The sequence below is a fragment of the Gymnodraco acuticeps genome, unplaced genomic scaffold, assembly GCF_902827175.1.
Source record: "Gymnodraco acuticeps unplaced genomic scaffold, fGymAcu1.1, whole genome shotgun sequence".
NCBI lineage: Eukaryota > Metazoa > Chordata > Actinopteri > Perciformes > Bathydraconidae > Gymnodraco > Gymnodraco acuticeps.
In genome coordinates this window covers 1357500-1429588 of record NW_022992344.1, presented here as the reverse complement: position 1 = coordinate 1429588, position 72089 = coordinate 1357500, and the positions used below count along the sequence as shown (strand labels likewise).

Genomic DNA, 72089 nt, shown 5'->3' with positions numbered 1-72089 from the left:
GAGCTCGATGGAGTCTGGCATTCATTCATATAAACTCCTTTCAACAAGATTAATAATGGCTCCAGTCATGTGTGGACTTTATTAGCATCTAATACGGTCCCATCAGTCTCAATGACTGATAAACAGGGAGATGCTTCAAATGGATGAAACAGCTATTTGTCATTCCCCTACTGTAACCTCGATGCCATTAGGCAATGATTATCCATTACCGCTGCCTGGTGACTGAGCATCAGATAGGTAAATGGTGCAAGTTGGAATGAGAGGAAAGCGGAAAAATCGCAGATTAGAGTGAATAATTATCAGCATGAATGATTATTAGATAAGATTGCGTCAAATGACTGTGTGGGATAAATTGGGCCGAAATGTTGTGAAGCCTTCCATTTTCTGATGCTCAGTGTGTGTGTGTTCACAGATGGATTACAGTAAGTATTATGATCTCATCATCCGTGGTTTAAGCTACAAGCTAGCCGGAAGAACGTCTAGAAATTAAAGGAAGGAAGGTCAATTTAAGAGAAATCATATGAATAGGAGGTTCTGTGTCAGTTTGTGTCCATTTTAAAGCATGCATATACATCAATCTGGCACAAAGATGATGAAATATAAGCTCAAGTCAGAAGTCAGAACCTCTTAACATCAGGGTCTTCTCCAGGATCAAAATAACACCCACGCCAGTCAAATGGAATACATAATGTGACAAGTCAAAGACGGCGAAAAGATAATTTCCTCTCGAAAGATGATGAACCGTCAAAGTCCTGCCTCCCTTTCTCATGCGTCCCTCTGTCGCTCTGTGTCTCTGATCAGTCCCGCTCTTCAGGCGGGGACGCCAAATCCTCAGATGACATGGTCTTTGATGTGGCAGCTGACATCCTGAGCAAGCTGCCTGCAGACTTCGACTTGGAGGCTGTGATGAGGCGCTTCCCCACCACCTACAATCAGAGCATGAACACAGTGCTGGCGCAGGAGATGGGCCGCTTCAACAACCTGCTCAGCGCCATCCGAGCCTCAAGCATCAACATCCAGAAGGCCATAAAGGTACGCAGGAGGGGTCGGGTTTAAAGAAATATATATATTACATGTATCCATTTGAGCAGTAAGGGCAAGGAGTCGTTTACTTTTGAGCCCACTCTCAGGGATCCTTATCATTTGGATACTCATAGCGTGATGCATGGCCGAACGCACTGTAATTACATTAAATGTGTTTGTTTTGGATAAACAGCGCGGCCAAATGATGAATCATCATTGATTTCACATTTATGTGCAGCGAAAGCAATATCTCATCAGAGGAAGCACACCTCTGCTGAATGATTACACGGGAAACTCCGATAATACATCCTCAGAAAACAGATACTGTTGGCAGTAAGCAGCACAATCCAAACGCACTAATCTAACACCATCATTTTCTATTACAAAGAAACACTCGAACAGTAATTGGGAAAGTTTAGGGCGATTTGCGGAAATGAACCACTATGTAGAATAACTGCTTCCCCCCGAAAATCTATATGCCCTATGCTACTCGATTTCCTATGTAATAACTGCTGATGTTACACTGTGCAATAGGTAAAGGTATAAAGCACTGAGTTGTAGGAAAGCTGAAATTGATACATGATAGAAATGTTGTTGACCCTGTTTGAAGGACAGGAATGAAGCAGCCACCTAAATATATTGAAATCATTAGCTGGTGCTCTTAACCTTCTCTCAGAAAGTACTCTTGTCCTCTGTAGCATAGAGAATAACTGAGCCCTCGCTGCTGGAAACAGGATCTCCATTTTTGTTAATATTATGTCCTCATACCACTTATTTTTGCAAGTCCACACACTGCAAAGTGTAATCTACAGCAATAATAATGTCTCATCGAGGCTGTTCTTATGTACAGCGGTGCTAAATGCTAACGTTTCACATGCTGATGATTAGCAAGTTAAATATTTCACGATAAGTGCTATAAATAACAATTATTTACAGTATTGACTAATCTCACAATTATTTTCTACTTTTATTGGATGGTCGTTTGGTCTAAAAGATGTCCATCCCAGTTTCATAAAGTCTACGGTTATATACAATGTAGTGACTGCTTTTTTTGTTTTGTTTTGTTTACTTAGTTGTGTTCTCTGTATTTTATGTCTGTGTTATGTGTAAACATGTGTAACGTTGCTGCCTTCTTGGCCCAGGTCAGCATTGTAAACGAGATTGTATCTCAATGCTTTTTATCTGGTTCAATAAAGGTTAAAAAATAAAAATCTTTAAATAGCTTGTTTTATATATTTAGTGTGTATTTAATGTGATATAATAGAAAAGAGAGAAAAACCAACAAATACATTGTTTGAGGCTGAAAGAGCAATTAGTAGGCTATTTTAAACCACTAATATACTTTTAATCAATTGTTTTATTGTCACCCAGAGATCCACTTGCAGAAGAGAACATATCTACTTCAATTAAATACAAATAAAAAATGACTGACTTTGTGTTTCCAAAGGTTTGGAGATATTGCACATGCCATGCCTCATTAGACTAAGAAGAGTAGAATGATTCACTTCATAGTGTTGTGAACTAAAGACCAAACAGAATATAATCTGAGCATATGTGCATATATCTAGCACTGCACTCCTCATTAAACCACATTAAAAGAATGTAAAAGTACACGCCTGAGCATACATGTGTCTTTTTATACCATTTATTAAACAACTCCACACACTTTTCGCTCCTCCTGAGATGCAGCAGTCTCTTGGGAATGAAGTGGAAAGTGCATACAGAGTCAGGAAGGGGAAGGAGCTCATCATCCTTCACACTTTATCAAAGGCCCCCTGCAGAGCAAATAAGGGTTTTCAAATAAGTTGTGTGTCACCCATCTCAACAGAGAGGGTTTTAAGTGACAAGTGCATTTCTCTCCTATTCCATTCAGTGTTAGAGCAGCAGTAGAACAACTCCACATTTCCAATCACTACACAAGTTTGTTAGAGCAATTTAATTAAACTTACTCTCATTTCACACAACTCAGCTCTTTTTTAATATTGTGATCATGCAGCAAACTTCCACCATGGCCTTGCAGGACATTTTCAGAATGAATACTTCTAATTGCGTTTTAGTTTTCTCCTATCTGTGAAACTGTTTCCTGTTTCCATATGGGACATAGGTTTCAGTTCTCCTGTTTGTGAAGACAAAATAAAATGTGCTCGCCTATTCCTGTTTGTTCCACCATTGATACTATGTGTGTATATAGATATATCTTCTGATACAGTATCTTGTTTTAGTCTTGATCTCTGTCATTTTCACCTGAAACCTTTCTTTAGACAATAGATTAATAAACCACCCATGACAATGTTTTGTACCTTCATTAGTTATTCATGTGTCATTAGCAGATTGATGTTGAATTTTCACAACAAAGTTAATCGTGTGTTTGTTCCTGCAGTAAATGTGTGTTTATTGACGTGCAGGGGCTGGTGGTGATGTCTTCAGAGCTGGAGGAGGTGGTCAGCAGCATTTTGACAGGTCGTATCCCGGGCATGTGGATGAAAAAGTCGTACCCCAGCCTCAAACCCCTGGGAAGCTACATTAATGACTTCCTGGAGCGGCTTCATTTTTTACAGGTACGACATATCAGAAAAAACAACATTGTATATTATGTTAAAACATGCTATTAAGAGCATCAAAGTACATTATGTCATAGAAATATCAGAAAAAACGACATAGTATGTAAAACATATGAAAAAAACGACATAGTATACTGTAGTATGTAGAATAGAAGGAAAAAAACTATATAGTATAGTATGTTGAAAAATGAAAAAAAACGACATAATATAGTGTGTCGGACATATCACAAGAAATGACATACTATATTTAAGAAAAAAACACTCCACTAGCACCCCCCCTTTTAGGTCTAAACTATTTCATAGTAAACCATATTGAAAATAAGTTGTAGATAAAACTTCACTAAATCATTTTTTTTTTCAAAACAAGGTTGGTTGTTATCCTCGGAGAAAAGTCCTTCTTTGCTCTTTACTTATTTTAATAAACACACACTTTTCAGTATTAATAAAGGTCATGCTTCTACAGCTTAACTTTTCTAGAGCCAACATTTATTTTTGTCTGAGCAAAGTCATATTTTGGCTGGTGGCTAGGGCTAATGTCTCACATTGGTTACTACACCTTCTGGACTGCCTCAACCTAACACAACATGTTGATGTCCCCACACACACTAGGGGACACACACTGGACCTTGTAATCACAAACTCTGGCCCCATTAGTAAACTATCAGTTTACGATCTAGGTGTGTCGGATCACAAGGCCATCTCAATGGAGCTGCCACTGCTGCTACCCCACACCAAACCCAAGCGTCAAATCCGTTTCAGAAATCTGAAAAACATCAACCCGGACACCATGACCTCGGATCTCCAGCATCTCTCCACAATAACTCCTACATCAGTAAATTAATCTGTGGATTTTTACAATAAATCTCTGAGCAGTCTCCTGGATCTCCACGCCCCTGTCAAAACCAGAACAGTCACTTTCTCACGCTCAGCCCCCTGGTACACCTGCGAGCTGAGGAAAATGAAGACAGCGGGGCGTGTCCTTGAGCAGCGCTTCAAGGCTTCAGGCCTCTCTGTTCACAGACAGGCATACCGGGACCACCAAAATGCCTACGCAAAGTCCCTCAGAGACACACGGTCAAAATTCTACTCCGCCATCATCAACAATAGCCCTGGCAACTCCAAGCTACTTTTTTCCACCATAAACCATCTCCTCAAACCTCAGACTCCGCTACACAAAGACACCACAGAGGAGCAGTGTGATAATTTCATCACATTTTTCAGGAAAAAAGTAGAGACCATCCGCTCTCTCCTCTCAAACTCCGCTGCTCTGCTAGTCCTGATCGTCAACCCCCAGCCTGGACCGACCCAGCCTCTTTGCTGCTTCACTAACATCTCGCAGCATGAAGTTGAGGCCATCATCAAAAAGATGAAACCCTCCACCTGTGCCCTGGACCCCTTTCCCACAGCTTTGGTTAAATCGAACATTGGTGCCATAAGTCCGCTGATCACTTCAGTGATAAACCAGTCCATCCAGTCTGGTCATGTTCCACCACCATTAAAAGCTGCTGTCATCAAACCACTCCTCAAAAAACCCACTTTAGACCCTGAAGTCCCTCTTGGCTAGGGGTACAAAAGGGAAACGACACGACCAGATTGGATTTGGTATATGTTACCGGTGGTTTTATTTGTAACGGCAACTGAGTAAATGATGTACACAAACAGCTTGGCCCAACAACGGGTCAATCTGTCACTATCTCACAACAGGGTCTCCAAAAGAGAGTTGCCCAGTACTATACAAAAGGAAAGGAAATACCTCACTTCTAAAGTGGAAACAAAACAATAACAAAACGGGACTGTGGGAAAACACAGCTGGTGCGGGTCTACAGGTGCTAATCACCTGGATCTACGCAATATACCCACAGGAATGCTGGTCTACAGGTGCTAATCAACCTGGATCTAAGCAGTATACACACACAGGAATGCTGGTCTACAGGTGCTAATCAACCTGGATCTAAGCAGTATACACACACAGGAATGCTGGTCTACAGGTGCTAATCAATCTGGATCTAACACACAAACCCTATACTAACACAGAACCCGACGACACGCTGCTAATCAGTGTGCTCGCCCAGAAACCCTACTGAATACACTGCTAATCAGTGTAGCTAACACAAAATGCACACGGTTAAACAGTCTCAGAAGTCACAGAACGAAGGCAATGTCACAATGCGAGGGTTGAGGCGTCTGTCACACAATACAGAGCCTCCCGAATGGTATCCGTGCCCAGCCTTTATACTCCTCCCCCGGATGACGTGGCAGAAGCGGGCAGGGCTTGGGTGACGTCTGTCCAATCCCCGCGGATGTTGCGAGGTCGAGACGGCCACTGACAGCATAGGAACTGCCCAGCTCATTTGCATACACACACAAACAGAGTTAAGGGCACAAGGTAGCAGCGGCTGTAACACAGACCCATCTCCAACCTGCCATTCCTATCCAAGGTACTGGAAAAAGTAGTTGCCATTCAGATCCAGGAACATCTAACTCTGAATAAACTCTTTGAAAAATTCCAGTCTGGTTTCCGCCAGAGCCACAGTACAGAAACTGCCTTAGTCAGGGTGACCAATGACCTGCTGATGACAGCTGACACCGGATCTCCATCTCTCCTCATCCTCCTGGATCTAACTGCAGCATTTGATACTGTCGACCATGACATCCTACTCCACCGTCTTCACACTACAATTGGACTCTCTGACTCTGCCTTAAACTGTTTCACCTCCTATCTCACCGGGAGGACTGAGCGTGTCACCTTGGGAGCGGCTAAATCAAGAACTCACTCTGTGACTTGCGGTGTCCCCCAAGGATCAGTCCTCGGCCCCACCCTTTTCACCATATACATATCCCCCCTTGGTCGTGTCATCAGCTGGCATGGAATATCTTTCCATTGCTATGCTGATGACACACAGCTCTATATCAGAGCAAACCCAACCCCCTCTATACCTCTGCCATCATCCACAATAACCACATGCCTGGAGGAGATAAAGGTGTGGATGAAGCACAACTTCCTCCAGCTAAACAGCTCCAAGACTGAAGCCATTCTTATTAGCACTCCACATCAGGTCCATTCATCCGCCATCACCAGCATCACCTTCTCCGGTCAGAACATTCCACTCTCACCAACGGTTACCAATCTGGGAGTTAAAATGGATCCTCACCTGACCTTTGAGGCCCACATCAAGCAAATATGCAAGACCTCTTTCTACCACCTGAGAAATATTGCGAAACTCCGCCCCACACTCAGTCTGCCAGATGCTGAAAAACTTGTCCACGCCTTTGTCTCCTCCAGGCTGGACTAATGTAACGCACTTCTCATTGGGATTCCTAGCAAGAACATCCAGAAGCTGCAATACATCCAAAACACAGCTGCTAGGATCCTGATGAGAGTGCGGAAGTACGAACACATCACACCCATCCTCAAATCACTGCACTGGCTCCCGGTCTCACTCAGGATTGACTACAAAATCACCCTCTTCACTTATCAGTGCATTTATGGAAATGCTCCCTCCTACATCAAGGAATTGCTCACCCCACAAACCTCCACGAGGAACCTACGTTCAGTAAAGGCAAACCTCCTCATCCCACCAAGGACAAAGCTGAAGACCATGGGAGACCGAGCCTTCTGCTCCGCTGCTCCGAGACTGTGGAATGCCCTCCCAAACCAGCTGAGGACACCACAGACTGTGGAGGCGTTCAAAAAAGGCCTAAAAACGCATCTTTTTAGAATAGCCTTTAACTAGATTTTTAAATCCCCCACATTATGCCATGCCGGCATTTTGTTTCACCCTTTTTAATTTTGTAGCACTTTGAGTTTTGTTTACACAAATGAAAAGTGCGCTTATAAATAAAATATATATTATTAATAGCTACTATACCGATGCAAGGATACCTAACTTAAAATGACTTGGTTAGTATTTGGGCTACCACACGCCTCTAAAATGTTTTTATTGAATTTACTGTACAATGCTGTATCTCATTATGAAGATTTTTCTAAGCCATGTCATATACTGTGAAAGTTTGCACATTGTGTGAATTTCAAATGGTTAGCATTTTCTCAAATTGCACACAGCTGCTGAGCTCATACACAGCATTTGTATGCACTTATGCTATCAAAATAGCAACCGTGAGTACAGAAGTATGCAAATTGAGACACAGCACAGGTCTCTGAAACAATAATTGGCCTCTCAGGGCTAGTATCACATGAAAAGTTGCATACTGGCCCCTCTATAGTGAACTGAAGCCCTTCCTTTTTAAGCCTTAAGCTGTGTCACACATGAGTTACACAAGACCATTCCATTACTTGTGTATACACAGGAGCGAGGGGGATTCAGTAATCCTTTTCGCTCACGGGCACGGTTGGTACTAGAAACACTTGCAGACACATGACATAACCATGTGAGTCTGCAAAGTGAACTTCTTCTTCATCAGTCAGTTCTCATGCTTCCCTTTCTGTCTTCACAGGAGAACAACTGTTTCACTCCTGATACTTGCTCAATGGAGTGGAAGATGTTTTGTGTGTGTGTCTGTGTGAGTGTGTGTGAACAGAGAAGTCCACCCATGACTTCCCACAGGGTGAAATTTCAAGTCACGGGTTTCTTATCTAAGGCAGCATGCTTTACGAACAGAATACCTTTACTTTTTTTTGGAATATGTCTGTTTGCTGTTTTGAAGAGAGTTGAGAAGGACAAAAACATCAGTTTCCTCCAAGTGTGTTCAGGAAACAGCCTAAAAGTATAAATATTACACAGGTTCATTGTTGCTTTCGTGAACTTCATAATAAATGTTACATAACCAACCCCAAACTTAGAAACGGGGATCTAGACAGAAAAGAGATAGTGATACACTCTCCAATACTTTCTGACTAAGAACCTGTTGAACTAAACACATTTCCATCTCTTGTTTAGAGCTCATTATCAAATGTAAGCATTCTAACACGCTAAACTAAACTGGCAAACCTGATAAACATTATACCTGTTTGTTAGCATGCCCCAATGTGCACTGACTCTCAATGGATACGATAGTCTTTTATGGTTTAACCTGAACCTTAAACTCAAAAATTGCAAAATTCAACCATCTGAAATCATCTGAAAGCCGATAGGTCCTCTGTACTCTGGTTGATTTTGGTTATACATATCCTTCTATTTAATTTCCCCCTCTCCTCTTTCTTCTCTGCTGTGTTTTCAGGACTGGTATGAGCACGGCACCCCAGCTGTTTTCTGGGTATCAGGGTTCTTTTTCACCCAGGCCTTCCTCACAGGCAGCCAGCAGAACTATGCCAGGAAACACACCGTCCCTATCGACTTACTCGGCTTTGACTTTGAAGTCCTGGAAGACCACCAATACAAACGGCCCCCAGAGGATGGTAGGATAATAAGCGGGGGAGTTAAGAACATTGGTGGATAGAACATAGTTTAAAAGCAAAGCAGGATATTAGGAGCTTTTGATCGGGTTACATGTCTCTCTTCTACAAACCATCTCTTAGTTTATTGAAGGTGGAGAGAACAAACCAGAAATATAGAGAGCACCTGATGAGGGAATGATAGAACATAAAATCCAGCGCTTTGAGCACCTGGAAAAGTGCTCTAATAAAAATGTAATGCATTATTATTATTATTATTATTATTATATTAAAAAAGGCACAAGGGAAGGAAAAGCGGAACATAACATGTTTTGGCTGGGAAGAAAAAACCACAACAAACAGATGAAAACTGAGTGTAAATAATTAGATACAGCTTCTTTACAATAAAAAAAAGAATACTTAACAGTATGAAATACCATAGGTACTAAATAATTAATAATATAAAACAAAACCAATATCATTTATATGCTAAATAATATGGGTAAAATCATAACAATATGAATCGCATAAAAATAGTATAGTTTTAAAATCCTGAATATTCAAAATTCTGAAAAGTAAGTTATACAATTGTTTTAAAATTATACAACACATCTGACAATTAAACTGAGCAAAATTCGAATTATTGACAAGAAAACCCTCAAATGATTCCTTAAACCAGTGTATAAAATAAACAAATAGACTTCCCATCTTAAAATTGACAAAGATCACACAGACAACATACAATGCTGTTGTGTAGTAGCAACAACAACAGGAGGTGTGTAAACAGAAGTATGACATAAAACACTTGAAAAGACACATTTAATGAGAGGAGAAAATATGAACCAAATTGATCACTGTGTGAATATCTGGGGGAACTTTTTTAATTAGCCTCTATGATGAAAATCATAAAAAATAAAATAAGCGTTCTCAATTTAAAAGTATTTATACCCAACTTATTTGATGTTATATACAACTATATTAAACAATTGGATTGAGTTTGAATCACTACAGAAAAAGTTTTACTGGACACATCCTCTGTCAGCCAGATACACCCTAGAGCCTAACACTTGTACATATGCGACCAACTAAAAACAATACATGAAAGCCAAAAATAATCAGAAGGAATGCATTAGTGTAATTCATGTCTTTTTACATGAGCTCCTGGCTGTGCCTCCAGCTCTAGTCAGTCCCCACCTGGGGCCCAGTCACACATACACATCCTTTACTGCCAGGCTACAAATCTAACAGTGCGTTTGGCAGTTGGTTATCTCTTAATCTCACATGTATTTCCCCACCATACTAATGGCAGAGCTCACATGCTTTTTTCCTTATTATAAAGCTTTACAGTTGCTTGTCAACATGTCACACGGTTCCTCCATGACTAGAGGTCGTGGAAAGTTACTAGGAGGTAGACGATTATATTAATATCTCAGTAACACTAACCTTCCTTGTTCCTCTGAATGACCTGTTTGTGTGTGTGTGACCCTCAGGTGTGTACATCAGAGGTCTGTTTCTGGATGGTGCCCGCTGGGACAGGAAGGCCCGACTCCTCGCTGAGTCCTACCCCAAAGTGCTGCACGACCCCATGCCTGTGGTGAGTGAGAAGCACAGAGATATAGAGCAGAGTTTTAGAATCTTCACACATACTATTACTACTTCATTTATTTAACCTGACTTTGTGTGCATGTTTGACAACGTCCTTTTTTTCTTGTTGTTTTGCCATAACAACTCTGTAGCCTGTAATCATCTCATCAATATTAGCACAAGGGCTCCCTCGACAACATTTACATTTTTCCATTGGATTTCTGAAAATACTGAAGAGAAGAAAATATGATCTGTGGCAGACCAAAATATATGGTATTTACATGTTATGTTTAGCATTTTAATCTCCACCAATTAACACCACGTTTATATTTTTTAAGGTTAAATACAATTGGTAGAAGTAAAAAGCTGATGTTAAACGAACCTCATCACAGTCACATGACTTCACTTCAACAGCGTTTGGTAGTCTCGTTTAACCACTTGTTGTCAACCGTCATTTATTTGAGCTTTACAAGAACTATAACTGTGAGTTACGCAACATTGCTAAGCAATTGTATAAGCATCAGTTGGAACAACACCAGAGTTATTTAGATGCCTGAAGTAACCTGAATAATGAACCAGAATAAAAACAGACACATGCTTACTTTGAAAACATTTGAAATATAAATGATCAAACAATAACCACTCATGTACATTAAGTACTGTAGCTGCTCTGGAGCTTTAGAACTTATCACTTCTCATCCATGTTGGCTTGATAGTAAACATACATTTCCAAAACACATGCCATTGAAGAGCCATCTTCAAAAACACTGCACAAACGAAAAGCTGTAAGAAGCTCAAAACACAACGGATCCGTGGACACTAAAAAGTGACGCACAGACGGGACAGGAACTCTTGGCCCAGGATTATAAATTGGTGAACATTTGTGTTTTTATATTTGCATAGTTTTTTAAAGTGCATTGCTTTTCTCCTAATGTTATTGTTTTGGGCCATTGTAGCACATTTGCACAGTTAATGAATCTATATGAATCTAGTTTTTAGTTGTTTTTCTATTTGAGTGTGGGTTTACCTTTTTAATATTACTAATAATAATAATCAGCAACTGTTGAGCCTTTTCTTTTTTTTGCAATGAAAAGGACAAATGACGAACAAAGTAAGCAATAAAACGCTGAATAATACAACTGTGGTTCAAACTGCAGCTGCAACTATGAAGCCTTAAGGTAGGACATGGCAGTGTTCGATGAGAAAAAGTACGACAAGCAGTCAAAAGAAAAGAAATAATCCTTGTTGCATAACATTCTTACATAAGGTTTGAGGGGAGGAGGTGTATTGAATCTGCCCCTGTGGATATCTCGGGGCGAAAACGGTTTTTTTCTGTTCACGTGTCAAATTATGAAAATGGGGCATCATTTTCAGGCTGTTAAAACAATCTGAGACTAATATTGTGAGTCTCGGAGGAGAAAGTGAACAACAAGCTCCATCCTGTAGCTGTTTCTCTACCCAGGAGGACGGTAGCAGCTCCTTGTTCTCTGGACGCCATACTTCTGTTTTTTTTACATTGTGCCCGCAGGAAGCCTCGCGCTCTCATCCTTGTATTCATTACCAGAGCTTGGTATTGAATATGAAAGCAGAGTGACAGGATGATGGAACAGAGTGCCAGTGGCAGAGAGCTGATCAAGTTCCCCTCTCTTTTTTCATTCCCCCTCTGTTCTTCACAAAGCATTCTGGGATTATGAATAATGCACAAGACCAACTTTTTGAATATTCAGACATTTCGGGGCAAGTTATTAACAGAATCAGTTTTTTTACAAGAGCGGAACTTAATTAAAAATGTGTTTATTATGATGTGGGGTGGAAGAGCACAACAGAGGCTGGCTTTGAAATGCTAATCTGCACAGAGGCACCCGTTATGGAACCAGATGAGGACTTTTCTGGCTGCAACTCAACAAACTGTTTCGGGTTTTGTTTTGTTTTTAAAGATGTTTTTATGAGTGGCCCAGTTTATCCTTTTTGCATAACCAAGACTTCTTAATAGCCCAAGGGGAACTCTTCCTTGTTAATACTATTGTTTTATAAGTTTACTTCCCCAAAGTTTCAATTTGTAAGATAATGTGTGGATAACAGATATAGATACATATAAGTTCCTATGTGTTTCATGCCCTAGTGGGAAAAAAGTACTTCAATTTTGTAAAAGTAAAAAAAAAGTTATTGAAGAAATATCTAAGTATTGGCAAAAATTAAAGTACTTGTTTTGCGTATTAGCCCATTTCAGAAACATATATATCAAATAACGGCATTGTTATTATTGATACCTTAACCAGCTCATCACAGCTGGTAAAGGTGGAGCTACATTTAAAGGGGCCCTATTATGGACTTTGCGGTAGATGAACTCCGGGATTTTAGCCTTTGCAGACCATTTACATGCACAATAACCTACAGTGGAGGAAATAAGTATTTGATCCGTTGCAGATTTTGTGAGTTTGCCCACTTACAAATAAATTAACAATCTATAATTGTAATGGTAGTTTAATTTTAATAATGAGAGAAAGAATGTCAAAAAGAAAATCCAGAAATTGGCATTATATAAAAGATAAATATAGATTTGCATTTAACTGTGGGAAATAAGTATTTGATCCCCTTGCAAAACATGTCTCAGTACCTGGTGGAGAAACCCTTGTTGGACAGACAGGTCAGACGCTTCTTGTAGTTGGTCACCAGGTTTGTGCACATCTCAGGAAGGATTTTGGTCCACAAATCCTGAAGGTTTTGAGGCTGATGCTTGCCCTCTTTAAGCTTCAGCTCCCTCCACAGATTGTCTATGGGATTAAGGTCCGGAGACCGGCTAGGCCCCTCCATCACCTGAATGTGCTTCTTCTTTAGTCACTCCTTTGTTGCTTTGGCCGTATGTTCAGGTTTATTTTCCTGCTGGAAGACCCATCCATGATCCATTTTCAGTGTCCTTGTTCTTGTCATTGGCCAAGATTGTAAGGTACATGGCCCCGTACATCCTCTCCTCGATGCAGGGAAGTGGTCCTGTCCCCCCTGAGAAACACCCCCAAAGCATAATGTTTCCACCTCCATGCTTGACGGTGTTCTGGGGGTTACAGTCAGCATCTCTCTTCCTCCAAACACGGCGTGTCGAGTTGATGCCAAAGATCAGGATTATGGTCTCATCTGACCACATCACCTTCTCCCAAGCCTTCTCTGAATCCTTCAGATGTTCATTGTCAAATTTCAGACGGTTCGTTCATGTTCTTCTTGAGCAGGGGGCCTTGTGGCGCTGCCGGATTTGATCCATTATGGTGGTGTTACCAATAGTTTTCTTGGTGACTGTGGTCCCGTCTGCCTTCAGATCATTAACAAATTCCTCCCATGTAGTTCTTGGCTGATCCCTCACCTTTCTCATGATCACCAATACCCCGCAGGGGGAGATGTTGTGTGGAGCCCCAGACCGAGGGCGATTGATGGTCACGTTGTGTTTCTTCTATTTCCGAATAATCGCACCACCAACAGTTGTCTCGTTCTCACCAAGCTGCTTTCTGATGGTCTTGTAGTCATTTCCAGCCTTGTGCCTCTTTTCTCTCTGAGGTCCTTAGACAGCTCTTTGGTCTTGCCCATGGTGGAGAGGTTTGAATCTGATTGATTGATTCTGTGGACAGGTGTCTTTTATACAGGTTACAAGTTGATATTAGGAGTACTTTCTTAAAGGAAGAGGACTTATGTAACCGGTTTGTGGGAGCCTGAATCCTTGTTTGTTGCAAGGGGATCAAATACTTATTTCCCACGGTTAAATGCAAATCAATTTGTATCTTTTATATAATGTAAAAACATTTATATTCTTACTTTCACTGTTAAAATAAACCTACCATTAAAAGTATAGATTGTTCATTTCTTTGTAAGTGGGCAAACTTACAAAATCTGCAAGGGATCAAATACTTATTTCCTCCACTGTATATAACACACTACAGCAAAGGGAAAACCCCAAAGAAAAATAATAGGGTCCCTTTAATTACTTTGTACTGCTGCTAAATATTTTATCTCATAATTACACTATCAATATTTATTCAATATTTGATTTATATTTTGTATTGGCTCAATCTGTAAAGTAACTCAAGCTGTCAGATACATGTAGTGAAGGACAAAAATGACAATATTGGCTTCTAAAAAGTAGTAGTCAGAGTAAATTTACAATAATTAAACTTAATTACAATACTTTAGTAAATGTACTTCACTATATCATTATAAGTCTGTCTATAATCCAGATTGTTAAATGTGTTGTTCGTCAGCAGAGGCATAGAGAATTTCATTTGCCAGTTTAATTAAACCCCCAGTCAAAAGTGTTTAATGTAATCCAGACCCTAGGACAGTGACTTAGTGCTCAACTTGTGAATGGAAGTAGATGTGTCAGCCACATCTTACATTTTAAAGTCACCTAATTTGACCCCCGTCTGTCTCCCCGATCGTCTCTCTCCGTCAGATGTGGCTGAAGCCCCTCAAACGTCAGGACATCCCCCAGAGGATGTGCTACGTGTTGCCCGTCTACAAGACCAGCGAGCGGCGCGGCACCCTGTCCACCACCGGACACTCCACCAACTACGTCATCGCCATGACGCTCAACACCAACGTGGCGGCTGAACACTGGATCCGACGAGGCGTAGCGCTGCTCTGCCAGCTCAACTCCTAGGCTCAGTTTGTCTCACACACATGCACTGACAGCTCATCAAATACGATTGAAAAGTGTTTATTTTACACAGCAAGTATAGTTTGTACTGTTCTCAAACAAAAGCACTAGTTCCTATCTGTATTGTCTTGTTCGAGAATGTATTAACAAAAAGGTAGTGTCAAAGTTAACCTTAAGATCAACTCCAATAAAAAATATTTAAAAAATCTTTGTACCATAATATTTCTCACCTTAACTATCCTGACGTATGAGTGCAACGTTTGTCACTAGATTCCTGTTTTTAACATTCAGTACATTTCTACCAAAAAATCCACAACCATTACAAAGTCATTCAATGTGACCGGTTACAGCAGTGGTTCTCAAAGTGGGGGGCGCAGAGGCATGCCAGGGGGGGGGGGGCGCGAGAGACCAGGAGGAAAAATGGTTTAAAAAATAAAAAAATAAAATCATAATCAAAAAAAAAAAAAAAAAAAATCATAATTTAAAAAATGATTGATTCGAAAATAATATAATGCAGTACAGTACTATTACGTCTGGGTCTCTGTGTTTCATTAAAGCTCGACTGTGTGTGTGTGTGTGAAACGAGCCATTTTGTGTGCACGAGCGAGAGAGAGCGCACCGGTACTGGAGATCGTTGTTGTTAGCTTCTGGTGCTAGCGAGCTACGCTAACAGATATAAGGAGTTTTTTCAACAACAAAGTGGAGGAGAGTCCTCTCCTGTCAGACAGAGACTCAGTGAGCTAAAGGACTCTCAGTCTTATCTCAGTGGGTCTCAAACGTTTTGGTCACCATTAATGTAAACAATTGTTTCCGAGGCACACGTTTATATGATCATTATAGTTATACAAAAATAAGAGAATAAATGAAAAACAGGTATGAAATACTATATGACAGTAAAAAAAGAATAAAGTTTAAAAGGGTGATTTGTAAAATATCTATAAAGAAAAAGTAAATCTGTTTACAGTTCTGTTTCATATGGGTGTTGAGAGAGGTATCCATAGAGCTCTTCATGTTGCTCTCAAAGTGCACCAGATTGATGCTTTCAACTTCAATATTTAAAAATAAATCTTCCCGGGGGAGCTTGCCCTCGGACCTCCCTAGAGGAGGTGAGGACCCCCCTATGTGAGATCCACACACCACCTGTAAAAATAGCACTTTACCCCTGCCTATATGCCGTGAGCTGATTATCGAGCCTTCATTGTAACAGTCGCAGGTACATTGTGTATATGCGTGGGGAGTGTTGAGGTAGAAAATTCCACTGTAGCGCCCGGTACATTAATGGGAAACCCTAAATGTTTGAGCACCCTCTATGAAACGTCAAGCTACCCCACAGCACCCCCAAAAGAAATCTCTGGTGCCGCCACTGAGCCTGACCGACTTTTTTTTTTCTCCAAAGGGGGGGCCTGACAGAAAAAGTTTGAGAACCACTGGGTTACAGTAACAAGCTCACACACAACATGATCAAGATCAGACAACGACGCTAACTTCACTTACCGTTCTGAAACATCAGCTTGTCATCGATGTTGGTGCACGGAAGACTTTTCTTTTTCTTTAGGAAAACCATGTTAAACAAAACATCAATTACAGCTGGGCCTTTTTTACATACTTTTAAATGGATCCTCACTGCAGAAAATCAGCTATTTTGTATGAATAACTTTACCAAATGCCTCGCACATTAACGCCACTCCGTTCAAGATAACAAAAAAGAGTGTGTTGTCTTCTCGCTAGCCAAAAAACAGTAACGTACCAATTCTGTGATACGTGCTATGAAACCCGTTTTTTGTTACAAGATATACAAAATTGTCCTTGATTTATGCCGTTTTTTAGTTGGGGATCAAACCACCAAACTACTGATTGGAGGCCTACCGTCTACCTCCTGAGCCACAGCAACCAAGTGTTGCGATGGTTCAGTTTGTAGATCATCTTGATAAGCTAGCATTTAGCATATTTACATACAAAACAACAGTAATGCAGCCATTACAAAACTAATATTTCAACATGATGTTCTTCGTTTTAGACAACTTAGACAATCTATGTATGCATAGTCTCCTGAGCATGCTTGTTTATTAAAGAATGAGCCTGGCTTAGCCCGTTGATCTGGGATGTAGACTGACACGTGAGGAATATAGCAGCGTGACGCAGACAAGATGCTGATAGATGTGTTACACAACAGTTGTCTGTAACATTATGCCAGAAGCGTCAGAGACCTTTTCAAGGTTTATTTCCTTTCGTACAGTGGAGAATGCAGACAAGGCGAACAGTAAGGATGTCACACTTTGCATTTTATATCCAGCTTACTGAACAGACCTACATACAACAAAGCAAAAGTGAGAACAAATCATGGACCTTCATTTTACAGACAATTCTTTGCTCGATGAGTACAGGAGAAACTTCTTTGGGGCATAGTGTGTTAAGTGTCATGGACCCTTATCACACACTTGTCAGTACCATTTAATTACACAAGAAATTCAAGACCTCGTAGAGAAATAATGAAAATAAAAAGTACACTTAGTCTTTAAAAAAATACAAAAATGTTTATCGTAGGAAACTGAAAAATTCAAATAATCTTATTTTAATGCAGAACACGGTGTAAGAGTAGTTGGAAATATTAAAATGACTGTAAACAGAAGTGTAGATACATTAGATTATCTCAGGCCTATTACACTACACCCCAAAGAGTTCCACATGAACATCAGACACAGTTCATTTAAAAAGTAACAAAGGTTGTCAATAGTTTAACTTTGCAGTAGAAAATAATGAAAACAAATTTACACTCAACACAATGTCTGTACCGTTTCTCTCATGCTTCATGCATGGTTCAGTCGGATCGATAACACGGGTTCGATGTGACCAACAATGATTTACAGCCAGTTGACACATACGATGATGGATGTCACACAGTGACAGGATAAATGAAAACACACTGAATCTGTGTGATCCAGCAACTGAAGCTAGGCGAGCTAGCTTAGCATGTTAGCTGTGGGACAGCCAATGGAATGTAGGGGGAGGGGTGTCAAGCACCAGCCACTGAAAAACCACACTCGGTCAGGTTTGGCACAGTCATCTGAGTGACTATAACATACACCCTGGGGTACAAACGCGAGGAATGCTTGTAAACAAAAATGTTTTTATCTGTATCAATGGTTTGGGAAGCTGACACAAGGTAAATTGTTCCTCTTTTGATTGGTCTGTTGTAGATTGTCAGGAATTGATTCCTTGTACCTTCAAAACTATTATTTAGCAGCAACAAAAATGTGCTTTCTTACTACTGATGTTATAAAGACTTAATGTGTTTACAGTACATAAAAACCATCTGCATTGGTGTGACATTTCAACCTACCTACTGTAAATAAAGGTCCACTGCCGGGTGGTCCGATTGAACGAAGCAACCTTTAGGAACTCATAGAGGCACCCTAAATAAATCTAGCTAACTACAACACCTTTAGGTGAAGAGAGGAAGAGCTAGCTTTTTCAGAATTCACATTTTGAAACTGCCGATTCTTATAAAGACAGATAAAACATGTAACGAGGATACATCTCTGACTATAGAACCCTTCAAAAAGTCAGACATTCTACTTTCTAACCAAAAGTCTTAAATGCTAGTTTGTAAAGGCATTGGCAGCTGTGTTAGCAAACACTATGAACTACAAAAGTTTTAATGATCCCAAAAAAATCTAATTGACAATAAAACATAAATGGGAAAAAAAGTTGCAGCAAAAAACTAACTAACACTGAGCCATTCGGAAGATCTGCCACGTAAAGTCGGGGGAACGCGTTTCGTTTTTGACACTGTAGCTTTTAGGCGTCAACACATTTTGACTATCAAGCAACATAAGCCAAACAGGGCTGCAAAAAATGATTATTTTCAATCTTATTTTCTAGGCTAATCGATTAATCGCTTGGTCAATAAAATGTCAGAAAACTATAAAAAATGTCTATCCCAGCGTCTAAAAGTCAGAGTTAACGTCTTATCAATCCAAAACAGAAAGATTGTGACTTAAGTATATGAAACTGAGAAACCTCTATATTAAAGAGGCAAAACGGCATTTTCTGACATTTGTCCGTTAAAAATGACTTAAAACGATCAACCGAATATCAAAAAGGCATGACTTAGTTTTAAACTCCTAGTTGTCTAATTATTGCAGCTCTAAAAAGTTTTCTTCCAGGTGTAGACGCAAGCTAACCTCCGTCACTGTCGCTGCTCCAGTGGCCAGGGCTTGAGAGATGTATGACACACAGCGTGATAACATCACAACCTGATGATGGATGGCGGGTGGAACACGCACCGCAGATGTAGGAAGCATGGATGATGGCACACAGCACAGGGTGGATGAGAGACAACAAAGCACTAACAACAGGTGACGGTGCATAGGCGATGGGCAGCTGCCTCTCTGCGGGTATGCGCTTTTCCCGCGCCACCAACAGCTCGTTTTTAGATGGAGGTCACTGGTTTGGAGCAGAGAGGCCTTCTCCGGTCGCTCTTCTTTCATTGGGCCTTTTTTTTTTTTCTCCTCTCGGGGAGCAGACAGATTGGAGCCGACAGAGGAGAGGTAATGGAGGAGCAGAGTGTAAACATCACTGGCAGAGTCATGAGATATGCATAAGCTACAGCTGCATGTTTGGAATGGAGGCACTGGCCGTGAACGAGACCCACACTGCATGCAACACTGGGCCGTTACATCGCAAACAAAGCATGTTAAGGCCATGGAGAACAATATTGATACACCCAGCTCTCACTTCCCAGCTACCCTCCCCACTAGCTCCTAGACTAAAAGCCAAAATTGAAAACGATGCGGTCTTCGAAGATGGCGATGAGCAGCATGATGCCGAACCCGGTCAGCATGCCGAGGTTCTGCAGGACAAAGTGACCCAGCTGGCAGCGCTTGTGGTCCTCGCTGTCCCCGTGGAGCATTTCCGGCAGCTGTAGGGAGACAGAATCAGGATCAGAAAGGGAATTAGCTTTGCACAACAATAGGCAGATAGAAGAATGTAAATGAAAGTGAAGCAGGACTATTTTCAACTCACCATATCCACCAGCGCCACATACAGGAACATGCCCGCGGTGACGGCAAAGATCCAGCTGGTGACGTTGTGTGTGTACTGTCCCACGGCCGTGCCGATGATCATGCCCACGTAGGCCATGAGGGCGGACAGCAGGTTGTAGAAGATGGCCTGCTTCACTGACATCCCCGCTTTCAGCAGTACCGCAAAGTCACCTGTCAGTCAGAAGACACACACTCAGTTAAACACCAGTAAAGCAAACCCCACGCATCTGTATCCCAACATGCAACAACTCAAAAATCTAAAGTTGTGTGAAGATTCTGTCGTGGTTTGCTGCGTATGAACCCCTCGGTGAATAACTTTCATTACAGTACCTTTAGCTGACCTTTGATCAAAAGAAGCTTCGGTTAGAGAATTCAACCATGAAAAAACACATTTAAAAAAGATAGAATCCTGGCATCACATTAGCAATACATAAGTGATACTGAATTGAGTTCAAATAAGCCGAAAGTACAGTAGAAATAAAACGTTTTTTATTGGCCACGCTGCAGTCGTAAGGTGGATTTCAGTGTGTCGACTTTCTGCTGTGCTGTTATCAACAGGGAGCTCCTGCAACCATTTTGGAGCCAGGAGCCAGTGTTTTTGTGGAGGGGGACCTGGGTAACACTTGGCACTTGTCATGCCTCTTTACTCTCTACTATTGTCTTTTGTGATTATTTGAAGTCGCTTAGAGCAGGCACATTTGCCTCCACTATCTATCTTCCTGCAGGTCTAAAACAAACCAGGGGCCGCTTTTTCCAAGAAAAATGTCCTTAACTCCCGTCTTAAAATTACACATGCACGACGTAGCCTCTCTTCCCTCTTCAATCATGGCCGAATGCGGGACAAGGCCCAAGTCTCAGCGGAAACGCCCTGGATTTTTGGAGAGGGAGATGAATACTGAGAAGGGGGTGGCCTACATTTCCTGCGCCGTGTAACAAGCGGCCTCTTTTCCTGGCTAATTACCTCAATGAATATATTACCACTCTGCTCGCATCCATCAATCAAACCCATAGAAAAAAGAGGGGGAGAAGTTAAAGAGAGGCCTCTTCTTGTTACTCCGTTTCCTGCCTCCCTGCTTCCAAATCTGTTTGACGGTCAGACACGCCTGCTGCCACCTCGTCTACCGCAATTAACACACCCATCACTGCCAATTAGCCTCGCTCCGGGTGGTTAAAGAAGCTTCATAATCATCATCTTTGCCATCCAGCTGCCAGGCGGGGGGGCGGCTCTCGTGTTCAGGAGGAGCCGAGAAGTGTACTTGTCAAACCGCTGGGTTTGTCTGACGAGGGGCCCTACGGGGCGGAGGCAGAGTGCTGCTAAAGAGCGGGGAAGTGAATCAACGGGAAATGTGAAATAACACGAAAGGAGACTGATCTCGAAAATATTCACATGCCGCTTGAGACGGGACTTGAGCGGCACTCGACCATCTGGAAACTGCAGCACGGCGAGTCAAAATAGAGACAGATGTGTTGGAGCGGAATCAGAGCTCCTCTATCCTGAAGCAGATGACTGCAGATTTTCTGGCACTGAAAACAGCTAAATGCCTCACGTCACAGATTCAAGTGAGAAGCTACAGGAAAACATCTCTTTTTTATTCATGGGGGGTCAATTTGATGTGTATGCTATTTCACTTCTATTTCATGTCGTTCTTTCTGAAGTGAAGGAAACATCCAAAATACACATGAAGTTGTTTATTTGACTAACTTTGTCTTTTTATGACTGTAGATTTTCCCGAACTATCTGCATTAGATTACACATGTAATACAACCTAAAGTTATCTTAACCGGGAAATATTTATAGTGACACTTAAGGTAATGTAAAAACCTGAAGTGGCTTGAGAACGTGACAAATGTTACAATACATATCCTTAAAGGCATCATGTTTCTTAGTTTTAAAAAAAGATGTAAAAATCTGATATGCAGAGATGCATTCCTATCTATATTTGGAAAGTTATTACCGAGGGGTTTGTTCTAATATTACTCATAGCCGGATTTATAAAGTATTATATTCCTAACATGCCAAAAATAGTTTTCATTTTAACGACTGAAAAACTTGTATTCCCCTTTGTTAAAACCTGACATTAAACAACAAATGATCCAAGTTCACATTTCTGTTCTGAAATGCAAATTAGCACACATAATAAGATAATGCCTTATTTGCATACTTGAACATTTCATCCCAAAAATGTAAAATGCAAATGAAACTTGTCTCTGTGAAAGTAATCAGCTGGGGAATTGTTATGGTGATATGTATTTCTATTCTATTCACCTGTAGCGTCTCCTCTTAAAGCCGGCGATAGTTTAACCCAAACTTGTTTCACCTGCATTAAAACACTTTTAACACGTTCCTCTTTTCTCCCCTGACCATCACAACAGTCTAACAGGACGCGGCTAGTAAGTAACCACGGGGGGGAGCAGGCAGAAAACACAGGATATTTATCCTCCGATTCACACTTTGCTGTAATTGACACTGCTCTATTCATCAGGCAAACAAACGAGACGTGGACACTGCAACACCATGAGACGCATCATTAGTACTGATCGGCTGTGAAGGGCCCCGGTGTCTGTCTGTTTCACAGCATTCTCAACACAATCAACAAAAAAGCACCACTCCGAACCCTAAAGTTCAATGTTGCTGAGTCAAAGTGAATCGAATGGTTCCTCGGAGAGATCTGAATGCAGATGAAGGCCCGGCTGATGTACAGTGTTTGAGCCTGACCGTATTGAGCCAGGCTCGTCGTTTCATCCTCACTGACAGACACGGTGACAAGCCATTTTGCCGCTGTCACACAGAACCCATTAATCGGGGGGGAAATGAACGCAAGAAGAGGGATGATATGAGTTTCCAGGCCCGAAAGGCGTGACACTCCAGGTTAAAGTTTCAGGCCAAGTGAGAAAAGAGACGTTTTGCATGATGCTGGGTTTCATTATGTGAGCTAACTTATTTGTTCTACTTGTTGGAGAAGTGAAGGGTGCAGTGCCTAGCGTGTCATTATTTTTGGACACGTTCTCTTGTTTCACGCTACTTACCGAGTTCATGAGGTAATTCGTGGCAGAAAACAGCCACTGATGTGCTGATGCCTCCCGTCAAGTTTGCACTGAATGCTGCGCCTGCACACACAAAAAGGTCAGGGAATGTTAGACGGGGGGAAATCAGGTTTTTGTTTTTCTGCTGAAAGTTGAGAAGATGGATACCGCTCGCATGTCTGTTCACTAAATGTGAAGCTTCAGCCAAATAAGTACAGCACTGAACCCGCCATGAAAACAAAAGTGTTTTACACTTCAATTTTTTTACATATTTAACAAATGAGACATTCCTCAAGATGTTTACATTTTCAAGCAATTTATTTTATAAATAGACAGTCTTTTTGTTGTTGTCATGGTACGATAAGAAGGGTGTGACAGATTTGATCTCACGGTGAGTTAATCGGAGTGATTTCAATCAACGGGATAAACCTAAATGTCGCATGAGTGACTTGAAAAAAAGCCGTCTAGCTCTGTGATGGTAAAGAAGATAATGAAAAAGGCTGATTTTAAAATATAGGAATTATCATGTAAGGAAGACTTTTTCTATATATATTTATTTTTCCTTAATTTAAGCTGGGGGACTTCATGATTTATAATATCCTTATTTATAAAAAAAAAAATCCACATAAAACTAATTGCAGTCATACCTCTGATGCAATATAAGCAATTCCAGTTTCAAGCTTATTTTGATAAACATTGGGATAATTGTGAATCGCAATTATTTCAGGCAAAAATAATGTTGCCATAACATGGCATATTGTTCCACGTCTATACAGTAATTAGGGAGGCAGGATTGTTTTTAGCGAGTTAACAGAAGTTAAACCAGTACCTAGAGAATCAATTTACCATTTCTCATTGCTGAGGGGAGAATGGCATTTCATGATGCTGCTGTGATGTCAGAAATCATGAGGGGGCAACAGAATGTGACCGACAGCTTTAAGGGTATTCCAGTAAATACATTTCAACTTTGAAGTGGACCCTGCAGATGAAACACAGTAGCAGAAGTTCTCACCTATAGCCAGACCGTCACTGAAGTTATGCATGCCGTCGCCCATGATGACCATCCAGGCGATGCTGGCGATCCCGGCGTCCTTCATCTCCTGGTCCGAGTGGCAGTTCCCCCCGTGGGAGTGGCCGTGTGAGTGTCCGTGCTTCTTGGCCTTGCCTCCGTTCTCCTTGTTGGGGGGCGGGTGCTCCTCGCTGGATACCTTGGGTGCCAACGGGGTTTTGTTGGTGGGCGAGTCCGGCGTCTGGAGCTCTGAGAGCTGAGTGTCGTTGTGACCGTTGTCACAGGAGACGGCGGTGCCTTCAGGGTCTGGAGGAGAGAGGAGATATTACAGTGATGGCCGCACAGAAAAAGACTTGTGGGTCAGATTAATGAATCAGGTCGGGTACACTGTAAATAAGTGGTCTAATAGGTTAAAATATACATTAATATTAATGTTTAAGAAAAGAATGCTGACTGAGTAAATTTGATGTATCTGTGTCAAGTGGCTGTGCCGTTTAAAGCGACTAGCTGTAAGTGTTAGTCTATTAACTCAAATGGAAGAATTAAGCGTGAACGCAGATAATTACTGATTATATCTCCCTGTAGTCACCAAAGTAAATATTGGACCTATTTTCACACATATCTTTGGAACATTTTGACACAAATGGCATTTTTCCGACAGAATAATTAGAAGAAATTAACTTTCTTGAGGTCTGATTTGTGTCTCAACACCTTTGTGAGATCTTGCAAAACGCTATCGTAAGTCAAACAGTGTCAAAATGTAAATCTAACATCACTTTACCTATCGCATTACCAAAGGCTCAGCTAACTCATTTTTGTAATCTTAAACATGAGTTATCCCACGATAGCATAGTCAAATATAAGTACATTAGATTACACCTATTTAGGAAACAGGAAGCGTTTACCCTTTGATACATTGGCCCTGATTCTAATGCACACCATCCACTTATAGAATATGTTTGATAGAAATGCACGAGAATGGGCACAAGTAAAAAAGGAACAAAATGTGGGCAAGCTGCAGGTAAGAACTACATTTTTCGGGATTAATCAGGAATGAAAATGATTAAGCAGTGTCTTTCACATCGTAATCATTATATTTTATCAACAGAATCAGCAGACAGTTTTTATTTTCTTACTGTGAAAGCCTGGTGCTGGGGGGTGTGGCGTTTCATAACTCGACCTGTGCTGGCCTCTGTTAGCGGCCCAAAAACCAATCTTTCTGTCCGAACACTTCTTACCTTCACTGAGAGGCTTCAGGTGCAGCCACTCTGCATCCGAGCGGCGATTTAATTTGTGATCTGACAACTTCCTGCCGATGGTGCCCTCCTCATTAGCCTTCTTCGTGCCCTGCGAGCAGAGCCAAGTTTAGAATCTATCTGCAGAAATGCAACACTCTTACCATACTCAAAGACGGAAGCAGCTTGTGAGAATGAAGTGTCTCTCACCTTGTGGTCTTTGTAGTGCTGAAACATGCCGATGCAGTGTTCCACGATGAAGAGGAAGTAGATGCCGGCCAGCGCCGTGAGGCCCTTCCACACTCCATCAAAGTCATTCAGATAATCTCTTTCGTCGGTCGACTTGGGCTCGCCGTGGTCGTGCTGCCCCTGAGACTGTGGACGTGAAGACTTGATCAGAACATAGATTTCACACATTTCTGATGTTGAGAGGAACAACAGAATGAGCAGTGTGGGTGAGGCAGGTCTTCGAAGTCAGTCTGGAATTACCATAAGCTAGAATTCTTCAAATTTAGGAAGAAAAGTTGATACATTTTACCCCCTTCACGCCATACGACACAAAGGTGTATGACATGATTCAGAGGAAATACAATTAATGTTTGCACATTCAACTTAAAATAGGAATAATTCCGGTAAGTGTAAAGACAATGAAAGAGAAGTATAACTAAATATATAAACCTGCCATTTAAGAAACACAAACGTTTTACTTTTAGCTTGCCCGCTGTTTGATTAACATGCCTATCCCTTGCCTGATTAATATACATCCTTTATTTAACCAGATAAAAGTCTTTCGAGGAATCAAATCTCTTCTTCAAGTGTGACCTGGCTAAGGTTAATATAATCACATTAAAGTCATTAAATGTGTTTTAATAATATATCAAACAGCAAATCTGATATTTTAATTATGACATGCTGTGGCGAGTCATGACATGTCATCTCTGCTGGCCTGTGATTGGCTCATTTAGTGCATGACAAGGCATTTTGTCAGCTTTGATTTATCCCACTTTGCTAAAAATAAGCTTTTATATACCAAGTCCTTCTTTTGATAGGTCAAGTTAAGAATCCTTTTTTTTTTATTTAAATATTTTGTTTAAAAAAAAAAAATCTGAATCTGATCTCGCGTCCGGTTTCACTTCATTCGCGTTTATGTCCATATCGATCAGATCCAGCTCTCCTGATCGGCCTTTATAGAGAGATCAAACTATTAAGAGTGAATATCGGCCGATAATGATCGGCGGCCAATCGATCGGAGCATCCCTAATTATTACCGGACATTTTGACCGGCAGGTTTTGAATTTACCGGTTTTTAATACATTTTACCAGCTAAAAACCGGTAATTACCGGCTAACAGAAACCCTGATGTGCACGTGAATTTTAACCTTTTTTTTTAAACAAATTTGTATTCATGTTGATAATATATATATATATAATATATATAATTCATCGGTTTACTCTGAGCATAAATGATAATCAAGTAAACTTAAAATAGTTATTCTAAATGTATTTGAATCACCTGTCACTGTGGGTTTGCCCCTTAACGTGCTGAGAAGGTTGAAGCACCAATCTCATAAACTAAAAAGCTACTGCTGCTGCCCTAGAAAAAGTGATTTAACCCTTTGAACACAGGGTGTTCTGTCCGTCTGAACTCACGTGAGGCAGCAGGTGGAGCAGAGCGTCTCCACTCAGTGTTCCCACGGCCAGCGCCACCAGGAAGGTGAGCAGGAACTTGAAGCAGGACTGTTTGAGGATGGGAACGAGCACCACGCCCAGCAGAGACAGCAGGCTGATGATGGTGATGGAGACGAACCCCCACAGCCACACCCACACTGCGGAGAGACAGGGAGACGAATGTAAGACAGGTATATTCACTCTACAGAGCATGAGTAACAAGCACGGCCACACCCTATGTTTTGCAAATGTATTTTATTGTGAAAGTCCATAAAAAAGAACTCTATCAGCCACAGCATCAGCCTCATTTAACGGCTGGCTTAAGATATATTTCTACCCCTCCTGTTCCCGTGTGAAGGAAAGCATCCTCCAGAGAATCTCAATCCCTGTGTCCTTGTGATGACACATGATGCCTGAAGCCAGAAACGTGAAGTGACATTTCAGCAGAATTCCACTCTCCTCATTTGTTATATTCAAGGCCGCAGACGTGGGGCAAGAGAGAGAAAAGGTACACTATCATTTAAACTGTCAGTCCGTCTGTCAGAGAGAGAAAACTTCTCGATTCCTTCGTCACAGAGGACAAAATGTTTAATGTCGTATGAAATTCAATGTCACGCCAAAGCCGATGGGTCCCTGACTGCAGACGTTCAGCTATAGGACGAGTATTGACTGGAACACAGGGAGCATATAATGCACATCTTACAGACCATTTCATTCAGTGAGGCCTTTCAGGACAGCAAACTGGAGCAATAGTCTGAAAGTTAGTCAGTCATTTTCATTTTAACTCCCAATTTAAAGTGAAAGTGTTTAGTTTATTTAATAAAAGAGCACATGTTCAATGTGAAAAGTGACAGTAGATAGTTTAGTTGCAATTTGGTGCTATATATATATTTAAAAAAAAAAAATGAATAAAACATTTGTATACACCTTGAATTTCAGGGGGGGCGCGGGGCTCCGTTGGCGGGATCCAGAATCCGAGTTCCCAATAATATTTGAGGTTGGAGTGTCTCTTTAAAATTACCCATAGTCTTTATAGAGAACCGCAGTGACGCATCCTAAAACCCGGATGTAAACTCCTTCCGGTTCCTTCGTCAAAAACCAACGCAATTTCTCCATAGGATTTAGGAAAATAGCTGGAAATAAGGTCTGTGGTTGACACACATTTAAGAGACGGATCACGTTTTGTTCAGCCGGATAATATCCACATGTCTATCCTACTTTTATAATTTTCTAATCATAAATCTAGTCGCCAGAAGCAAAATGCTAACGTTATGCTATAAAGGAACTACAGCAGGGTCGCTGCTTCAACGTCACGCCAACTTAAGATCCATATTCAAACATACAGATTGTAAATGGTACAAGTTGAAGTGTTTGTTTGAACAGTTTGCAGGAGGCAGGTACTTGATCTCAAGCAGAACAGGGCAAACAAACTTAGCAGGAGTGTTTACGTGTTCGGTGTAATGACGTAAAACGGCCTGGACAACTTCTGTAGTCCTATTCAGCCACTTGGTAACAACCATCGTTTTTCAGACACGTTAACTCTTCATAAATCACCAGTGGGGTCACTGCTGATGTATTTAATGTCGTAGAACAAAACATGATCTGTCTCTTCAATGTGTGTCAAACACAGACCTTATTTCCAGCTATTTTCCAAAATCCTATGGAGAAATTGCATTGCTTTTTATCGAAGGAACCGGACGTGGTAAAAATGCTAACTTACTTCCGGGTTTTAGGACGCGTCACTGCGGTTCTCTATTGTTAGGAGGTAGAATGGTCACAGCATATTTTATGGTTATACCATTATTATAATTGGTTCCCTTCTATATAGAGCAGTGTTGCGGATGAAATGCAAAACTACCGGTCAAATTATTTCTGTGTATATAATTTAACATTATTTTTAAAAACGGTTGATATGATGGCTATCAACAACATTTTAATCAAACCGTCGACTTAAAATCAAGTGCTGTTTTTTTATTTTGTTCAGCAGAGAGAATCCTCTTTCTGTTGGCACAATGAAGACTAGGATGAACAATCCCTCGTCCAGTTGGCCTCTTGGGATAGATTTAGCTTGAAACAATGGTGAAAACGTTTTTCAGGTTGCAACTCTGCATTGATACATTTGAGCTTCCATAGCCGGAGCACTGTCCTAACAGCCATGGCATCTCATTGCTTGTGACATCGATGATATGGGGAATTATTTTCACTGAATGTTATATCCGGAGGGATTGAAATTAGCTGGACTTTTCACGAGTACATTTTTCCCGGAAAAGCTGGACCACACCGGTTATCCCTAGATAGTATTTTGGGGAGAACCTTGTCATTAGTAAGTAGTACATACTGGACAAGCGAAGGTCATTTCCTCATCATATATGAACATGTCTGTAATAACCCTCGCTTTCTCTTCGATACAGAAGTCAAATATGGCACGACTGCTTTCTTATTTGTCTCTTGGAGCGGAACACCTTGCAGCCCTGAGAGGTGTCTGAACATCAGGCAGCAGTACATCACCGCGGGTCCTTCACTCACACAGCTCATCTACTTCTCCCTCTCATTACCTTTATGCGGTTGTGCTTTTGTGTGGAGCCGTGGAGGTGTGCTGGTGGGGGGAGTTGGACGATAGGGGAACAGAAGAGAGGCGAAGGAGACCCACCGGTCTGTGTCTTCTCTCCAATTACGCATCCCCTGTGAGCTGTGGCTCAGAAAAATGGCCCAGGGTGTCGCTTAGGCTCTCCTAATTGGCACAGCGCACAAAAAAAAGAAGAAAAAAGAGGGGAGTGGGCACCTGAGTGAAGCCGACTGCAAAATTTCCCCAGCTCCCCCATGGATGGCGGCGGGAGGTAAAGGAGAGATGGTCCACGACGCGTGGCGAAGCCTGTGGTCGACTCGGTGCACAATAGCAGACAATCTAGTGGCGGTGGTTTTCCACTAATGAGGAGCCGTGCTGCTCTTTTGACTCGTTCCCGCTGTGTTCCTCGTCGTCATTACCATCTTTATGACTGTTTCCAGTGCGCGTGACGGGGAAGTGTGTGTAATTATTAAAGATTTTAAAAGGGTGAAGTGTTTGGGAATTCCTCCAATCCCATGGTTGAACTTTTCAGACCTGAAGTGTTCACAGAAACTTTAGCAGCTCAAATTGTTTTGGTCATAAAAGTGGGACTTAGGACCTCTCATTAAAAATAAATCGTGGTTGTGCAGAACATCTCGTGACCCCCTAGACTTGCCGTGTTGTTTACAGTGACAGCTCCCAAACTATTTAGCATAATGTAAGTGAAAACTAAAATCCAATTATAATAAAGAACATAGGAACAAAAAGGTGGAAATGCAGTGTGGTCAGATTGATTATCGTATAATGCATTTTCATTCCAGGTGGCTGGATATATTCCTACAAATGCAATGCACATTTAAATAATTTCTTTAAGCAGCTATGGGTTAATTTTTATTTTTGCATACATCTTGATTCCTTGTTTGATTTGTGCCAGTTTGTATGGCTATATGACCTTTATTTCACAGCCTGTAACTCATTAACTTTAAAACGCTTTGATTTTATCATTTGAATTCTCATAAAGTGGGAAACACTCCCAGAGTGAGCGGGGCTTCAAAGCGACCTTCATCTTTAACAGCTGATCTTTCAACCTCTTCCTCTGTTTTCAGAATTGGAAACTAAAAGCAAGTAATCAATGCAAGGAAGATTCCTTTTTTAAACACAAGTGAGATGGTTCCTCAAATAAGTTTTCTTGGTGGTTTAATACACATATTAAGGCCACTAATTTGCTGTCATGACAACTATTCTTACTAAATAACAAGGGCACATGAAGCACCCTTAACAGAGTGCTGCAGTTAGGCAAGTTTTTATTACATAATGTACTCTATCAACAGCTGCATGTGATATGTCAAAATGTGGCCGCCTATTCATTCAAATATTAACTTTCTCCCTGGGGAATATGGCCGAGACACAGGCTGGGTTTTTTCCAACTGCTCTCTTTTTTGGCTCTTTATTTTGTACGATAATATTGTGCTGTGTTAATGCATGTGGCATACATTTGGGAAAAGGTATTTCTTCATATTTTGCGAGTTGAACCTATGCTCCTATAATTAGTCTTTGATAAACTGCTTATACAAAGTACAGACCCCTAAAATGTCCGTTATGAAATCACATCTTTGGATCCGAGAGCATAAACTAATGCATTCTGTTATATCAGCCTTTCAATTTAGAGCATTTTAGCCTTTTACCCATGTTCGGCTAAGGCGCAAATACATGTTTTTCAAGGTTTCCAGCCCACGTTTTAACTCTGGTACTGACATAAAAAACACGGTCGCATTTAAAGGGTTCAAATCAAATCAAGTTTTATTTATATAGCACATTTATAAACGATTTTTGGTCGAGCCAAAGTGCTGTACATATAATAAAAATAGCCTACAGTAGAGACACTTTACAGCAAATACAACAGCACAGATTGTTCAGAATATCAGTATGAGAAAAACGACACCCTCTATCCTTAGACCCTCACATCGTACAAGGAAAAACTTCCAGAGAAAACCCACAGTTAAGGGGAACATGGGAGAAACCTCAGGGAGAGCAACAGAGGAGGGATCCCTCTCCCAGGACGGACAGACGTGCAATAGATGCCGTGTGTACATTGAAAAGATAATACAATCCTAAAGATCATTGGATATTTGGTAGTAAAGTTTATTAAAGTTCCCTTTCAGGTAACCAAAGATAATTACACTTTTGTGTATTTTTCATGAAAAAAACCACAACAGTGGCGTTAAATAAACAAACTGGCAATTAATAGGTTTAAATAAAAAAAACATGTATTATTTTAGCCTATTGTTTAAACTTAAAGGTCTCATGTCCATTTTCCGGTGTTATGAAGGTTGTTATGCATGTAAACGGTCTGCAGAGTCAAAACCCCTCAAAGTACACCCTGTAGCGAGTAAAACTCTAACACAGAAAAGACCTCCCCAAAACACCTCGTTGGAGATTTATCTTTTACTTCCGGGGTATCGCTACGTAGGGATACCCAGTAGCCACGCCCAGAGCTATGGCCGCACCCTCTGCCAGCCTTTCACGAAACAAAGCTTCCCAAACCTTTCAGCGATTCATGCCGGATATGTACAGCGGAGGGCACTGAAGAACGATGCTGTTCCTACTTTGTTTGGACCAGCGGGAGATTCGGGTACACAACCTGTAAGTATTCATTGTTGTTTGTGTATTTATGATGTTTAAAACAAACAAGGTATCTACCACGACTGTTTAAATGGGTAAACGTTGGGATCGCGGATAAATGTTCTCCGCAGACCCATTCTCACAGCGTTATAAACCTTTTTCTTACTCAATATCAAGCCACACTTATTGTTTTTACTTCGGCTGTGAGTGTTTGTGTGTGCTCAGGATGAGTTTCGCTTGTTCTAGCTGTATCTGTATCGCTATCATGGAAGCCCTGTCTGCTCCTCACAGCAACGAGCAGCTGCACGTCACTTGACCAATCAGAGCACACTGGGCTCACAGGGAGGGGGGGGGGGCAGGAGCTCCAACAAGCCGTGTAGGACAGAGGGTGAATACACATACTTTACAGAGATGCTGTACGAGAAACCAATGTGAGTTTGGAAAATTGCACAATTTAAATCTATTCTAGTAGACCTCAACAATGGAATTATGATCAGTGGAAATGGCCATGACATGGGACCTTTAAGCAGTTTAAAATATTTTACTCTGTGAAAGTGGAACATTATATAAATATTATATTTGTGTAGCTCTTATCTTTCAAAGACACTCCTATTAGAACATCAAAGTGACTATTTTTAAAAGTTTGGCACCAGGGTTAATATATTCAGTGTCTATCGAACCTGTTGATAGCCATTAGTCATGTATGTGCTCACTGGGACTTGTGATTGACTGAAAGAATGAATCAAGTCATTATTATGCTAAATAGTGGCTGCATCCAGTCACACCTTAAAATAGCAAACATCTCATTATATGGTTGAAATAGTAACTAGCACATTAACTCATGCAGGTGTTTTCCAGCAATCCATGCCTACACATGCATTTAACTGCAGTGTCCAGAAGTGTATAAATAAACAAGAAGCATGCTTTCAACAGAAATGCATATTGGTTTTGAGAAACTTTTCCTTGTACAAATAACTGTAACAGTCTAAATGACTGTGCTGAGTGTGTGGTGGTGTGGTTTCAGCCTTGGCAAAGTGTTATCAAGACCAAAGAGCATGGCTCTTACCAACAAACTTTTATAACCCGATTGTGCAACAGTTTGGTGCGATTGTAAAACTCAAGAGCTAAGTCTCTAACCGACATTTCCCAAACTACGCTGCCTACCATCAAACCCATTACACATTATGCTGTTAGTTCTGCAGAAATATAAGAAGCTAGAGATTAGTCAGCCTACTCATTGGGTCTGTGAGCTCTAAAATTACCTTCAATATCCTGTTTGTTTTTCCTCAACTAATGTCAGTGTTCAGGTTACGCTTGAGTGAGTGTTCACTCTGATTATCTGCTCTACATAGCAGAAACTGAGAAAACACTGCCCTATCATTGTGCCCAAAAGGAAAAAAAGAGTGGAGATTCTCAGAGGAATGCCTTGCCAACCTCAAATGTTATCACGATAAAATACAGCGTGATTATTTAAATAAACATTCTATTATGCAGGTCTGCCCCTCCCCCAGAGAGAGTAGCTCCAGGTTATTCCTCCTGATAGCATCACATAAAAAACCTAATGGTTTATTATGTGATGTCTCTGTGGTTTCCTGCGCACAGCAGATAAGGATTTACAGCTGACTATGTTCACTCTCTACCAAATTATTATTGCAATAAATGTTAATCTATCAATAGTTGTTCTGTTCACTTATCAGTTTATTGTTTCAATCATATCTCACCTTTCCGAGTTTCATTTCATTATTGAAAAAGTTGGCTTTTTCTTTCATTTTGGAGTGAATTCACTGTATTATTGGGATGAGGTATCCAATTGTGATTTCAGTACTGATGGGTATAAACATACTTTTAATTGATCCATTGAGCAAATAAGGATCGTTGGGTTGGTTCTGTTTGGCCCAAAATATTGGTGAGAAGAGGAAAAATGTTCTAGAGCTGTGCCAGAAAAATTTAAATTGTAATTTAACACTTGAATGCTGTGCAGATTCCTTTTTTGCATGTCTATTAGGGGTGTAACGGTATACATACCCGTACCGAAATTATACACGTGTGTACCGAACGAATATAACGTTAAACGTAAAAAATTGAGAACGTGAACAACTTTTTGGAAGTAATCTCAGGTGCTGAGTCGCAGCATTCAGAGTAATTTGCTCACATTGGGTTCAACGAGTCATAGAGCGAGCAAGTCATTTCATTGGACGAGAGGCATACTATGAGAGCTGGTCACAGGGATGCGTTCAAATGTAGTCAGTAATTTGAGGAACTGTCGAAATGGCCAACGCAGATAAAGTTGAGCTCGAAAATCCTCCAGCATCATTGAAGTCTCCGGTTTGGGAACATTTTGGTTTCGCAGTTACGTACAAGGATGAAGGACAAAGACAGGTGGACCGAACCAAAGCTGTTTGTCGGCATTGTTCAACTAACATTGGTTACGCGGCTGGCAATACATCAAACTTGCACACTCATTTGAAAAGGCATCACCCGAACGTGAATATCACCGGTACCAAAAGAAAAAAGTGTAAACCCAACTCCCACTAGCATTTAAGCCTCCACCACTCGCAGAGAGTTCAGACCGAGCCAAAGCTATTACAAACGCCAAATATCCTTATGTTGCCATGTTAGCAACGCGCTACCTGGCTGTATCTGCTACCTCTGTCCCTAGCGAGAGGGTGTTCTCCACAGCAGGAGACATTGTTAGTGCCAGCAGATCTGCCCTTTCGGCAAGCAATGTGGACAAGTGAATTTTTCTTAAAAAAACATGAAAATACAATGACAAGCAAGTCCTAATGTCAAACTGGCTGCTTAGGTACTAGTACAGTACAGTTCAAATACAGATTATTTCAGTTCATCGAAATGCTGCACCTTAATGTTTATTTTTATTATATTTTGTATTTATTTGAGTGAATACATTATTCAAAGTTTAATAATAATTTTAAAAAAACAACAAATATTTTATGTTTTGTGATATATTTTTTCTGCTGTACCGAAAACGTACCGAATCGTGACCTAAAAACCGAGGTACGTACCGAACCGAAATGTTTGTGAACCGTTACACCCCTAATGTCTATTAATTGTGTTTGAACCTGTTCTTTCTGCTTTTTTATTTAAAAATTGTAATAGAAGCTTCACACATAAGAAGAAATTACATTAAGTACAGCCCAACCACTTGAATGACCAACAGCAACTGTCATCCAACATGGACTGGTCGAAAAGATACTCTGCTCTTACCAGAACTGACGGGCTCCAAGGCTTCCTGAGCCACGTCCATCTGGTGGAAATGGCGGATGCAGACGCGACTGTCTATCTGGTAGAGCAGGGCGGGACACAGGTAGGTGAACTGGCTGGGCGAGATGAGCGAATCAGGACTCAGGCCGTAGTAGGTGAGAAGCTGAGTCAGGTTCAGACACTGGAAGGAGAGGAGATAGTAAAGAAACCCAGTCAATACATTATTAATACTGAAATAAAACCTAGTTTGTTCCTCGCAAAATGTATTCATGTGGGTCGAATTCAATAAATTAACACTTTACTTGGAATTTGCTATTATTGCTACTAAAAAAGACTTGCTATGAATCTATTCATACAAGTTCTCTTGGCAGGTCAAAGCCAAAATCAGTTAGTGAGTTTGAGTCCTACCTCCCCATGCTGGTGAAACAATCCTTTAGGGTGGCCGGACAGAACGGGGACTGGCAGGGTGGGGGAGCCAGGCCCTCCTGGAGCTTCTCTCTTATCTTTATGAGAATAGCTGTGACTGTGATCGTGATCGTGGTCGGGTGCCTCAGGCTGACGAGTGTTTGGAGAAGAGGTTTTGTTTCGCCCCCGCTGTCCCCTGACCCTGGCTGGCTTTCTCGGCTTCTTGGTCTGAGTTTCTGTAGGGGCGGGGGAGGACTGTGGCACCTGAGGAGCTTGGGACGGCTCCAGCTGTGCGGAGGGCTTCTGCTCTTGGCTGAGAGGAGGAATGTCTGTGCCTGTCTGAACTTCAGGGACATGATTGTGGACGCTGTGGTCATGATCAGCTTGGCCATTATCGTTGTGATCACTGTGGTCATGAGGTTCAGAAGGTCCGTCCTTGTGGTTAGAATGCACATGTGCCTGCTCGTGTTTGTGCCCTTTGTCATGTGCATGATCATGATTGTGGACATGGCCTTGTTTGTCCTGCACATGTCTGCCAGAATGTTTATGCTCACTATCTACTACCTTGGCGTGGTCGTGGTCATGTCCTGTATGTGCGCCCGTAGCTGGACTGGCAGCAGTGGTCTGCTGGGTGCACTTTGTGGGATTCTGCTCCGTATGTGGATGGTGGGAGGCAGGCTTGTGGTGTGGATGTCCGTGCCCGTGGCCATCAGTGGTGGATGCATGCGAGTGATGCCCTTTCTGCACATCCACCAGGTCGAGGTGAGCCACGTGGTCATGGCCCAGCTCCTCGTGTTGAGCGTCTACCAACTTCACTTCCCCAAGACCCAAGCTGAACAGCAGACTCTGAAATCCCTCGAAGTCGAGCTTGTCTTGCTGGCCGTAGCGGCTGAATAGCTGTTGGATGTAGTAGTGCTGCTCCTTCTCTAGAGTTTGCCCTGGAGGACTCTTGGACTCGGAGGAAAAAGTGGCTCCTTTCACATACGAATCCTCGGAAATCTGCAGGTCGGAGTGGACTTCGTCGTGGTCGGTGTGGGGGTGTCCACCGTGCTGATGGCTATGTTCTTCTCCATGGCAGTGGTTGCACTGATGGAAGAGGAAGGTGAGCACACACAGGAAACAGAACTTGGTGTGCACGTGGACTCGCATTATCCCCTTACTTCTGGTCCCCTGCAAAAGAGTAAAGCAAAAGTATTAGATTTTGAATAATAATAATTTTTTGCATTCCTAAAATAATAATATGCCAACAGCTTATAAGAATAATGTACCGCTAAAATTACCATTGTTTTAGCAAATATATCACCCTGTTACCTTGAAGCATTGTTTAGCTCGTATGCTTTCTAGGTAAGTATCGGAAACAATTCTAGGAAATGTGGGCGACTTTGTCTTTACTTCAAAATCAAAATCTCATTTAACAAGTCCTATGCTGACCACTTTCCAATCTAGTGCATATTCACTATCAACCTGCTTTTTAAAACACTTCATTAGAAGTAGTGCGGATACAACTAAGTAAAGGAGACTTGGGGTACGCTGCACAACTTGTTTGAGAGTTTAACGGATGTTTTGATAAAGTTTTGCTGTTGTTACACACAGCCTCTATTACTTTGAATGTAATATTGTTTGCCCCCCGCACTCCAAAAGACCTCAGTCTCATGAGGAGATACAGTCTGTGTAAAGAACAGTAGAAATATTGGTCCAGTCCAGTTAATTGTTCAGGTGAACACCCAGTTAAGAATCTCAACGTCTGTTCACTGGTGTGTGTGCAAAAATGTTGGGGCCTCCTGAAGTCCACCACCAGCTGCTTGGCCTACCTTAATCCATCCTCCTTTAGGTTTAATTGTGACTCCCATATTTCTAAAGTATTTTATACAAGAAAGCATGGTCAGTCCATCCTTGAGCAGCGGCTTCCTGCTCCTTATGTCTTAGCCCGGTTCTAAGGCCACAGTGCCAAATAACCGTAGTGACTGTCTCACAGATGGCTGGACCGATTATCTAACTGTGGCTTTGTTTCCTGCGAGAAATGTGACTTATCTCGCACACCTGATAAAAATGACAGTTTTGTCACCTGATAGCTTAAAATAGCTGCTGCCTAAAATGTGAGAATTTAGAAAGTTGGGCTGAAAATCCCAACACAATATTCATATTTTAAGACATTGATATATCTTAATGGAAATGTCACATAAAATAATCATATGGAAGTCTAATGTCCCTGTTTTGCATTATATCAGGACAAATGTGTAAAATAATGCACTTTTGTTTGGTTACTATTTTACTTGTTTTCATTGCTTTGGAATTTGGAATTTTACAACATTAATAAAATCACCTTGAAGAGATTTTACATAAAAGTCATGAAACAATAACACTAAATTGCAGACCAGCCCCATAGATGTTCAAATAAAGCCAAACAGAGGCAGCTTTTATGTAGACTTTTGGGTGGAAAGACTGTAAAACAATGACTGTGAACAGGAAGGACTGATAACAGATGAATAGATCTTGATGACATTAAATCAGTAATCAACAAAAAGACTGACAAGAGCATCCCTTCTAAGACACTGCAGCAGGGTCTACCAAAGTTCAATCATTAGAAAGCACACCAAAAGATTTAGCACGATAAGCATGCAGCCCATAAACAATTAGTGCACTCACACCACCTCAGCTGCTACCTTTATCTTAGCATAGCACATACAAAAAGCGTATCAGGGAGCACAATACACTCTACTGAGAATTGTGTAACAAATTGCTTATTTTCCCCTCTAAAAAGCCTGAAGCAGCAATATCATTCCAGTCAAATGATCCTCATGAGGTCTCTTGTGAAGCCTATGGGGGGTTGATGTGTGAGGGTGAGGGTGGTGGAGGAGTAAAGAGTGGGTCACATGAGGAATACTGCAAACTCGCAAAGGCCTTTGGCAGCCCGCTTGTTAGCAAAGTTTAGACTGAATTTACAGCATGGCCATCTGGAGAGAATGGATTTGTGTTGCAGACTACAGATACAGGGCTAAATGTTAAAAAATAAAGAGGATGAGAGATCCTCCTCAAACTTGTCCAGGCTAGTAACAACAGAATGCACAGTAAAGGTTTGTGGGAGCAAAAACTAAATAACAAACTTCTACATTGATTTTTTCCCGGACACCCACAAGAAGCATCCAAAGCACAGTGGATACAGAAAATCACACAAAAGCGTAATTTAAAACAGAACACGTTGCTGATAGACTGACAATGGGCTCTAGTTACAACATGTTTTGGGGGTAAAGCGTGAAATGAGCAACAATCTAAAATCTTCTCTCCACCAAAAAACGGTTTGATACAGAATTTGAATCTATCCCACTTCGGTTAGAGAAAATACAATTTTAAAAGACTCGGCTTGGCTAAAACAAAGTTTAATCTCCAGAGCCTCGATCGTCGAGCACACGACATCAACAGCTTATCAGCTAATGACTATTTGCTCATTATTAACTTCCTTCACCCCATATAACAAGATCAAGAACTAGCAGTGTTTATTATCTCTATTTTAAAGTGTGCAAGTACTTAATGTAACTGTCTATCGCGGGTCATTTTCACAGTGAACTTCCATCACAAACTAAGGTTGTAAAACACCTAAATTACAACTTTGCATGTGTGACTCATTCAGGTGATAAACCACATGTAAAAGTCCGAAAGACAAATCAAACATTTCCTTAAAAAAAACAATACAAACTAACACTAAATGTACCTTCTAGAGAAGTGAGGCTACTTACCGGTCTGCCTTTGAATTGGCTTGTGTGTGAAGTTAAGTGAATGATGCTGCTCTGACTCAGGACGCTGTGTGTGGTTACCAGTCTAACTTCAGTGCTGTCAGCGAGACACTGTTTATAAACATGAGGCGGAGGTGACCTATGAACCTCTCAGCAGATAGGTTGTAGCCGAAAGCAGCGCCTATTTCTAAGAGCACACCCTCCTTTATTCCAACAGAGCTGCTTGTGTGTCCCTGATTAGAGTCTTTGTTGTGCCTGGCCTTCAGGGGAAATCAGGAGCAAGTCTATTTAGTATGAGAGTTTTATCAAGTGGTTCACCAACCACAACATATTAAGTAAGCATGACAAATCATGAACATTTTGTTTTTCCTGAGTTTGACTGAGAATCACCTCAGATACTTTGGGGGTATTTGATTGAGTTATACACATCACAATATATTCAATTACAAATTAAGCTTCTGAATTAGCTTGAGTGTAATCTTAGACCCATTTTTATTTTTTATTGAGTGTTTCACAAACCAAAATGTTCCATTCCATTTTCTCCCAACTCCAATTTAACATGACTGAATCATTGGGCTGTCGCTGATGCAATCACATTAAGACATGTGACTAATTATTTCATTGTAACTGTGACACAATATAATTTAGTAACTCACCAGCATACGTTTCTTTCTGCTTGGCCCCCAGTTCTGATGCTACCGTTTGAGGGGGGTTTCCAACTCTTCTGAATGACGCACTCTGGAAAAATATTAAAGATGACAAACTGGTGTTACTTCAAGCCAGTGTAATATTCCCTTTAAAGACAAAAGCTTTTAGAATTGGGAGAAAATGAATCGGCAATTATGTTGATAAAAAAATTAAAGCGCCTTTTTTAGCTTTAAAATATTGGGATTTCCTACTGTTCTCTGTTTAATAGGAGATTACATCTAACATATTTTTGTTTTAGACTGACAAAAAAAGATCACATCACCTCAATTTTTCACAATGTTTTGACATTTGATATACCAATCAATTTATCTAGAAATAATCTAAAGGCAGTTTGGACATCTTAGAATTCCTCTCATCTGTTATGACCCACTAAATTGCATATCAAGCACACTGAAGTTGTGATACTAACAGAAAAACAGGCAATTATCTTGTTTGCTGCTGTTACTGGAATGGAACAACAGCACAAAGCCTAAAGCTTGTAAGTAGATGACTGTTTACAGCAGGATCTGTCACTTTATTAATCAGGTTATGCTGTTCCTTCTACAGGGCTTTTCAGCTTTTATAGTTTCAACTATTTATGACCCGGTAGAGCAGGGGTGGGGAACCTTTTTCCTCTCAAGGGCCATTTCAATGTTTTCAACATCCTCCGAAGGCCGTACAAATTATTGACCTCTGCTTAAAAATACTAAAATCACAGCCCACTCATTTCGCCTTTCTTTCATGCTGTGCAAAGAAAAAGCAACCTTTTAATCCAGATATCTCACCATGACTCACGCATGCACGTGCACGGTTGTGGCATGACCACCAAAACAGAAAGATATGGACACAAGATGTGTGCAAATGTAGACTCCTATCCATGTGAACATGATTTAAGTGGGGGGGACCTAACCTCCTCTAAGGGGGTCCGGGGGGCATGCTCCCCCGGGAAGATTTGTTTTTTTAAATGTTGAAGTTAAAAGCATCAATCTGGTGCACTTTGAGAACAACATTAGTAGATCTATGGATACATCTCTCAACACCCAGATGAAACAGAACTGGAAGCAGATTTTCTTTTTCTTTATGGGTATTTTACAAATCACTCTCCTTTCAAACTGTATTCTTGTTTATTAATAACAACTTTTTTTTTACTGTCATATAGTATTTTATACCTGTTTACTTTATTCTCTTATTTTTTTATAACTATAATGATCATATAAAGATGTGCCTTTACCTCACTGGTTGTAGAAAAAGCTTCTTATATTCGTTAGCATAGCTAGCTAACCAGATGCTAATAACAACAAAGTTATTGACTGTATGATCAGTATGACAGATGAACAGATCGCCACTGGGCTTTCAACTAAGATACAGCCACGCAAAAACTGCAGCATGTGTACGGCTCCTTATCGGTACTGCAATTTTTGGAAGTGCAAGAAATCATACCCTCGTGGGGGCGCGCTCATGTGATTGGCTTAGAATTGAGGAGACATCTGATTGGCTATAGATAGAACAAATTACAAGTGTGAATCGGCTGACCGTCAGGGGAGTCTCAAAAAACCCACACACGAATGCACAGCGATCCGTGCACAGAAAGCGGTTTGTGTTTGCAGGTTCAGAGGATTTAAACGGAAAACAAATATGTGAGGATCAAAAATACACATGTAAAACTTTTTTCTGTATTTGGATTTTATTTACATGTATATGGAACGGAACACATTTGTGTGTGCATTGAAAAACACAAGTGTGGATCCGGAAATACAAGTGTGAATCCTTCTGTGTGCATGTGTGTATTATGAAACTGTTCTGAGCCCATAGCGTTCTGGTGCTCTCCGTCTGAACTACACTCCTGTCAGACGAGACATATACCACGTGATGACACGTTAGGCTTGTGTTGTGGTCAAGGACCCTGACCTTGGCCAGGAAAAACAGGCACTCACTTGTTTAATTATTTTGCGGTCTAGATTTCTTTAATTTTTTTCTTTTTTGCATGTGTTTATAAATTAACTCGAGGGCCACACCAAATGGTCTCGCGGGCCGTATACGGCCCGGGGGCCGGAGGTTCCCCACCCCTGCGGTAGAGGCATACACTGTATAAGATAAGTATATGCAAACTCTGTGTATAAACAATGTGAAGTCAATGCAAAAGAAGTCAAATTGTATAGAAGTCTATGAAAACATTACCCTACTTCTCACCTTATTTTATACATAAGTCAACAATTTCCTAACCAGTTTATGGTCTCTATGGATAGTTTCAAACATCCTTCATACATAATGATGTTAATTTGATAAATGATGGTTCCATTAACTGTGAAGTAGACAATGAAGCAGGGATAGCCTAAAGGCCCTGACACACCAGGCCGATTTCGGCTGTTTTCGTAAGTCGGGAGACGAAGCGTGTCCTGTCGCCCAAACTCAATTTGGTGTGTCCCGCACCGTCGACCGTGACACGCCTTATTTGGACTGCCTGTCCCGATGCATGGCCGATTCAACATGTTGAATCGGCCATGCATCGGGTCAGGCAGTCGGACCAAGCAATCACTCTGATTGGCTGTTCAGCTAGCGAATCAGTGCATGAGAAGCGAAACGGAAGTGAGGGACGTAAACAAACGATTTAAGAAGGCACACACAGACTGATATTCATTTTCATCTCATCATGGCGATCTGGAATGACGCAAACGAAGACCTGCTCATGACCTTGATCCAGGAGAGGCCAGCTCTGTACGACATCACAGAGAAAAGGTACTCGAACCGAGTAGTGAAAACCGGACTCTGGCGAGAGATTGAAACGCAACTTGGTTTATTATCTTTTTCATCAATTGAGCTCTTTAGCAGATACTGTTGGCTTTTTATTGTTTGCCAGCGTACAGTGACGTTAACGTAAAATGTAATTTGTTATTTCAACCTTGTGTTTTGTTGTTATCTTGTTGCTAGCTGTGCAGTTTGGCACTGCATATAGATATGAATTGGACATGCTAACTAGCCACAATGCTTACATCGTTTATTTGTGTGCTTCAGAGAAAGAAAGAGCTGAAGAATTGGGATTCTCTGCGAACCCAGTACACCCAGTAGATACAGGAGACTTGCCCCTTCAGGTAGCTGTGGACCAAAGACGGGCAGACAGCAGTGGATCATAACCAGGCTGCAGTTTGCACACGCTATTTGTTGTTGTTTATATCATGCAGTCTGTTCTTCTTCTCTGTCTTCCGGTTGTTGCCTATTTTTAATTACGAATACACACTGCCGCCGCCTGCTGGTAAGGAGAGTTATTGCCACTCACGCACTGAAGTCTTTGCGGTGTGTTCCCGTGCGACACATGGCCAAGACGCAGGAGAACACCGCGACGCAACAGCCGACGTCGGCGAGTCCTCTGGTGACTGCTTGGTGTGTCAGGGCCTTAAGGTGTGGCTGCCTTGAGATTGACAAGTGTCTACCACGGACGATTTCAATTCAAGTGATCATACTGGGTAGATCATTTACTAAAAAATAAAAAGTATATGCTGATGTATAGATTTCTCTTTCCAATTGCAAGTCAATGGAAAAAGGTCCTATGTTGCCAAGGACTGACATGGATGTTGTAATTTCACGTTTGGACACTAAAAATGTATTTGTTTCAAAGTCCGGTGCACTTCCTGGGGGCTTATAGAGGCAAAGCAATGTGTATCCTCCACAGGCCAACCACCTCATCAAAAATGATATTTGCTCCAAAAATCCACAATGGGGACGGACAAAACGCAAGACTCAAGGTTTCAAAATACCCCGTCATATCAGAGCTTCTCAACTGAACACTTTGACATATTCCCGTAGGAAAATACCATGTGTCAATTATAAAATGAATTATGTTTTGCCGTTTCAGTGTCAGGATCCTGAAATTGTAATCCTGGATTAACCGAATATTGTCTGTCTCTGACGAATTTTTCTTTTAAATGACGGAAAAATCGGAAAGCAGTCCGTCATTTTGACAGATTAGAACAAACTCGGAAAAGCGCCAAAGTTTCCCCGCAGCGAGGCTCCGATGTTATGCATGCACGCCAAAAAGGAAATTATACCGTTTCCAAACCTAACTTTGCCGTACAAATCATTAAAATGTCTTAGTTTTGGCTTTACGCTGTGCACGCTCCTGCGAGGTGCAGTGGGCAAACTGGGCATGCATAACACGGCGCTAACAGATCACGAGCGTGCTCTTCCCCCCCCCCGCTTGACAGTTCTCTCTCTCCAGATTTGTGTAAAGGCCGACGGGTAATACTGGATTTTGACGAAAATGTTACGATCCTGTCCGTCAAAATGATGGGCAGCGAAAAAGTCTAGCGCAACCTCTGGTTACTATAGGGAAGTACATTTTCAACAACTACAGCAGGGGTACTCAAATACAAATCTTAAAGGTCCAAAAACAATTTTTCAATAAGACAAAGGTCCGTTTATTACGGTCATTCAAACTTTTAAACAATTGCAACAAGATTCTTAACACAAGGTTGCAGAAAAATAATAATCTGTATGCAGCAGTTTTCATTGTTATTGTGTCTGTGGTTGATCCCTCGGAGTCGCAGTGTAAGAGCTGCAGTTATGAATAAAGGCAGCTGCACCCTCTTTCCTTCAGCATTCCCATTGCTTTATAAATGTCTTGCCCCCTTGTGCGTCCACTGCGGTTCGTCAGGCCCAACACATCTTCAACAAACTCCCCCTTTGCCTCATCATAAAAACTCACAAACACCAGCAACTGAGCATTGTCAGATGTGTCAGTGGACTCACCCACAGCTAAGGAAATGCACTGTGCATTTTTTATTCCATCACAAAGCTGATTAATCAAATCACCAGCCAGTATTGATGTTCTTCTGGTTGCTGTGGAATCTGAGAGGGGGATTTGCTTGATTTGACCTGTTATTTCCTCTTTTTGTTTGCCTTCAACATGGTCTCCATCACTTCAGTCATGCATTCTTTTATACTTCAGTTATTATCCAGTGGAAAGTCCTTACCTACTGGCCTAGTTAAATCAAAGTGGTTACTTTTTTTTGGCTGGGCAGTGTAGACACACCGTCTTATTTGACTTTCTCAGGACTAAAAACTGTTTTTTGGGGCAGACCCCCTCAAAGAAAAAAATATATGTACACACGTAAGGTCATCATCTTAACAGTTTTGTATGCTCATCCATGAGCAGAGCATCAAGTTGATGTCTATTACAGCTGAATGCGGCGATTACCATTTTGTTCAGCAAAACGCCTCACAAACTGATTAAGATCTAAAGCTTTAGTGCGTTTTGATTCAATGCTGAGTACAGCCAAACTTGACAGTCTCTTCTCTGTCATTGTAGACCGCAAATACCTCATTCCTTCAGTGCTTGAGTCCAAATGCTTCTCGTTTTGCGCCGTCCCGTTCAAATGAAATCGCTGCCAATCATATTTCCACGCTCGCGCCAGGGCCGGGGGAGGGGTTACAAGACCTGCGTCTTGTGCTGCATTCACTTGCACTCGGACATTAGAGACTTTCTCTCATAAATGTCCGATGAGCCACAACTTTTCTTTCAAAACAAAGCTGCCAACTTGGGTGGCAGCTGGGGTGGCAAGGCCTATTTTTAGGGTGGCAGTTGCCACCCCATGCCACCCCGGTAGGTGAAACTAGGCTACTAGCTACAGTACAGATGCAACTAGATGAGCTGTTAACTCTCGCTCTGACTTTTTTTTTTTTAATCACACACGCATTTTTCCCACCCGCATTCCGCGAAGACCCGCCCTACTGTGCCTCTGATTCGCAGACGGGAGGGGGGGAAAAACGCTGACGGGATGCTGAATGTGATTGGACCAATGCGTTGACAGACACACACAGACAGTGGAACAGTCGTACATTCAGAGCGCTGTTTTTTTGCTCAGAGTCCAGAGACAGTTGTGGTTTGGTCCGGATCCAGACCGGAGTCTGGACTTGCCTGAACTACAGCATCTGGAAAACCTTGAAATGTATTGATTATATTAGGGATGCACGATAATTATCGGTCCGATATTAGGAATTATGACGTCATCCCGATAAACCTGATACCAGTATTAATAGCCCCGATAATATACAATATATATTTTTGGGTAAAAAAAAAGAAAGAAATACTGCGGTGTGGGTGGATTGGGATGAGGGGCGCTTGTTTTTCACTCGGCTCCTCCCGTTTTTCCAGTACTGTGGTATTAGTGGTTTAGGAAGAGGGGAATTCTTCACAAATCCAGCGCTCCCTAACTCATGCCTGGCTGTGACGTAAATGGTGTGCGGCCGTGAAGCCAGGACAGTAAACAAACATGTCGTCGGTGGTATGGGCGTTGGAGCTATGTGCAACTCAAGGCATATGCTCGAACCGGAGCTGCCTGGACGCTGCAATCATGTTGCGCACTATCCGTGCTGAGTGTGCTGACTTTTCGTACAATGTCCCACTGTCTGGCTTCCTGCATAAAGTCAAGTGCTCGGCGCAGTTGTGGCGAAATGTCGCTCCTCTGTTTTCATTTAAACAGCTCCTTATCCGTTAGCGCAGCTAGCTAGCACCAGATGCTAACAACAACAATGCACGTAAGGTCTCTCGCTCGCTCGGGCCACACATACACACACCCTCCCAGTCCTCCAGATGGCCAGTCGGTGCCTTTATATATACAGTCTATGGTCGGTGCCTGCCGGTGAGCGTGGAAGTGTGGTCTGCCACAAGCGGGCGGCAGGAGCGGGGCTGTCAGCATCAGCTTGTAGATGGTATTTTAAACTCGATGCGCTCTGAAACTACGGGGCGGCCAAGGAAAAAAAATACACATGCGTTAATCGCGTTAAAATAATTAGTGGCTTAAACAATTTTTTATTATCGGTATCGGTCTTGAGAAGCAGGAACTTATCGGTATCGGCATCGGTTTCAAAAAAACAATATCGTGCATCCCTAGATTATATCATACCATTGGAATTAGCGCATGGCAAACATAACTTAATATGTTGGAATGAGAATAAACTAATGTTGAGTTGCTACCGAGTTTTGAAACGTTTTTTTCCAACATTTCTTGTGATTATTAAAAAAATTTGGTTATGGTTTCACCTCCCTGCAACCCAAAAACTCTTCATTGAAAAATGATAAATGTCTAGAAGCAAACAACTTAATTCCTTTTGATGTAAAGTCCCAATGATAATAAATAGAGCTCCTTATACTTAACAAAAAACTTTACACAAATAAATAAAATATAAATCTTACATCTGGAATACTTTTTGTTACACTATGCATTAGGGGTGTTGAAAATAATCGTTTCTACGATGCATTGCGATGCGGACGTGGACGATTCGGTCTCGATGCAGTGACGGAAGATAATCGGTTATAGCGTAGTAACGTTGCTTCCTGATTTTCCGGCCGCGGCTTTACTATAACGTTTTTTTTTTCTGTCACTTTAATATCAAATCGGTCGGTGACGCAGAGATCAGGGAACAGACGTGACAGCGGCACAGCAACACCAAACACGGAGCAGTCTGCTTTATCCACCAACACAAGAACACCAGTCCAGAACCAACAGCCAGAAGGACCCGCTCTGAATCACTCCGTGTCGCTGCGGCACAGGGATTTATGTTTTTCAAAAATAATCGCGTTACAATCATGTCAGGTTTTTGGTGGATTTAATTAAGTCTTGGATTGCAAAGTATAAATGTCCTCTAGCAATTTTCAGACGATATATACTTGTGTAAAGTTTGTGAAGGCAGGAGGAAAAAAGCTTCCGCTTTCCGTCTCTTCTCCGTTCCTCCAAACCCCGCCCCCTCCTGAAAATAATGAGTGACAGGCTGATAGTGACCCGATATAAACTTTATTATTCACTTAATCACTGAGATATAATGAAGCTAACTTAATCTCATACATTCATGGGATTTATGCAACAGTAAGACAGAGAATGTAAGTGTGCACCCACATGCAGTATTTTAGTTGTTATATGCTGTTGTAAATACTCCTGTTGTCTGCTGTGTTCAGACTCAAGTCCTGTGTGTGATGCCACATTCAGGACATTCAGTGTCCTTTCTTTAACAGAAGACCGTTGCTAGAAGCTACAGCTAGACTGCAGAAGCATTCTTTTTTTGTTTTTGAGGATGGAACAACTTCACAGACAGATATAGGGAGGCTAGACCTATACAATTCATTTATTTTGGTTTATAAATGAATGTCAAGACATTTATGTTTATGATTTCTGAAGCACTTTCTAAATAATAAAAAGAGAGTTCATATGTATTTACTGCATGTATGCATTGATGAAAAATAAGCCATGTGCAGTAATATAGAAAATTGAGGATGCAACGCATTGGTATGAATCGTGATGCATCGGGATATCGAATTGAATTGAATCGTTGACAGGATAATCGTAATCGAATCGAATCGTGAGACCAGTGAAGATGCACAGCCCTACTATGCATTAAAAAGTATGTTCCCATATTATTTCCAGGTTGTTGATAACAGAAACAGGAACATTCTTTCTCTGGAAGCAAAAAAAAAAAGAACGTGGGCCTTAAGCCGTTTCATATGATTCTCACGCGACCGTACACATCTTTCCCATGTCGACCCTGAGCAGGTGACTGCAGAGCAACGGAAGGAGAAAATCTCTTCTGGTATTCCAAAAATTCCATCAAAGGGCACATTTTATTTTTTACAAAACAAGCTCCTGATCGGATATTGATATTTTGTTATAGAATACAATGCACTCTCAGTCTGGCTGTAGACTTGTTTTATTTATCGGTTTCTTACAATATTGCTACTTTGTTACTGCGATTTGGATAATGCACTAGTCCATAAAATGTTTATTGTGTAGCCCTACTAATGATGTACAGCTTTAGTGTTTCCCACAGAATTTGATTCTATTTGTGGGGGCACCGCACCGCAACACCCCCCGGCAAGAAAAACCAAAGTTCCCTTAACCTATTCGGGTGGCCCACGCATCCACCCCCCCTCAAATAACAATATACATGCGAGTTCATGGCTACTGTAGCAGACAACTTTCTTGTTGCTCTGCGTTGTTAATGAGTGAGACACACCGGAGTTGAGGATCTGTGGGGTTTATTCTCCCAAAAATATCAATAATAACAATGTAGGCATTTAGAAGACGCCTTACTCCAAAGCGACTTACAATGACCAATTACAGGGACATTCTCCCTAGAGTAACTGAGTGCCTTACTCAAGGGCACACTAGTGGTGGTGTTCCAGGCGGGATTTGAACTCGCAACTTTCCGATCATCAGCCCACCTCACTATCCATTAGACCAGTGGTTCCCAAACTTTTTGTGCCCAAGGCACACCAAAGGACAAGTAAAAATCTCAAGGCACACCTATTGTGCAAAATAGCCCTTATAACCAGGGGTGCACACAACCTTTTTGCCCTGGTTCTCAAAGGAGCACCTGGAGATGGTGCTTGGTGCGCATCCTTAAAATGAATAAACCGGACCTTTTGAGGGGTACTTGACTTTATAAACGGGGGGGGGGGGGGGGGGGGCTTTTTTCGCGGCGGGTGCGCATGCGCACCAGCGCACCAGTTATGTGCAGCCCTGCTTATAACACGTGTTATCACTCATATCATGTAAAATATCTGTAAATGTGCATAATTATTTACTAATGCCAAATAAAATGTGACAAAGACAACTATATTACTCATATATTACTCGAAATATTTCAGAATTTTTTTGTTTTTATCCTTGGTGGCACTGAGGAGAGGACCACTCGCACGTCCTGTTCAACAGAGAGCCGTGAGTCCCGTGACCTCCTGTTGTTCTTCATGTAAATCAGAGTAGAGAACGCCAACTCCAGAGATGGGGTTACTATTTTTTTTTTAAATATATTACATATTACTTTTAAAAAAGTAATATATTACACTACTTCGTTACTATCTACATAAAGTAACTCGTTACTTTACTCGCGGAGCACGTACGAACTTGCGCATGCCTGAGTGGCAATAACTCTCCTTACCAGCAGGCGGCGGTAGTGTGTATTTGTCATTCAAAACAGGCAACAACCGGAAAACAGAGAAGAAGAACAGACGACGTCATATAAACAAACAACAAATAGCTGTGCGATAGCTTCACCTTAGCATGTGTTCTTTGCAGGTGTTTGTTGAGGTTTGACGTGGTGTTTACAGCAGTGGATAACAGCTTCTGGCCTGGACACAGTAGTTTGCACCTCACCGTCACATTCCTGTCTATTCTTCGGACGAACTCAAAGTAATGGGCATACCTCCACCCCTCGAAAGTTATCGCTGACTGAGCCATGTTTATGCAGCACTGCACGTGGAGATGTGGACGCGCAAGTCGCGCAGATTACGTACATATAAACCTACAAAGTACTGATATTATAGTACATTTTTTAAAAAAGTATTTTTGTGTAGTTGTATATTGCAATAATAACGTATGGTTGTCACAAAATCCCACGGCACACCCGGACTTGCCTCACGGCACACCAGTGTGCCGCGGCACACCGTTTGGGAACCACTGCATTAGACCACCAAAAAATAACAAACAAAAAATAATTTGATTTTTTTTTTTAATGTTATGAGATCTATTTGTGGCGGATGATATTTAATAGTGGCGGTCCGCCACAAATGAATTAATGTATGGGAAACACTGAGCTTTAAATCGAGTGGGGAGAAGAAACCAAGGTTAAAATAGTTCTTCATTTGTTTAGTTTTTTTATTTAATTTTAGTATAGTTTGGTTAACAGCTTAGCTTAATTTAGTTTTACGATACTAACCCTGGTGCAAACACTATTTGTTCTCGAGTGAGAGGAAAAACATACAAAGATAAGTTCGAAGTGTAGGGTCTGAAGGCCTGAGGTGTGCAGATGTCAGCTGCCACATGGATCCCACTCACAACAGATGGTCTGAATCTCAGAGGACCACTGTACGTATGAAAATGAAAATATAACACAGAGGAGGAGGTTGACAACAGTAGTGAGGGTGCACAATGAGACGTTACCAACACTGGCAGACAGTGTAAAATCATTACTCAACTGTCCACAACAAGCCAGTAGAAACCTAATGTCTAAGTGCTTTTGTGATTACATGGACAACCATCCATCACTTGTGCAAAACACTTACAGTAAAAAAAAAACAGATCAAGGCAGTCATTTTGACACGTGAAGCCAACAATCCTCTGATCAAAAGCTGCTATTCTGAGGACTTTGTCCTTAGCCGTATGGTAGGTCTCCTGCAAATCTCCTGACTCAAGTATCAGATTTACAGTCATGTACCATAACACTTATTATATCAGACCAAAGACAAATATGTTTCAGTGCCAGTTCCACACAACACAACTAGTAGGGCCGCAGGTATTGAGTATTTTACAGACTATTTCATTAAAACTGGATACAAATACTTATGGAATATGGTATAAATATACAAAAGGAAAAACTAGAATGAAAACGAATTTTAAGAAACACATTTTTACATACAATAAGAATACTATCCATCTAAACTAGAAACACTGGGTTTCAAGGCTCTGGACTAACTAGACCCCACCATCCCAATTGTTTTAAACTGTCAGAAACTGTTTACTTCGTTAATTTGCTTGGATTAAAGAAAATCTTGGAGTTAATGTTGCAATATAACCTGACTGGGAGTAAAAACACATCGTAATGTAAGTTGATGCAATGTGTTAACGTGAGCAAGCATCACTGTGATGCAACAATAAGATAACAGCAAGTTACAATGCAGGATATAACACGCATTTGTTGTTTGAATCTGCGGACCGTGGAATAGCGGCACCATAAACAAGCCTCGAAGTTCTTGTGTGGTTTAACATGTCTAAACCGGGTCACTCGGCTATGTTAAGGAATTGTTTTTGCCTTAATATAAACAAATGACCAATACATGTTCAACCTTTTCAAGTCATACAAGCTTCCCCAGATAGCATTAAAGAAAACAAAGCTGCCACACCCTGTCACTCAGCAAATGCCTGGCATCCCTCTGTGGTTTTAAGGCTGCGGTCCACCACGACAAATGCATGTCCAAATAAAAGCTATCTAAACAAGTAGCAACTTCCCCGAACTTGTCTCTTATCGAAAATGCTGTATATCAAAGGTTAATTTAATAGTGTTCATCTATTTAATTAATAACCAACTATTCTTTTATAGATTAATTAGTAAGAAGAAGTCTCGGATCTCAGCTTCTTAAATTTGAATATGTTCTGGTCTCTTTGCTCTTCTATGACAGTAAACTATCTTAAGGTGGTTGGCAAAACCAGACATTTATGGACGTTATTGTGTTATTCAAGTTCGTAATTTTTCACCATTGTCGGACATTTTTCAGACCAAAAAACCTACCAATGCATCGAGCAAATAACTGACAGAATTAGGAAAATCAAATAAATATACAGCATAGTTGCAGCATTGCAGTTCGTAGTGCTGACTTCCAAGTATGTAGGAGCCACAAGGCAAAACAGAGTGGGACCCTCACAGTGAGGCACAGGTGTGTGGCTGATGCTCTGTGGCCTAGAAGCATATGTTCCACACAGTGTAAAATACTGCAAGGCTACGCCACACACAGACAACAGAACAATCCGCTGCAGAGTAACACTGAAGAAATAACACCTTGGCAAGACACAAACATTGATGCTTACCTCTCGTTACAAATATGGCAAAAAAGGACGGGAGCTCAAGCCACAGCCAAGTGTTCACAGCAGCACTAACATGAGGAGCAGGTTGAGTGTTTTGGGGCCTTTGAATCCAAAGACTTAACTAATTTGTACAGGGAGGAGGGGGAGGCACATGGAGGGTGGGTGGGTGTGTTCGTGTGTATTTGAGCATTCAGGGAGTTGTGTCAGGGATCAACCACCTGACCAGACTCGGGTGTGTGTGTGTGTGTGTGTGTGTGTGTGTGTGTGTGTGTGTGTGTGTGTGGCAATAAGTGTACTATTGGTAAAACTGCTCATTTTACTTTTTGGCCTTGTAAATCAGTAACTTGACATGTGTGCAATATATCCAAACGCCTGACCTCCTTGTTGGCTTGGACGTAAAACCATCTTAGATTGGTTTGCATAAACATTTTAAATACATATTTTTCTTCTTGCCTGAAGGACTATCTTTTGGTGCAAGTTCCAGAGCGTTGGATATATCTAAACCCGCCAAATATATCAGCGCACAGACAGAAATGTGCATATATTCATGGACGGGAGGCTTGTGCACATGTAGGTGTAGTTTGGTAGAGATAAAATCGTTCCTACAAGAAACCGCTCAAAATAAGGTCTGTGGATTATCTTGAGTAACCAGATTGTTTGTTTTTATGAGCTTTTATTTTGTTTTCTTTGCCGCCTAGAGCAACAGAGGCTAAGTGCCATCTGGTTCCTTTATATTGGAGAAAAGGTATATGCTTCCATGACGGATATCTCCAACACTGTGCGACTCATACCAAAACTACTTAGATTGATAAATAGCACAATTAACAACATGTTTTTTTTAGCTCATACACCTTATATGCCTAGTCCTTCGGGCTTAGTCTGACATAGCCTACTGTACAGGTTGTGGGTTTAAGTTGGTGGCATACATATAAGTGTACATTAAACTGATGTCTAATATGAAGCAGACAATGCTCAAGCTAAAAGCACAGATTCTAAAAACCGTGAGCGCCAATAAAACAAGACAAGGCCCGTGTTTAAATAACTCTTATAAGAAACCTGCAACAGTGACTTTCACCAAGAAGCTGTAATGTAAAGTATCAAGGTAGAATAATACAAAAACAATGAAACTGTTTAACAATATCCAATGCTTGTTGGCCTTTAAGGTAAGATGAACTGCATCTCTAATTTGGGACAGATTTTTAATGGACACTGGCATTGAACCAAGAGACTAATGTATGCAGAGACCATTTAGCGTGACAAAAGATATAGTTAAAATGTTGAATGAGTCCGGTACAATCTGAGGCATTCTACGATTTTCCATTACTTGTCTCCCCATTTTTATCAGAGTTATAGGTAATTTTGAGACTAGAATATGATGTTATCTTGTGACCACTGAAGTATAAGGGCAGAGAAACAAAGCTCAGCTGACAACACAAGATTCTAATCAGCAAAAATAACCCACACTGGTTAAGATAGAGGCTGTTAATAAAAATCAGTCACCAACGAAGAACACCATGCTAACTCTAAAGGTCATTTGGTGTTGATAAGTCACATTAATGGTTCATGTTCATTGGAAGTTTCAATTATTGCCAATATGACACCATTCTATTGACACTTTGTCCTCAGTAAACAGGTCATTTGGACTGTATACAATCAAGTTTTAACAAACTCCAAGGTAGGAAATGACCAAGGCAATCCTGTGTTAACTGAGTCTTCTTTCTTTGTATGCCATGTCTTTTTATGCTGCTGCAACACAAACATGTCCCAAATTGGGATCAATAAAGTTCCATCTTATATTATCTTATCTTATCGAGAGTAATCCAACTATAAGCAAGCAAAGCAAACCTATAAAAAAATTGGGAAATATATGATAAAAGAATAACGCGATCGGATCAGGGGATCACAGGTTCAAACCCCACTGCAGTCAGCATGTCGTTGTGTCCCTAAGCAAGACACTTCACCCCAAATTGCTCCTGTGCGGATTGTCCACAGTATTGGACGGAAATTGGCATTTAAGCAACATGTATTGCACTAACTGGAGACCACTTGAAATCAGTAAGTAGTAATAACAGAGGGTGGAAAATATTTTCATAGTTTTGGTGATTTCAGAATTGTTAGCATGACAATTCTCCTACAATAAAGCATCGACAAAGCTCAATCGCTGTGATCACCCTCTGTACAATATGCGCTACACAGGACTCACGCTCATATGGTAGTTTTGCTGCTGCTATCATATGGCGAGCACTACCTCTGTTCCTACAGCGGTGATCTTATCCGCCATCTCCCACTCAAGGGGAGGATAGTGCCTGATTCAACAAAATGCCTTTCCTACGTTTTCAAGCTTTGGTTTCCTGTACTTTAGATGTTTAGTTGGCAAAGCAAAGATCATAACACAATTTCAGCAACAGCAGTGAGTGCCATTGTGTGTATTTGATATGAAAAGACTAATATGGTTACAGATCCCATCAGTGAGGGTTTGCTCATCCGTGCTGGGATTTACCTGTCAAGAACATTGGAGGCTGTCAACTACATTACAAAGGCAACACTTATTCATGCAGCACTGTAAGTGTTTTAAAATACACAATGACACACAATTGAGAGCTCTGAATCATATCCGTAAGCTATACTTTCAAGCTGTATGCAATCATAAAGCGGTGCTGGTATGTTATAAGATTTGGTAATGCAGCTCAACACTTAAAGGCCAGTTTACTAGTCATGTCAACAACTGTTTAGCCTGTGGAAACGGTTGTATAATGTCTACTGTGGCTCAGTTAGGTAGGAACAAATAACCCTGATGATGGCCTCTGGTCCCACATCATGTGTTGAGTAAGCTCTGAATAATACTCTAAACATAAATAAGGTGTTGTGTTCAACCGTAAATGAGGCCTGCATTGCTCATTGGCTAATTTCAAAAGGAACATATGTACATAATACTACAATTTTAATCAATATAGAGAATCTATGTCAGCATTGATACTTTATCGGAACAAACCTTCTCTAATCCTGAGGGAAAAACGTTTCCTGAGGCTAAAGTTAGCAACAGGATGTTCCGTACTGAAAATGTACACTCTCCGGCACCAACATTAAATAATTATGTGCACTCTTTGCTTGATTGAATCATTGTAGTTATTGTAATTTCAACCAGTACATTGGTCATTTTGAAGTTTGGCTAGCCGTCTTATATTTTTAACTTAATTATAACTGATAAGATAAGTTGCATAATGGCATTATACAATACTTGATAAAGATTGCTAACTGAGGAAGCAAACTATTACTTAACGCAGGTTTTCAATGGTTTTACGTGGTTTTCAATAAAACCACTTAAAAAACTGCCTCTTCTTCCATCCAACTGTTCTATAGTTTTCAAACAAATGTCCTTAGGAGATCAAAATTAAAATGTACTTTAGTACCAGAAGCTCATATAAGTCGACATTTAAAAAACAAATGTGTGAATTAATGAGTCATAAGCGGAAGCCTCTATCTGTACACTGAAGACTGTACACAGGGGAGTTGCATACAAACGGTTACACATAACTTCTCCAATTCTGACAGTTTGTAAAAATCAACAAGGATGACATGAACATTCCAAAACCCTTAAAAACAAGCAAAATCCCTGATTTTCTAAACACAAAGTCTTAAAAAAAAGCATTGACTTTGCGAGGTAACAGGCAACTTAAAATGAGTTAGCAGTGGTAAAACGCTAACTAATTCCAGTGGTAAAACGCTACGTAATTCTTGGATTTTAGGACTCATTCCTGCACCACTCTATACTATACGTACAATATTGCAGAGTAAGACACAATGACTGATTTAGGAAGACACAGTGAGACTGTGTTGAATTAAATATTTTACACAAGAAATTGATTTCTCCATTTGCAAAGATGTGAATAAAATGCAAGTCAAAAAAAGTATGCCTATAAGTTGTTGAACACTTTAACATCAATATTAGTGTTATTTAATAGCCTAAAGTTGAATTGAAATATTCACACAGGCACAATAAGCATTGCATTATGTGTCAAAGAGGTTAAGAAGACTTGTCAAATATGTATAAGACCAAAAGTAGTCACTAAAACTAGGATGTGTCCGACTAATTAGAGCAGTTCAATGTAATTCCGAAAGCAATTCAGTCTTATTCGTGTGCATTAATACTAAATGAGCCGGGCTGCTAATGAACACCAGCAGCATGGATACCGCCCATCAGCTACCACTGCTTTGCGGAGGGGGCTTGAACACTGCACGTGGTGCGCATAATGCAACACTGAGCACTACTCTTCTTCGTCATTGAAACGTACCTACAAAAACCACAGCCTTTAAACCAAAACAAATATTAAAACGCCAGCACACATCTTGTCGCAAATATCCAAAGAGAGAGCCCTGAAAGCTGCCCGGGGATACGGAAGTTTATAGCAGGATCGTTTGTTTTGTTAGTCGCCCCTTTCGGACAGGCTAACGCTAAACTAGCCTATAGATAGGAGGGTAAAAATTCAGCCAGCTAACGTTAGCTAGCAGACACTCACAGGGAATTAGCTCACAGCATACAAAGAGCAACAATGACACATGCTGTCTGGTATTCCGCAACTTATGTTAACAATAGTGGTTTAGTACATCGACACGTTGTGGCAAACGCTGCCCGGGTCCATGTTGTGGGAGTGAATGACAACAAATGGGTTTTTTATATAGTTACCTCACTCGAGTGCCGTGTGCATCTCCTCTCCGCTCGGTACCAAAAAAGAGCCCGGCTTACGTCAAAGAACGGACGCCATTCACCAACGGCTCTTGCGAAAACTCCGTAAAGTCTGGGCAAAGGGCGGACCGTCTGTCTGCGCTATTTGCGCAGGGCTTTGAGGAATGCACTGACGCTTCTTTCCGCCACATTTGAGTCTGGGCTGTCATATGACTGGCTGAGGAAATTATGTCCGACAGGATGAGTAAACTCCACATCCGCGTCAACCGCCAACAACAGCCATAACCGGTGTTTTGGCTTAACAGCACACCATCTACAGTCGGATGATGTCATTACTCTGACACTGTTGTTTGGGCGTTGTGCAGTGAAAAAGTTCACCACAAGTTACAATAATTATTTAAATTATACATATTTCTCAAATACTAGTTTATAGTCTTGGCAAAGTAACAACTTACTACTACCAATAATAATATTAACGTTTATTCATACACCACTTTTAAAAACAAAATGTAAAAGTAACAGTGATTAACACAGTTAAAAACAGACAATGTTTAAGGGCCAAACAAAGTAAAATATGGCAATTACAACAATAGAACTAGACAAACAAGAAAGCAAAAACATTAAAACGATAGAAATCAATTGTAAATGCAGGGTTTCCCACACATATACTATACTTGGGCGGGCCACCCAGGTATGTTAACGGCCGCCCAAGTATATTTTGCGACCCATTTAGTTTAGTTTTTGTATTCGTCCGTGACCACGACACCATGTGCGATCGATTAACTTGTGGGAAATTATCCCTCGCTCTACGCCTCCTGTACCCAGTCCCGGACTGGCCATCGGGAGGACCGGGGGATTTCCCGATGGCCTGGCCTGTTAAGTGGCCTGCCTCACACAGGGTGACTGGCTGTCTACATGATGTGGCCTAGTGCCGACATGGCCACTGTCATACAGATCATAAATCAAAGCCCTTGATTGGTCTCTGTGTGTCATTCAAGCTCGGGATAACCTCAGCTCAGGTGAGGTAAAGGACTGAGTGTTTAGATTGTTAACTTAGTCTAAGTTCTCAGTGGGTCTCAAACGGTTTGGTCACCATTTATGTAAACACATATTTCCATTTGAGAGGGTAGTGATTAGTAAAATATGCATGAATAAATTAAAAAAAAGTGAACTACAGTAGGTGAAAAAAGGCAAGATACACTTTTAAAACTTGTTGAGCTAAAACTAGTCTTTGCTGCTGCCTCAAAGAGGAGCAGGGGGAGAGGAGGGAGACAGGAGAGGCTGATTCAGGAGCACTCACAACTATAAATGAACCAAAAATAAATAAATAAACAAGTTTCAGTGTTTTTTCATATTGGAAATGGTATGTTATTGGTTATGGCCATGATTTTATGATTATTAAATGTATACAGTTCTGTTTCATATAGGTGTTTCCATAGATCTAGTCTCTTTATTTCCCCCTCAAAATGCACCAGATTGATGCATTTAACTCCAAAATTAAAAAAAAAATCTTACCGGGGGAGCATGCCCCCGGAACCCCCTAGAGGATTTGATGTCCACCCCCACTTAAAATCACATTGATAGGTTCCCAAATACATTTACCATTTTTTTTAAATAGTAACCCATGTCCATATGTTTATTTGTGGGTAGTAGATTTAAACTTTAGGGCTATCACTATGGGCCCTGCCTGTACCTGTTCGCTCTGCCATAGCGTGAAGGGTCTGCTAACAAGCAACCAACAGAAAGGTTACCACCACCCCCACAAGTATATTTCAGACCTGTGGGAAACACTGTGCTGTATGAATGTAAACGTCTTTAAGTAAGAACCAAATGTAATGCGGAAAAAAATTAGAAAAATACATTCTAAATCCATCACAGGAGGAAAGCAGAAATGAACTAAATGTGTGAGTTGAAACCAGCTGAATCTGACTTTTTCAGTGGGCAGGTTCCTTATTCCCTTACCAAAGATTTAACCAAACACACACTTAACATCTTGTTTTGTAACCCGTGGATCCACATTTACTACTTAAGCCCATAGTGTTATGAAGAATACAATCTATTAAAACATGAGGAAATGGTAAGTATTTTGGTTTTTAAAGTTGGTCACAATAAACATCGTCAATAGTATTTTTTATGATCAATTCATGTGACCAAGCTATTATTATTGATAGTTATTTATCTAATGGCTGATTGCAGTTTTATCACTCTAGGAAATAAATGCAAGTCATGACCGGCTGGTATGTAGGGCACATGACTGCCACGGATGACACAGAGATAAGACTGTCTTGTGTGTTGAGTTGGAGAATGTGGAGGCTTGAATCACCTTTAAGGCTGATTGTGATTATTTATTTATTTTGAAATACAAAAAGATGTCAGATTATATAATTGGTTAGTTGAATTCCTACATAGAGAATGTATTTGGTAACTAGGAAACAGTATATTGATAATAAATGCAATATAGTGCCCGTTTCAATCATGAAAACACTGTTATTTGGGAATTAACTTTGAATAAATATGTATTCCTGTTTTTGGTTTCAAATTGCAACATTTTGACACCGACCAACAATTCTGTCCTCCATAACTAAAGAAAGTGAGAACAGTCAACATTTGTATAAGGTTGGAGGCTGAAAACATTGCACAGGTATCAATTGTACATAAAAAATGCAATTTGTGATTGTTGATCTGTGTGTGAACAGCGGCCACTGTGGTCCCAGATGGAATTACAGCATAAAGACTCCATTTCAGATTATTTCCAAGTAACAATAATAATGCATACTAAAGACATACTAAATAATCTCTACATTCAGAGACAGAAGCTTTATGACCACTGTTTTGGGTTTAGTAAAACATGTTCATGTATCTTTTTATGGGGACTACAAAAGTTACAGAATTCTATAATCACAAGTCTTTTCCATTTTTTATCATAAACGGATCCCAATCTCCCAACAACAAGAACGACAAAACATTGCCTTTGTAACATTTAACAATAGTGTTTTATATTTGGTATTAACAGTATATTTTGTGGTGTGTTTTATAGCTGTACAATGAGATGCTAAAAGATGCAAACAGTGTGTAGAGAAAGTCCGTCAAAATGACTGAGTAATGTCCCTTGTGTTACAATCATTTTGGATATTTGAACAGTAATTAACATAGCTGCACAAAACATCATATAATGGCTGTTATGAGTAGTATACGTGTTTATCACTCAAGGGTTCACTATCTTTCGGCTGACTTCTTTGACCTTTCTGCCTGGCCTAATACTTCCACTGGACTTTTTATACAGCATTTCCAAGCAATCAATAATTGAATATGCAGTGCTCCAAGAAATCCATCAGGTTTGGAAATTTCATGTCTTACCATATTATGCGGTATGGTGGTGAAAGGGCTGTGGACCATTGACCTTCACTATCTGTGTGTAGGTGGCTGTGTGTGTGTGCAGGGGAGTGTGTGGCACTTCCTCCACACAGCTCATTTCTGTCGGCCCGGCACCAGCTGGGTCCACTGCCCGGCTCCTCCCCGCTCCATGTTCCCCCCTCTCACGTCGGCCGTCCCTCCTGATCGCAGGGAGATTAATATCAAGTGATTGGCAGCCGTGTTCTCACTTAGCACTCCAGTCATGGTGCCCTGGGGCCTCCGCCAGTCGTAAAGCAATGGTGGAAGTGCCATTTTGGCTCTTACTGTCATTTAGCCAGTACCCAGCCCCAGCAGACGGAGGATGAAAAGTACCAACGACTGCATTGAATTATGAGCTCGACTCAGCCCCGGCCATATACACCCCGGCACAGGGAGCTATTTCCTGCTGAAATGCCTCTTGCTGCAGATTACTGAGGTAATATTTTCTGCGCTGCAACTAGAGTGGTTATGGTCCGCGGGCAATTTACCTGACGCAGCTTTTGCCCTTGACTGGCGTGAAAGGCGAGGCATTGACTCCGGCTGGAATTGCCCTTTTTATCACACAGTAGGTAAAAGGGGCAGGTGATACTTAATGAGGACAACACGTGTAACTGTTCACACCTGCCTGAAGCCATAAGGGCTTGAACAGCTATCTAGTGCATCATAACAGACACTGGTGATATGCATACGAGTCATATACCCTATTATAAACCTGCATACCACATGGTGGAAATAACCATTGGCCTGCATCTCATCTGTATGCAGGGGGAGTGGATAATAAAGGCTTCAGAAGGCTACAATTCCCAAATGTATTGATTCCTATATTATTGTGCGCCAGGCTACACCATGTAAAGATCAGGCAAAGACTATCGGCAGTCACTACAATTACCAATGTTCCTTTTAAGTCTCATATGCAGGCTACTGCTAAGTTCATGTATATAAGGAACAGACACAGTTAGAGGCGCTACCATGTTTATTCCTATGAACGTTTTTTAGTGACACATTTAGCCAAAAATATTCCAGTTATCTTCCACATCCATTGGGCCGATAGAGCATAAAGGGAAAATAACTCTGATTTCAACTATAAGCACATTTTATAACTTTCAGGACCTAAAGATTTTGAAGAAGGGCTGCGTTCAGACTGAGAAGTTGGATTAAATCAAAAAACATTATGCTGATTTACGGTTGTCTCTTTCTTATGTAAGTCAATGGGAAATGTCTTTTTGGGCCCGAAGACGTAACGGACTGACACGGAAATTGTTGTTCCACCTTTTGGCCACCACAACTATTTTCTTTAACCCTTATGTTGTGTTCGGGTCTCCCGTGACCCGTTTCAAGTTAAAATTATATAACTATGCTCTAGTTTTTTTTATCGGAACAAGGCTTCATGATATCCTCCACAACAACTATATAAACACTACAACACTGATTTTGACAATTTTAGCCAAGTCTGAAGGCCACAAAAAAAGTGTCTAATTTGGTGTTCGGGTCTGGGAAGACCTGCAGAATTGTTGTCGGTGACTTATGGAAGCAAACAAGAGACAGAATGATTTGAATTTGACCAGACACCAAATATATAGCATTGAAAATAACTACTTTGAAAATCATGTATCTGAATTTTTTTGCACCGAATTTATAATGTGAAATACAAATCTGAAATATCTTGATACGGAATTTCAAAAGCTGAATTTCAATGTATTTGATTCAGTGCATCATCCGGGCTACCCAGACAGGAGAAGAAATTGAGCCTGAATGCAATCGTACCAACTTCTGGCCCATCAGAGCCAAGCGGCGAACTCCGGGGCAGTGCCGGGAAGCCCAATGCTGCAAACTGTAGGCGATGGATGCAAATGGAAGCAATAACCCTTTGTTAAAATGTCCAACTTAACATCAGAAATAAACATGTTTCTTGCCTGGATCCAAAAAAACTAGATTCCCCCTTCATGACAACGGGACTGCTGCTCTAGCTCCTCTGTCTCTCTGCTAGCTCCGTTAGCTCCATTAGCGCTGTAATAATACAGGGGCTCAGCTCATCCGGAGAACACTACTTGAACTCGGCCGTGTTTGTTGTGTTGGTTCCTGATGGACTATTCGTCATGCAAATATAGGACTTATCTGCTGTTAGAACAGATCGTCCATGAATGCAGTTTATTCTGTAAGTCAACCCCGCATACTTTATGTTACTGTTTTTATTAAAGGGGACCTATCATGCAAAATGCACTTTTTGATGTCTTTTATGCATAAATATGTGTCCCCGGTGTGTCAGGGAACTCACGCAGCGTCAGAAAATAAAACCATCTCTTTTCCTCCGTACCCAAATCTCTAAAAACGGGGCTACAACGGAGCTGATCCAGATTTGCCATCCGCTATGACATTATTTATGTCATAGCGGATGGCACCCACGTGGTGGACCCACGGCCCTATCAGAAAGTTGCTATCAGAAACAATGCCCGACGTGTTTTGGATGTAATATGGCCTTTGTTTACATTAGCAAGCATCGCTAACAGTCAGAGCTAACCTGTACTGTAGAGCACATGTGTAAAGAAGCAGGAAATAAAAAGGAACTCACCTTGTGGTACAACCCAGTCTCATGGCATTTCGTGTTCACCAACACGATTTTCCCCTTTTTTTCGTGTTGCACAGCACGATTTTAAAAGCAATGTATTTCTACTGGTAATGTGCACGTCTTTTTCTCCGGTCGGGTCGTGGAAGACCGGAAGCTGTGTGGTTCATAAAAACATGTTCTTACTCAATATCAAGCCACAGTTATTGCTTTTATTATAAATCGTATAATTTCGGACTTTTGTTGCCGTCTGTGAGTAAAATAAATGGGGCTCAGAGCCTCAGGATACTGAAATCTGTATTTTTTAAATCTTTTTTTCCTTCTAATTTGTTATTCTTTTCAAAATAACACACTGTTATTTACTCACCAATAACACACAATTATCCTTGCTTTTATTTATTGGTTTAATTCCATAATCTCGGGCTTTTTTGGCGTCTGTCAGGAACTGAATTTCAAAATAAAAATAACCGGAAACAGACGTAGGCATTTCGAGCGATTACCCAAGATCCTCAGCTATGGTTTAAGCTCGCTGATTGGATGTTTTAGCTGCAACGCATGCTGGGATTTGGTGTTTATATGATATTAAATCCGGAAAACATTTTAAAAGAATAAAATAATACTTAATTCCGAGTGTTCTTGCTTTTCTCTTTGAAAGTCATCACATAACGGCATTGAAATACACGGTTCGGCTGCATTAAATATTACAGATCTGCCGTAGTTCTTTATTTATAGAGCCCTGATGAGAAGACCTTTGGAAAAACTGGAAGAAATGCCGCCGAAACTGAATACTTGACGTGAATCATAAATATATCAACAATTAAACAACATCTTCAATTTCTCTTCACACAATACGTCTTCTTGCAGTATCAACACTAATTCGGCTGACTTTTACATTTGATCTAATTCATAGATAGGTTATATTTACACCATAACGGTGCACAGCTGATATAAAAGGACTTGTAGTTTTTAAAGATATTACTGATTTTCTTTGAATGTAATAATGTACAATTTGAGTTTGAAATAGTATAGCAATATGCTGTAAAAGTATGTGAAAGCATGAATAAAACTACACATCTTCAGATGTTGTACATACATAAGTGTCCTACACTAATAATACAAAGTTATTATGGCTGTGTGCACCGCCTAGTGGTTAAAGCACGTTATTGAATTATTGTTTGTATGTGTTATATTTGATTAAAAAAAATATATTAAGAGTACATACTTTCATAGGGGGAAAGTATAAATATAGAAATATATAATATAAAAAATCAAGAAGATACTATAAGTGATCTCTACAATAAAACAGTTTAGTGCAGGATGTACAAAGATATTAAAGGTGGGGTAGGTAAGTTTCAGAAACCGGCTCGAGATACACTTTTTGTTATATTCCATGGAATGCTCTTAACATCCCGGTAGCAATGAATATCTTAAGTGCTTTGACAAAAAATCCATAAAAAAAAGTAATCTGTGGAAGCCGTAATACTGTAAAAAGTACACCTTAACGGATTGCCGCCCTGTCTTTCAGCCTTCCATCTCGTGCAGCACAAATGTATCTTGTGCCGTCATTGGGCGTGCATTGCAGCAGTAGCCTACTTCAATGACTCGCCAGCAACAGGCGGCCACTTTCACCAGTCTGCTGACATCATGTGCGCGTTCATGTGTGTTGGAGGAGGTGCTCTGTAAGGAAGTCTGAAGGAAGGGGCGGATTCTTTTCGGCTGTGTACTTTCAAATTTTAGTGCACTCGAGCCGGTTTCTGAAACTCACCTACCCCACCTTTAATAGGAGGAGTTGCAAAACAAATAAACGAATTAACCTTTATTTAAACATTAAATAACAGATTAAGGTCGTCTTTTAAGAAAAAAACTTTGGGGGTATCTATCTACAGATAAATATTAAGCCTGACAAAGTACTTAACGTCTAATATATTGCTTTCCTGCAATGTTAACTATGTTGAAGCACTTATTTTAACTGATATTATACATATTAATTATACTCTTATGTATGTAGATAGAATAAGAAATGTGCAGAATATGACAGTTTAATGGTGGAGGTACACACATATTGATAGATGTCTTGTAATGCACTGTTGAGGAACCTGTGACCCAAGTGTTTCATTCATTGCATAACTACACCGTAGTTGTGTATTATGATATGTCAATAAACCTTTGAAAATCTTGAAAGGGATGTGCAAAATAATAATAATAATAATAATAATGCATTACATTTTTTATTAGAGCGCTTTTACAGGTGCTCAAAGCGCTTTACAAGTACACAGCCTCCTCATATCTCATTTTATTTTGTATTAACAACTAGGGATGGGAACGATTAATCGAATATTCGAAATTATTCAGGTTTTCGAATAATTATTCATGTATTCGAATATGAGTTATGAATATTTGTATTAATTTGTTTTTGTTTTTTTTGTTTTGGGAGTGATGCCTAAGTTGATTACATATTATCAAATTGAATAATTCAATATGCATATATATACGACAGTGCCATAGCTAAATGTGTTAGTTGACGTCTAAAGGTGTGTTTTGCTCCGCTCACCGGTCCCTCACAGCGGGCAGAGCTGCAGGTGCTGATCTCTCTCTCGCGTCCGGTTATTTCACTCGTGTTTATGTCCAAATCCATCAACTCTAGCTAGTTCTAGCCAATGATATGGCTGCTGCCCCTCCCTACACGCAGATTACGCAGACTCAAACCTCATTTTAGGCCCAAATGTGGCGCAAATGCGCTCTGCAGCCGTTACGAGGTTCCCAGCGCTAACGGTTCATGAGCGTGCTCCCCCGCCCCCAATACTCGCGACACATGAGTGGCCAGCCTAAACAACAATAAGCGCTGCTAGGCAACCGTGTGTGGCGGCAAAGTACATAGACATTTTGACTGGAGATATTTCGTTTTGCCGGTATTCAACATATTTTACCAGTCATAGTCCGGTAATTATTTACACTCTAAGAAGAGTCCTACACAACAGACATGGCGTCAAAATGTGGAGGAGTAATGTGTGTAAATATTTCGACCAGGTTAGTGAGTGCAGTGTAGAGGTCAAACTATGACAAATTAAACTTAGGCTACATGCTACCTTGCTATACCCGCAACCTCCATTCCAGCTGAGAGGGTCTTCTCTACAGCTGGGCTGATTGTGAATCGCCTCCGCACATGAAAGCTGTAGGCCTATAGCTGTCAAACTGATCACCAGTTCAATACATTTGACAAATTCGACTTGGTTTCTACACTTATTTGAACATGTATGTATTTATTTCCAAAAATTATTGAAAAAAAAATTGGGTATTGGGTAAAATGTTTTTGCCCAATTTTTTTTTTATAGGATATGTATATTTCGGTTAACCGGTTAACCGTTTTTTGGGGGGTTGAATATTCGAATATACATTTGCTTTCAAATTCCCATCCCTATTAACAACCCAGCCCTCTTTAGCTCCTGTGCTGTGCTTTATTGTTGGTCAGTTGGCGCATAAAATGAACGTTATAAACAGAATGATGTCTTTGGTGGTGTTTAAAAAAAAGAACAAAGTTGTTCAATGTTAGCCTCCCCTATCCTGAGCCTCACCAGACTCCTGTGTGTGTATGTGTGTGTGAGTGTGTGTTCCTGGCTGACATTTTGCTGATGCAGAGCAGTATTGGCACCCCAGTGGACCCTCTGGTGTTCTGTCCTGGAGGGCAGCCAAAGAGAGAAAAAAAGAGAGAAAGGGGAGAGAGACTGAGAGACTGCATGTGACACGTTTTAAATATCAGCTCATTAGCCACCTGTAAACCCATCTAATGAGCGCTCATGGATTTTTCATTCCGCTTAATTGGGTAGAGGTTGGAGAAAGGCGAGTGCACTTGCTTTGTTTCCCCTCAGGTTCGTTGTACATGCCAAAGCTATAATACCAACACCCACTCTCTACAATCACACATCCTGTATCGACGTTAGCAAGAAAGGATGACATCCACAGTCCTCCATTAGACTTGATATGAATATCCAATGTTGGGGCAAAATGGCTTCTTTATTTAATGAGAACTGGTGACTATGATCCTTCATTTTCTACATTGCCATGTTTTCTTAGAAACTCTCAGAACATATTCATTTGAATCTGTACATGAATTCGGTTTAATTTATGCATCACAATTAAAAGTGGTTTTAACATTATATAATTATAGGAGTCATAATTTCATGTCCCAAGTTCAGTTCAGTGAGAGCTTAAAAAGAAAACTTCAATTTATTATTATTTGAATTCTTAAATAACACTTGGGTTTGTTTTCATCTGCGGATGTAATGTGTCAGGACTCAGGAGTCTGAATCATCATCATAAGTTGTAAGTTGTAACAATGTATATTTCAATTATTATTATTTATTTTTTTATTTGCAGTGAAATGGGATTTCAGGACCACCATACAAAAACCTGACTTTGATATAAGTTGGATATACAAATTGATACAGATTGCATTAAAGATACACACTTATATCCTTTGTCGAAAACTCATTCATGCTAACAAGTATATTATGTGCCCGCACAGATCACTAGATTGAACTGCTGATGTCCAGACATTGAGGCTCCACAACCGTCTAGACATTTAGGTTAAAATAAAAAAGTGCATTTGTCGGAGGGATGAACTCCAAACCAATGTTCTACTCTTAATAAAATAATTCAAAATAACAATATTCATTTATTTTATTAGATTATTATTTAGAATTTCAGCCTTGTATTTGATTCTATCAGATGGTCAGGACAAACAAACATATTGTGAATTTGTTTAGTATATCAGGTTATTATTATGGTCTGAACTTTGAATAATTTTGGCCATTTGAAGGCAGTCTGACATATTATGTATGGCCTGATAAAATGTTCTGGACAGCATGAGTGCAAATCCATCTATTAAGGAACCCAGCAACATTTGAATTTGGTTTCAGTAGTGTTCACAGACACATTTTTAAATCCCTAACAGACTTTGATGTGTCTCGGTACAGCAAAAACCGGATAAGTGTCTAATTAATTACTGTTGATTTATATCCGAAACCAAGCTTAAGTCCACTGATGTGTCCGTATTTCATCAGCCATACAATTCTCACCAGTGAAACCCAATTTAAAGTAAAACAAAAATCCCTGTCTTTTTTGATAACAGTTACCTACATGAGAAAGTACTGAAGGTTTAGGATATGAAGTGTTATTCACAGCTCCTTCACAGAGCAAGAGCTGATTACTGTGCAAGATCAAGTGCTCACAATAAGGAAAATTACTCTTTCAAGCCAAATCCTGTCTTTTTCCACAAACAGAGGAGTATGCTTTTGATTCCTGACAGCCCTGACATTTTCTTAAATTCAGCAGCAGCTCCTCCTGTCAATAGCAGCTTTGTTGCTATTTCTCACTCTGAGATCTTACCGGGAATGAATCGGGCATGTTCAAAGGCTCCCTGCAGAGCAACATCATTTTAAAAGGTGCTCAAAAATCTCATGCGAGGGCCGATCAAAGTAAAATACATTTCATTTGCTCTCAATGACGTGACAAAGATGAAGGGAAGCATTTTACAACATTGTACTCTCTATTATGCTCTGCAAGAACACAATGTTCTCTGCACTTGCCATTCATACTTTTTGTATAATATTATAGTAATTGTACTGATATTGTAAGTCAATGGCACATTTTCATGGTCTGCTGCAATGATCATAAATTGAAATTAACTAAATACTTTTACACTCGATAGAATTCCTCATGAAGGAAACCATGTTATTCACCAGCATACTGAAGCCTTGGTCGGAAGCAAAGATGTATATCTGGTGCGGAACTGATGAAGTTAACCAATGAGGCGTTTAAAGGGGGGAATCCGTGGTCTTAATGTATGTCTCCGTTCGGGGGTTTACGTATACGTAGTTGGATGTAAATGAAAAATAATTGCTGTGGGAAATACAAAGCATAACGCAACCTGAACATGTACATACATTAATTAGTAAAGTGTACTATCCATAGGTTGATCCCAATACATCTGAACATGTTTAACAATGTAATAAGATCCACAAGGATGCTATTTACTCCTTGGTTCCAGTATAAAAACAGATTTAGTAATCGTAGTTTTTCTCATACACACACAGTGGGGTTTTATGATCAAGACTGTCCTCGTAAGAAAAATATCAGACATACGTTTACGTTAACATTCAAATCACAAAGCCCTATAGTGGCCATAGAATGTATCACCACTGAGAGCAAAGAGGGAGATAATGAGGCGTTATTATAGAGGCACACAGTTTGTAGAAGAGAGAGGTCAGGGTGGAAGGATGGGTCAACATTGGTTTCTTTTATCACCATAATTGCCTCTTAACCTTAAATGGACAGTTCAGTCCAAAATAAAAAAATACAATATATTTCCTCTTAACTGCATTGCTATTCTTCAATCTAATTGTTTTGTGTTAGTTACCAAGTTCAGCTCACCTGAGAAGAACCCCATTATCGTTTTCATCTAATACTGTCACAAGCTTCTTAACCATGTGTTACGGTTGGTGGTTGTATTTCAGCAGAAAGAAAATAGTTCCTGAAACTCCTAAACACAAGGTCTGCTGCATGGTTATTTGAGTAACCGGGTCATAATTCCTGGAAAGAGGCAATTCTATTGAGTTATTTTAATGTTCTTTTTTGTGCTTTGAGTTACACATATTGGATTGTTTTCTTGTTCCATTATATGAAAGAGAAGGTAGAGATATATAATGCTGATATCTCGAAAACACTCGACAACTCACACCAAAAAATAAATCTAGATTGGTTTATAGTACTATAAAGTTACCGTTTTCGGTTGAACTGTCCCTTTAAAGGGGGCTTTCTAAATATTGCTGCTAGTTATGGCTGCCAGATTTGGCAACCCCCCCTGTTACTTTGGTCAGGATGGTCAAAAGCTCACCAAAATCACACTGGTGTTAGTTATTCCCCTGTAGCAAACAAAAGCAATTTCCTCTGAGCCTACAGTATCAGGTTAAATATCAACAAAGTAGTCATTATAACCATAACCAAGTAGTTTTGTGGCTAAAACTAACCAACTTTCACCGTATCGATAATTGACAAAAGGCGTTGTCGTGTCGATAGGGTGGTCCGTACCAGAGGGCATACAAAGGGCGGGACTGTTGTCTGAACATATAAGGGCAACCCACTGAGACTTAAATCTCATAAATAAACATTTATAGGAAGTGGTTAAATCCTTTAGCAATTCAGTGCATTTAGCCTGCATATGGAGTTCCTACTCCCCCCACCCTCACACTTATTTCTCCCTCACTCGTATTCTTTTGACACCTGCCTGGACTCGATTTCTCGGGAGATCAGATATAAAAATGTATGAGAACTGTCACTCAGCTGAAGCAAACATTCTGGGTGTCATTCTTATCCCATATTCATTTGTTGTTGTGCCTCTCCACCTCTGTTTCTTACTTCTTACTTGCTACCCCTTTCCCTCAACCTATCCTAAGGGAGTCCATGCACACGTTAGTTTTGCTGCTATGGGCTTAGACTGTCAGGGGACATCTTACTTCTTCCTTCTCTCTGTCTGTACCTGTGTACTCTCATGTTCCGAATAACCCAGCTTCCCCCAAATTTCTTTTTGGTGTCTATCCATGCCGGGATCTTGAGTCGTGGCTGATCCTGTTGCTGCGGTCCAGTGTCCTGGATCCTGAATCATGTGTCCTGGATCCTGCATCCTGAGTCCTGGATCCGGAGTCCTGGATCCTAAGTCCTGGATCCTGAGTCCTGGATCCTCTATCCTGAGTTTTAGATTTGAGTCCTGGACTTCGAGTCGTGTCTGAACCTGTCACTGTGGTCCTGCCTGACTCTCATCATACTACTTCCCTGATGGCTCCCACAGGATTGTTGACATCCTCGTGCAGTGTTTCCCCTAGGATGGAGTCATAGCAGCGGTGCTAAGGCACGTGGGCCCAGCATAATGTGAGAGCGAATTTTTTAGTGTGTGCACGTGCGAAGTGCGCTCCGCCAATTTGTTTCTATGTGTCTGCCAGCACAAGAAAGGCTCTTGAGGCCTAGTACCAGGGCCGGTTCTAGCCAATTTGCTGCCCTAGGCGAGATTTTATATATAATGAATAAATGAAAAATCTCTACAAAAGACAAATACACTACAAAAACAGAAACTTATTGACATAGGTAATATACATCAGAATGGCTTCAAATGTATTCAGTATTGTATGAACATGTTTGAATTGGGGGGTGGACGTCACATCCTCTAGGGGGGTCCGGGGGTATGCTCCCCCGGGAAGATTTTTTGGAACATTTTAGAGTAAAATGCTTCAATCTCCAACTTTAAACGATATTTTTGGTTTACTGTCCTATAGTATACATTGGAATTATTTCAAACCTGTTTATACACTGAACAAAAATATAAATGCAACAATTATGTTTTTGCTCCCATTTTTCATGAGATGAACTCAAAGATTTAAAACATTTTCTATATACACAAAATAACCATTTCTCTCAAATATTGTTCACAAATCTGAAAAAATCTGTGATAGTGAGCACTTCTCCTTTGCCGAGATAATCCATCCCACCTCACAGGTGTGGCATA

At 40.7% G+C, this 72089-nt stretch overlaps 2 protein-coding genes across 2 annotated transcripts in view; one reads left to right on the top strand and one right to left on the bottom strand.

The window, feature by feature from the left end:
- Nucleotides 1-15345, top strand: part of dnah7 (dynein, axonemal, heavy chain 7) — a 153894-nt gene extending 138549 nt beyond the window's left edge. The window contains exons 62-66 of the mRNA XM_034208741.1: nucleotides 802-1032; nucleotides 3429-3581; nucleotides 8763-8940; nucleotides 10407-10510; nucleotides 14936-15345. Of these exons, the coding sequence (XP_034064632.1) occupies nucleotides 802-1032; nucleotides 3429-3581; nucleotides 8763-8940; nucleotides 10407-10510; nucleotides 14936-15142 (873 nt within the window). The 3' untranslated portion in view covers nucleotides 15143-15345. The remainder of the gene's footprint in view (nucleotides 1-801; nucleotides 1033-3428; nucleotides 3582-8762; nucleotides 8941-10406; nucleotides 10511-14935) is intronic.
- A 1972-nt stretch (nucleotides 15346-17317) lies between these two features.
- Nucleotides 17318-57798, bottom strand: slc39a10 (solute carrier family 39 member 10). Its single transcript, XM_034208748.1, has 11 exons — nucleotides 57580-57798; nucleotides 40302-40383; nucleotides 35918-37084; nucleotides 35513-35690; nucleotides 27103-27278; nucleotides 25663-25827; nucleotides 25456-25564; nucleotides 24221-24523; nucleotides 23212-23292; nucleotides 20165-20355; nucleotides 17318-20060 (listed from the first exon to the last, which is right to left on the bottom strand). Exons 2-11 carry the CDS (start codon nucleotides 40305-40307, stop codon nucleotides 19908-19910), a joined length of 2529 nt encoding a protein of 842 aa, XP_034064639.1. The 5' UTR covers nucleotides 40308-40383; nucleotides 57580-57798; the 3' UTR covers nucleotides 17318-19907.
- Between the last annotated feature and the right edge of the window lie 14291 nt (nucleotides 57799-72089).

Coding starts and splice junctions, on each gene's coding strand:
- slc39a10 (XM_034208748.1), bottom strand. Junction 27,279..35,512: donor CTTGGAGCCCGTCAGTTCTG/GTAAGAGCAGAG, acceptor GTCTCTCCGCAG/TGTGGGTGTGGCTGTGGGGG. Junction 20,061..20,164: donor ATGTGGCGCTGGTGGATATG/GTGAGTTGAAAA, acceptor GTCTCCCTACAG/CTGCCGGAAATGCTCCACGG.